At 45.3% G+C, this 72,089-nt stretch overlaps 2 protein-coding genes across 2 annotated transcripts; both read right to left on the bottom strand.

The window, feature by feature from the left end:
- Positions 1 to 36,377: 36,377 nt before the first annotated feature.
- Positions 36,378 to 47,275, bottom strand: LOC120998360 (gastrula zinc finger protein XlCGF52.1-like). Its single transcript, XM_040429028.1, has 4 exons — positions 47,232 to 47,275; positions 45,817 to 45,972; positions 45,610 to 45,733; positions 36,378 to 37,515 (listed from the first exon to the last, which is right to left on the bottom strand). The coding sequence occupies exons 2-4, from the start codon at positions 45,889 to 45,891 to the stop codon at positions 36,452 to 36,454; spliced, it is 1,263 nt and encodes a 420-aa protein (XP_040284962.1). The 5' UTR covers positions 45,892 to 45,972; positions 47,232 to 47,275; the 3' UTR covers positions 36,378 to 36,451.
- An 11,049-nt stretch (positions 47,276 to 58,324) lies between these two features.
- Positions 58,325 to 65,902, bottom strand: LOC120998354 (zinc finger protein OZF-like). Its single transcript, XM_040429020.1, has 4 exons — positions 65,851 to 65,902; positions 65,076 to 65,231; positions 64,869 to 64,992; positions 58,325 to 59,944 (listed from the first exon to the last, which is right to left on the bottom strand). The coding sequence occupies exons 2-4, from the start codon at positions 65,097 to 65,099 to the stop codon at positions 58,791 to 58,793; spliced, it is 1,302 nt and encodes a 433-aa protein (XP_040284954.1). The 5' UTR covers positions 65,100 to 65,231; positions 65,851 to 65,902; the 3' UTR covers positions 58,325 to 58,790.
- Positions 65,903 to 72,089: the final 6,187 nt, after the last annotated feature.

Below are 72,089 nucleotides of genomic sequence, written 5' to 3'. Positions count from 1 at the left end.
ACACTGTTATTGTCTCCAAGTACAAACCAAAGGTATGACATTTAGTCCACACATACACTCAGGTTGCAATGATTCAAAAACAGACAGCCACGTGCAGTGTATTGGTGTAGATGCTGTGAACGGAAAGGATCTGCCCTGTAACAACCGTACTGTACAGGATCTCCGGACAGGTATATTAGCTAACGACACCGAAAGTCAGTCAAAAGGATATGAGTTGGCGAAAGGGACACAATTAGCCAAACTAATTACCCGATTATTCAATGGCACAGCAGTAGCAGTTCCAGACGACATATACTTAGTTTGTGGACACAAAGCATACAAATGGTCATCCGAGAATGTCACAGGACTGTGCACCATCGCCAGGCTTACTCCTGCTACCTTTATAGTACCACACTCTGAAATTGACATAAATGCAGTACCTAAACACACCTTGTATCGTAGGGCCAAAGATAACACACCCAGACCAAATGGCAAGCCACATGTAGTAGAGATGAGCATTACCAACAAAATTGTTAGTTCCATCTTCATATATCCCATGATAATGCAGATGTGGGATCATCTGGTAGTAGCAACAGACTACCTGGATGACCAAATATGGGAGGTGATGAGACTTATGAATACCTCAAACATTGTGCAAAACCAGTTAATCATCGTCACCAACCAACACACATTAGTTCTAGATTATGTTACAGCTAAAGATGGAGGTATGTGCCAGGTTGTGGGACCCTCTTGTTGCCATTACATAGACCCGCAGGGTAATTTGCAAGTTAAGGTGGATATAGAGAAGATGGCGGATTTAAGAGATAAATGGCTGGATGCACATAAAGTTGATAAAGATACATGGTGGTCTGATACCTTCTCTTCCCTTAACCCCAATAACTGGTTCAAAGGTATTGGGGGTTGGTTCATGGGAATTGTCCAAGTAATATTGCAGGTAGCCCTAATAATATTGGTGATATATGTAGTGATTAAGCTCGTTCTTATTTGTGTGACCCGCTTTTCAAAAAGAATGAAGAAAACTGATGAACGACCTATTATGCTCCTCTACGATGAGGAAGGACAGAAGGAAACATCGTTCAACACAGTTCCCCCTCCTCACAATGATGCCTGGCTGAGATAGGGTGAGATGAATCCCAGGGTATTACCACAAGTCCGAGCAACCGGGAGCCTACCTATAAGGGGTAGGTTGTCGCCACTGCGGGTGAAGAGGATACGAATGGTATGCCCAGGGGATTCGCTAGGCGAAGGGAAAGTCTACAATCAAGTTTCCAAGGGGGGACTGTTATGGACTATTGATACAAAATGGATACTTGCTTGTTGAGGACTATGTTTAGCTAAGATGGCGGCCAGGCATTCAGCCAACACCTATAAACTAGAATCTTATTTTGTGTTTTATCATGTGTTTCTTTGTGGTTTCCGTTCAGCTCAAGCAAGCAGTTACAAAGAGGTTTCCGTTCAGCTCAAGCAAGCAGTTACAAAGAAAGAAGTAACGGTATCTCCCACGAGCCAGGGGGGAGGGTGGAGGAATTTCTTCTTCTGGCCGTCAAGGTTACAGAGAAGCATAGAGTGTTTGTAGCCAATAGAAAAGATATACTTTATCTTTCACCCCCCCCTCCCTGTCGTAAAACCTATGTATTGTGTGTTGTTTTCAGGAAATAAACTAGAGATCCTGTTTAACTCCTTGCAGTGGGTTGTTCAGTTTTGATCTCTCCGTGCACGTACATTAATTAATTTGGAGCAGTACATCAACCGAACTGGCAGCTTGGCCAGAACCAGAAAAACCGTACTGCACAGCAGTGCTAACCAATGACCCACTGTACTGCACAGCAGTGCTAACCACTGAGCCACCGCACACCGCGCTGAGCCACCACATCAGCACTGGATCTACTGAGGGACAAAGGAGGAGCAAAGACAAGTACAGAGGAGAGAACTACAACTCCCAGCATGTCCATCGCTCCGCTGCCTCATGTCACATGGCGGTGATGTCATCACAGGTCTCATCCTCGCCTCTCCTGCACTGATAACATCATCACAGGTCCTACTCCACCATGTCTTCTCTCCACTACTGAGCTCCTGTTCACATGACAGTGACATCATCACAGGTCCTACTCCACCATGTCTTCTCTCCACTACTGAGCTCCTGGTCACATGACAGGGACATCATCACAGGCCCTTCCCCACCACCTCGCTCTACTGTTAAGCTCCACCCCTCTTAGTCACATGACAGTAACATCATCCCAGGTCCTTCATCACCACATCACTGCTGCTGAGCTCCGCCCCTCCTGATCACATGACAGTGACATCATCCCAGGTCCTTCAGCACTACTTCTCTCCACTGCTGAGCTCCGCCCCTTGCACTGATCACATGACAGTGACATCATCCCAGGTCCTTCAGCTCTTGCAGTGCAGCAGATACAGAGCAGGTCCTGGTCGGTAGTCACTGCTGTGGTGTCTGGAGCCTCTTCTTCTCTCTGGTATCAGCCATTTCTCCAGAATCCCCCTTTATCCCCGGTGCTGGGGGCTCTGAGAAGCGGGGTCTCTCCAGGAGCAGTAAGTGCGGTTCTGGGTCTCACTAATGCTCTTGTCCCTGGAGGATTTCCAGTAGGGGTGGGCGATATGGCCTAAATTATAAGCATATGCGATATGCGATATATTGTTTTCTATATTGGGGGGGGGGGGGGTGTGTTTAAACTTTGTTTTCTTTTTTTACTTTTTATTTAATAACTATTAGCCTCCTTAAGGGCTAGAACCCTTGTCATATTCACCCTGATAGAGCTCTATTAGGGTGAATAGGACTTTACACTCTCCCTGCTGCCCTGTGCTTTGTGCACACAACAGCAGGGAGCTGACCATGGCAGCCAGCCTCTCGTGTGCCCCCCAGCCTCTGATCCGCCCCCCAGCCTCTGATCAGCCTCTCTCTCTTATCAGCCCCCTCTGGTAACTCAAACCCCCCCCCCCTCCCTCCCCAGTATTAATCATTGGTGGCAGTGGCCACAGGGTCCCTCCCCCCCCAATCATTGGTGGCAGTGGGCAGTTCCGATCGGAGTCCCAGCAGTGTAATGCTGGGGCTCCGATCGGTTACCATGGCAGCCAGGACGCTACTGAAGTCCTGGCTGCCATGGTATGTTAGTGAGCAGCATTATACTCAGGTGCGCTATGGCCGCCGGCCGCTCCTTCTTCTCATAGGTCTGTGTGGCGCATTGCTAATGCTATAAGCATTAGCAATGCGCCGCACAGACAGAAGGAGGAGCGACCGGCGGCTACGGCGCACACGAGTATAATGCTGCTCACTAACATACCATGGCAGCCAGGACTTCAGTAGCGTCCTGGCTGCCATGGTAACCGATCGGAGCCCCAGCATTACACTGCTGGGACTCCGATCGGAACTGCCCACTGCCACCAATGCAGAGACTGAAGAACATTCCCGGCACCCGCCCTCTGACAGGACGCTGTGATCCGCGCGATTTACCCCTCAACTGAGGGGTTAATTGCGGCGGATCGCAGCGTGCAGTCATAGGGGCCGGGATATGGCCGGCACATGAACGCTACGTATTCAGGCATTCATTTGTGGCGCAATGGCCACAGTCCCTCCCCTCCTCCTCCTACTCTGTTCTTATTGGTGGCCAGCGGCAGCCGCGCACAGTGGTGAGGGAGGGACTTCCTCCTTCTCCACTGTGCCGGCTCAGGAGAACATGGTGAGTGCCGAGAGCGCGATCATTCACTACCGGTCATATCGCGGTCCGGCGATATGCACAAAATCCATATCGTGGCACAAATTTATATTGCATATCGCCTATATCGCCCACCCCTAATTTCCAGCCTCTCCTCATAAAGGCGCCTGCAGGACTAGAAGCCTCCAGCTCATCCAGTTCTCTCCTCTTCTCCTGAATGACCACCAAGGATGGACAGGAAGGAGATCAGCAGAAGAATATTAGACCTCACCTTGGAGATCATCTCCCTGCTGAGCGGAGAGGTAAACTTTTCTAGATTTCTCTCCTCTTTATTGTATTCTGTAACAAGTCAGACATCGGGAAGGAGAATCCATCATAGGAAGTGATAGGAAGAGTCCAGGGTCCTGAAGAACGGCCTCCAGACCTTCCAAGTTATGGAGAACCTGAAGATCAGCCACCAGTATGGTCAGTGATGTATCATGGAGACAAATAGTCATGTTGTAGGAGCCATGAGAAGGTAAGTAGGCACGTTGTACCCAGGAGGAGAGGAAGCAGAGGAGGAGATGGCCGGAGTGTGGCCTGGAGGAGGATTTCTACCACTAGTCTGACATCTAGATGATACTGGACTATAACAAGGAGGCCTCCACTACGTCTAGAGGAAAGAAGGTTTCTCCACCAACATAGAGGAGGAGTATTTACTGTAAGAGCAGTGAGACTATGGAGCTCTCTGCCAGAGGAAGGGGTCATGGGGGATTCTCAAGAAGAGTCCAGAAGGGGTCTGGAGGTCTGGAGGGTAATAATATTCCAGCTTCTAGTGACTAGATTACTGGAGATGGGGCCATGATCCAGGGAGGGATTCTTAGTGTAGATCTGGAGTCAGGAAGGCATTTCTTTCCCTACGTGTCTATCTCCATCCACAGGATTACATCATAGTAAAGAAGACATCGGGGGGGACTCCCATCATCCATGAGTCAGGAGGGTGGAGCAGGACCCCCATCACAGAGCCTCCCCCTCTGATACATGAGCAGAAGATCCTAGAACTCATCCACAAGATGATTGAGCTGCTGACTGGAGAGGTGACACTGCTGGGAATGCTGGGAAATTCTCCAGTAACAGCACTGGAGGGGTCTGGGTGATGACGGTGTCATTGTGTTGTCAGGTTCCTGTAAGGTGTCAGGATGTGGCGGTCTATTTCTCCATGGAGGAGTGGGAGTATGTAGAAGGACACCAGGATCTGTACAAGGAGGCCATGATGGAGGCTCCCCGGCCTCTGACATCACCAGGTAAGAAGAGACGAGGTGTGAAGAGGCCGTGTTAGAGCCTCAGTCCGGTCATGTGCAGTGTGTACACGCGTGTAATGACATGTAATGTAGGAGCTCCACATGTTATTCTCCGGTCACATCACGTTAGAGCCTACATTTCCCATATACATCACACTTCTCCATAGGCTCCATCCTCCTGACAGATATAGTGTCCTCTTGGCCTCCATCGGCCGGTACAGTAGATGACACTATTCTATACAGAGGATCCTGCAGGAAAACCTGCGCCGTGCCGTATACATGGGGCTTATGGGTGACGTCTGCCCCTGTGTGACTATATAGAATGATAGGACTGTACAGGGGAGACGTCACCTCCTTCTATCAGAGATCTACTTTAGGAAACCCTCCTGATATCTACCTCTGATGGAAGGCTCAGACCTGGTGTGAACACATCCTTATTTGGCTTCCTGCACACAAACGTTTTTTTTTCCGTTTACGTTCTGTTTTTTTGCGTTCCGTATACTTACCATATACGGAACTATTAATTTCAATGGATCCGCAAAAAAAACTGAAGGTACTCCGTGTGCATTCCGTTTCAGTACTTCCATTCCACTAAAAGATAGAACATGTCCTATTATTGTCCGCATAACGTACAAGGATAGTACTGTTCTATTAGGGGCCAGATGTTCCATTCCGCAAAAAAAGGAATGCACACGGATGTCATCCGTATTTTTTGCTGATCCGTTTTTTGCAGACCGCAAAATACATAAGGTCGTGTGCAAGAGGCCTTTCATAGTCACTTTCCAGTAGTTCTCCCTTCATGTCTGGGATCCTCTAGTCACTCCACAAGCAGAGAAGACACAAGGTGCTATGTGTGACTGGAGGAAAAGGTGGGATCACCGGGCTCTTCTCTTTCCTCCTCCAGTCTGTGGTCCTGTCAGAGCGGACATGTGTCTTCTAGTAGTAGATGTACGGCCTGAAGTGTTCTAGCTGCGGAGGCTCCACAATATGTCATGGACTCCGTTTCTCTTCATCCGAGGATCTGCTCCAGGACCCATAGGAGTGGGGTGACATGGGGGGTGCAGATGAATCGGGCAGCCTGAGGGGGTGACAGACGTCTCTGATCAGCGGCCGATGACTAAGCTCCACACACATGTTCCTCGCTTTGCTGTACTGCTGCATTAGGATGTGGAAGATGTACAAATGTGTGCACCTGAAGATGGTAGAGAGTGGTACAATAATGAGGGTCTGCGGGATGTAGTTAAGATGGTGGAGTGCCGAGCAATAATGGGGGTCTGCAGGCAGCAGTGAATATGGTGTAGAGCTGTACAATAATGAGGGTCTGCAGGCAGCAGTGAAGATTGTGGAGAGCAGTACAATAATGGGGGTCTGCAGGCAGCAGTGAAGATGGTGGAGAGCGGTACAATAATGAGGGTCTGCAGGCAGCAGCCAAGATGGTAGAGAGTGGTACAATAATGGGGGTCTGCAGGCAGCAGTGAAGATGGTGGAGAGCGGTACAATAATGGGGGTCTGCAGGCAGCAGTGAAGATGGTGGAGAGCGGTACAATAATGGGGGTCTGCAGGCAGCAGTGACGATGGTAGAGAACAGGTACAATAATGAGGGTCTGCAGGGAGCAGTGAAGATGGTAGAGAACAGGTACAATAATGGAGGTCTGCAGGGAGCAGTGAAGATGGTGGAGAGCGGTACAATAATGGGGGTCTGCAGGCAGCAGTGACGATGGTAGAGAACAGGTACAATAATGAGGGTCTGCAGGGAGCAGTGAAGATGGTAGAGAACAGGTACAATAATGGAGGTCTGCAGGGAGCAGTGAAGATGGTGGAGAGCGGTACAATAATGGGGGTCTGCAGGCAGCAGTGAAGATGGTAGAGAACAGGTACAATAATGAGGGTCTGCAGGGAGCAGTGAAGATGGTAGAGAACAGGTACAATAATGAGGGTCTGCAGGCAGCAGCGAAGATGGTGGAGAATGGTACAATAATGGGGGTGTCACGATAGCTAGGAAGCGGGGAAATAACCAAACACAGGAAAACAAACAAAACAAATGACTAGGCCCAAAAGCTTGGGAGAAAAGGGTCACCTCCTAGCGATCCCTAAAAGTTTTCCCTAAACTGCTGTGCCCATGTGCATAGCCTAATGGTGGATATGCACATGCCCTCGTGCCAAACCCTAAGCTGTAGGGAAAAGGGAAGATGCAACCTGCTTTTTCAAACCCGGAGGAAGCAAGCGTCTCCCTAGAGGCCTATATAAAAGACACAATGGGAAATAACGGAGAGGACTTATCTAGAGCAGAGCTGGAGCAGACGATCCACCACACATCCAGAGCTCCCAGGAAAGAACTATAAACCCGCACAGGACACTGGGGAAAGGAGGGATAAATAGCCTCACTAACAATCAAACCCAGTACACCTGAGGGAAGGTGGATCCAGCTCAAACCAAAACCAAAACAAACAGAGAAGTCAGACATGTGCAGCCAGTCTGACAGATCTCCCACATTCACAGGGCAACGCGTGACAGTATCCCCCCTTCTACGGGTGACCTCCGGACCAACTTTATTCGGGTGTGCACTGTGAAAGACCCTCGCCAGTCGGCTAGCACTAACATCAGTAGCCGGAACCCACATTCTTTCCTCAGGACCGTATCCCTTCCAGTGCACCAGGTACTGGAGGGAACCCCGAAGAACACGTGAGTCGAGAATCCTAGAGATCTCAAACTCTAAATTGCCATCCACCAGGACAGGAGGAGGTGGCAATGGAGATGGTTCCACATATTTCTTCAATAAAGACCTGTGAAACACATTATGGATCTTCCAAATCTGCGAAAGATCCAGACGAAACGCCACCGAGTTGACCACAGCAGAGATTCTGTAAGGGCCAATAAATCTTGGACCCAATTTCCAAGATGGTACCTTCAGCTTAATGTTTTTAGTGGACAACCACATCGAATCACCCACACACAGGTCAGGACTAGTCATACGTCTCCTGTCAGCCATCCATTTATATCTTTCACCCATCTTTTCCAAATTAACTTGGATCTTCCGCCAGATAGATGACAAGGCGGAAGAGAATCTCTCCTCTTCTGGTATCCCAGAAGATCCAGTCCCAGAAAAAGTACCAAACTGTGGGTGAAAACCATATGCGCCAAAAAATGGCGACTTAGGCCTCTTTCACACTTGCGTTGTCCGGATCCGGCGTGTACTCCACTTGCCGGAATTACACTCCGGATCCGGAAAAACGCAAGTGTACTGAAAGCATTTGAAGACGGAACCGTCTTCCAAATGCTTTCAGTGTTACTATGGCACCCAGGACGCTATTAAAGTCCTGGTTGCCATAGTAGGAGCGGGGAGCGGGGGAGCGGTATACTTACAGTCCGTGCGGCTCCCGGGGCGCTCCAGAATGACGTCAGAGCGCCCCATGCGCATGGATGACGTGATCCATGCGATCACGTGATCCATGCGCTTGGGGCGCCCTGACGTCACTCTGGAGCGCCCGGGGAGCCGCACGGACGGTAAGTACACTGCTCCCCCGCTCCCCGCTACACTTACCATGGCTGTCAGGACTTTAGCGTCCCGGCAGCCATGGTAACCACTCTGAAAAAGCTAAATGTCGGCTCCGGCAATGCGCCGAAACGACGTTTAGCTTAAGGCCGGATCCGGATCAATGCCTTCCAATGGGCATTAATTCCGGATCCGGCCTTGCGGCAAGTGTTCCGGATTTTTGGCCGGAGCAAAAAGCGCAGCATGCTGCGGTATTTTCTCCGGCCAACAAACGTTCCGTACCGGAACTGAAGACATCCTGATGCATCCTGAACGGATTACTCTCCATTCAGAATGCATTAGGATAATCCTGATCAGGATTCTTCCGGCATAGAGCCCCGACGACGGAACTCTATGCCGGAAGACAATAACGCAGGTGTGAAAGAGCCCTTATCAGTGGACTCCTGCGAACAGTTATTTAAGGCAAATTCGGCTAGAGACAAGAATGAGGACAAGTCATCCTGGTTCTCGGCAGCAAAACACCTCAAATAGGTCTCCAGGTTTTGGTTAGTGTGCTCTGTCTGACCTTTCGACTGGGGATGAAAAGCAGAAGAGAAAGACAGTTGAATTCCCAGACAAGAGCAGAACGCCCTCCAAAACCTGGAAACAAATTGTGTCCTCCTATCAGACACCACATCAGAGGGAATGCCATGTAGTTTCACAATGTTATCGATAAAAACCTGAGCGAGAGTTTTGGCATTGGGCAAGCTAGGTAACGGTATAAAGTGGGCCATCTTACTGAAGCCGTCCACTACCACCAAAATCACAGTTTTCCCAGAGGAACTCGGTAAATCGGTAATAAAGTCCATGGACAAATGCGTCCAAGGATGAGACAGGATGGACAGAGGAAGAAGGGATCCTGAAGTCCGAGTATGAGCCACCTTCGCATGTGCACAGGTCTCACAAGCTGCCACATAACCCTCCACACCCTTGCGCAACCCTGGCCACCAGAATCTCTGGGAAATAAGATCTATGGTGGATTTGCTTCCAGGATGTCCCGCAAGGACCATATGATGATGTTCCTTGAACACCTTGAATCGCAGTTCAGCAGGAACAAACAACTTGCCTGGAGGACAAGAATCAGGAGCCTCCTCCTGGGCCCCTAACACCTCCATCTCCAACTCGGGGTACAGAGCGGAAACCAAATCGGACCGGGATCCTCCGAATCACTCCCCCCAGGAAAATTACGTGACAACGCATCTGCCTTGACGTTTTTAACCCCAGGGTGAAAGGTGACCACAAAATTGAACCTAGTAAAAAACAGTGACTATCTAGCCTGTCTAGGATTCATGCGCTTAGCAGACTGCAGGTAAGCCAAATTGTTGTGGTCAGTATAGACCGTAATAGGATGAGTAGCCCCTTCCAAACAATGATGCCATTCCTCTAAGGCCAATTTAATGGCCAGTAATTCTCTATCTCCTACATCATAATTTATTTTAGCGGCCGAGAGTTTCTTGGATAAGCACACGAACGCCATTTGCTAGGGGACCCTGCAACAGAACTGCTCGGACCCCCACTTCTGATGCATCAACCTCCACGACGAATGGTTGAGACACATCAGGTTGCATCAGAATGGAAGCAGACGCAAAACATTTCTTAATAGCAGAAAAGGCCTGTAATGCCTCATCCGACCAGACAGAGAGGTCGGTGCCTTTTTTTAGTCATATCTGTCAAAGGTTTTACAATAATTAAAGATGAATTTTCTGTAGTAATTGGTAAAACCCAAAAACCGCCTCAGAGCTTTCTGATTCTCAGGCTGGTCCCATTCCAGTACCGCCCGGACCTTTTCGGGGTCCATACGAAAACCAGAGTCAGAAAGCAGATATCCCAAAAACGGTATCTCCTGGACAGCAAATACACATTTTTCCAATTTTGCATACAATTTATTCTCCCGAAGGTTCGACAACACCCGTCTCACGTGATCCTGATGGGTCTCCAAATCCGGTGAGTAAATTAGTATGTCATCAAGGTAAATAACAATGAACCTTCCCACTAAATGATGGAAAATATCATTGATAAATCGCTGAAAGACCCCTGTCGCATTAGTTAAACCAAAGGGCATGACAAGATTCTCAAAATGACCTTCGGGTGTATTGAATGCCGTTTTCCACTCATCTCCTTCCTTAATTCTGATCAGATTATAAGCTCCTCTCAAATCCAACTTGGAGAACACCTTGGCTCTGACAATTTGATCAAATAGATCAGAAATCAAAGGAAGGGGATACGGATCACGGACCGTAATGAGATTCAATTCCCGGAAATCTAAACACGGTCTAAGTGATCCGTCTTTCTTTTTTACGAAAAAGAAGCCGGCGGCCACAGGGGACTTAGATGGCCTAATATGTCCCTTTGCCAAACTCTCGGCAAGATACTTCCACATAGCGTCTCTTTCGGGTTGGGAAAGATTGTATAGCCGAGATTTTGGCAGTTTAGCTCCAGGGATGAGATTGACCGGACAATCATTTTTTCGATGGGGGAGGGGGGGGGGCAACTCCTGAGCTCCACCCTCCAAGAATACGTCTGCAAAATCTGAGAGAAACTGAGGTAGGACCATAGTTGACACCCCTGAGATAGAAGCACAAAGACAGTTGTCCGTACAAAATTCACTCCAGCTACTGATTTGTATTGTTTGCCAGTCAATAGTAGGGTTATGCTTTATCAACCACGGTAAACATAGAACCATCGGAGCAGGCAAGCCCCTCATAACAAAACAAGAAATGGACTCAACATGTGAATCACCCATCCTTAACTGAATGTCATGAACAATATGAGTAAGACTCATTTTTTGAGAGAGGGGAGGAATCAATAGCAAAGACTGGTATTACCTTTTCTAATGCGATAGTTCTAAAACCAAGATTTTGGAGGAAATGAAAATCAATAAGGTTTACCCCCGCACCACTGTCAACAAATAACTCAAAATTTCCTGAGTCTAGCGCCACCATGGCAGGCAGGAGGAAACGGGTATTGCAGGGAGAATGCATATTTGCTTGCTCAGACTCCCCATTCACACTACCAAGAGTCAGGGAAGTTATTTCTTTCTCTTTATGTGAATACCTCCGTAGTTTTTCATTACCGCTTTGAGGTTTAACAAAAGGACACACACAAACAAAACGACCTTCTTTGCCACAGAAGTAACATATCTTATTCAGCTTCCTAAAATCCCTATCACCTGAGCGAAAGGAAACCTGGCCCAACTGCATAGGCTCCTCTCCTGTCCCAGATTCAAATGTCATATTACCCCAGGAACTAGGTCAGACGGATCCACTTTCAGATGGGACCCCCCCGCTCCAGAGGAATCTTATACCTCTCTCTAAGATGTCTATCAAGCCCCACTGCCAAAGACATGGCCGTCTCCAATGAATCGGGATACTCATGAAAAGCAAGCAACCTCTCAGATAGCCCCTGACAAAACTGACTCCGGAGTGCAGGATCATTCCACCACGAGTCAGTTGCCCATCTTCTAAATTCTGCACAATACGACTCTGCAGTACGTTCTCCCTGTAACAAACTGCGCAACTTAGATTCAGCCATAGAGACCTGGGCTGGGTCATCATAAATCAAGCCCAAGGCTCTGAAAAATTCATCCACCGACCGGAGGGATGGTGAACCAGTCGGCAGAGAAAAAGCCCAGGACTTCGCGTCCCCTTTGAGCAGAGCTATAAGGATCCCCACTCTTTGATTCTCATCACCAGATGAACCGAGAACCGAATAAAGTCGTCATCACCACCCCCTGAGAGCGAGGGAGAGCGACTTTAGGCGCTAAGCGGACCTGATTTCCTCCAACGGCGCGAGACACCAGAGCATTCTGACACCGTGCAACAGAACTGCGGAGGTCAGCAACCTCCAGCGATAATCCCTGCATGCAATCAACCAAAGCATCCATAGCCTCCATTTCGCAAACAGCAGGGAAATGACAGGTTTTTGGCGGGTTATAATGTCACGATAGGTAGGTAAGCGAGGAAATAACTAAACACAGGAAAAAAACAAAACAAATGACCCAGGCCCAAAAGCTAGGGAGAAAAGGGTCACCTCCTAGCGATCCCTAAAAGTTTTCCCTAAACTGCTGTGCCCATGTGCATACCCTAATGGTGGATATGCACATGCCTTTGTGCCTAATCCTATACACCCTGGGCAAACCCTAAGCTGTAGGGAAAAGGGAAGATGCAACCTGCTTCTTAAAACCCGGAGGAAGCAAGCATCTCCCTAGACGCCTATATAAAAGACACAATGGGAAATAACGGAGAGGACTTATCTAGAGCAGAGCTGGAGAAGACTATCCACCACACATCCAGAGCTCCCAGGAAAGAACTATAACCCGCACAGGACACTGGGGGGGAAGGAGGGATAAATAGCCTCACTAACAATCAAACCCAGTACACCTGAGGGAAGGTGGATCCAGCTCAAACCAAAACAAATAAAGAAGTCAGACATGTGCAGCCAGTCTGAATGACCTCCGCACATTCACAGGGCAAGGCGTGACAGGGGGTCTGCAGGGAACAGTGAAGATAGTAGAGATCGGTACAATAATGAGCGTCTGCAGTCAGCAGTGAAGATGGTGGAGAGCTGTACAATAATGGGGTCTGCAGGCAGTAGTGAAAATGGTGGAGAGTTATACAATAATGAGGGTCTGCAGGCAGCAGTGAATATGGTGGAGTGTGGTACAATAATGGGGGTCTGCAGGCAGCAGTGAAGATGGTGGAGAGTTATACAATAATGAGGGTCTACAGCCAGCAGTGAATATGGTGGAGAGTGGTACAATAATGGGGGTCTGCAGGCAGCAGTGATGATGGTGGAGAATGGTACAATAATGGGGGTCTGCAGGGAGCAGTGATGATGGTGGAGAATGGTACAATAATGAGGGTCTGCAGGCAGCAGTGATGATGGTGGATAATGGTACAATAATGGGGGTCTGCAGGCAGCAGTAATGATGGTGGATAATGGTACAATAATGGGGGTCTTCAGGCAGCAGTGATGATGGTGGAGTGTGGAACAATAATGAGGGTTTGCAGGCAGCAGTGAAGATGGTGGAGAACGGGTACAATAATGGGGGTTCAGGGGCAGCAGTGAAGATGGTGGAAAGCGGTACAATAATGGGGGTCTGCAGGCAGCAGTGAAGGTTGTGGAGAGTTGTACAATAATGAGTGTCTGTAGGCAGCAGTGAAGATGGTGGTGATTCATTGCAATTGGGGCAGACTATATAGAATGATAGGACTGTACAGGGGAGACGTCACCTCTATCAGAGATCTACGTTAGGAAACCCTCCTGATATCTACCTCTGATGGAAGGCTCAGACGTGGTGTGAACACATCCTTATTCCATAGTCACTTTCTAGTAGTTCTCCTCCCTTCATGTCTGGGGTCCTCTAGAGGACTCTTCTCTCGGTGAGGTTCCATGGATGCAGATGAGTGGGACCTTTAATCTTTACATTGTTGTTGTCCTTTGTTTGGACGCATAGAGAAGACGAGATACATTAGAAATGAGTTGTTGTAAATCCAGCCTTAGGATGCGGTGATAAAACCATTACTGGAACCAGCGGCAGCCTCTGTGATACTCTGTCTCTGTTCCTCTTACAGCTTCCCTTTATACAGACTTCTATAGGCTACAACTGTAACCTGACTTCTCAGCAAGCTGATATTCCCTCTTCGTCTCTACCTCCCTGCTCTCACAACATGATCAAAAAAAATACGTTACTTGGTTATTAAAGCCCAAATGCCTGTGTTTCCAGGCTGATAGGAAGGTTATAGCTTTATCTACATTATGGTTTTGAAAAATATTTTTTTTTTTATTCCTAACAGAAAATCCCTGTAAGAATTCCAAGGAAAACTTCACATTGTCAATAAATTATAAAGAAGAAGATGAAGATATCAAGAAGCGCTCTCCAGAAGAAAACCTCATCGTCTACAATGTCCAGCCAGGACATCACAGTACAGATCTATCATATAATCCTCCTGATCCTGAGGAACCTTCTCCAGACCAAATACAGATTGTTACCACAAATACCGGGCAGAAAGGCCTATTTCAGTGTGAAGAATGTGGAAAACAGTTTAGAAGAAGCTCAAATCTATATACACACAGAAAAATGCATACAGGAGAGAAGCCATATTCATGTAGAGAATGTGGGAGACACTTTATATTTAAATCACATCTTGTGAGGCATCAGAGAATTCACACAGGAGAGAAGCTGTATTTATGTTCCGAATGTGGAAAAAGTTTTATTACTAAAGACAACCTCAGAATTCATCAGAGAATTCACACAGGAGAGAAGCCGTATTCATGTAGAGAATGTGGGAAAGGTTTTACAGATAGATCACACCTTATTGTACATGAGAGACTTCACACAGGAGAAAAGCCGTATTCATGTTCAGAATGTGGGAAAGGTTTTACAGATAAATCACACCTTGTTATACATAAGAGAAGTCACACAGGAGAGAAGCCATATTCATGTAGAGAATGTGGGAAATATTTTGCAGATAAATCTAACCTTGTTGTACATGAAAAAAGTCACACAGGAGAAAAGCCTTATTCATGTAGGGAATGTGATAAATGTTTTATTACTAAAGACAAGCTCAAGGTTCATCAGAGAAGTCACACAGGAGAGAAACCGTTTACTTGTACGGAATGTGGGAAGTGTTTTAGAGATACCTCGAGTCTTGTGAAACATCAACGACATCACACAGGAGAGAAGCCGTATTCATGTTCAGACTGTGGGAAATGTTTTATAGATAACTCAGGTCTCGTGAAACATCTGCGACATCACACAGGAGAGAAGCCATATTCATGTTCAAAGTGTGGGAAGTGTTTTGCACAAAAATCAAGTCTTAATAGACATGAGAGACTTCATACAGGAGAGAAGACAGTTTAGTCTTTTATGTTGAAAATGTTTTACAAGGAAATCACATTTTGAAACTCATTTGAAAATTCATAAAGATAAGAATCCATGTCCTTGTTTGAAATGTTGTAAGCGATGTAAGAGCAAAAACCTTGGCCTAGACGCATAGTGTTCTTCTGGAGTGATAAACCAAGGCCTCTCACGTCAAGGATTGGGAGGTTGCTTGAGAAATAGGTTGTCTAGTTTCCGGGGAAGATGTGCTGTATTTATTCTCTGCCCATGTACCAATCTATGACTCTTGGATGACTGCCCTGACCTCAGACCATTTACCATATTGCTCATTCTCTGCCCTGGCCTTGTCCTGTCCTGGAGTAGGATTTTGTCTGATCCCTTGACACCATGCATTGGTGTATCTGACCACTGTACAGGGGTTATAGGGTGAATACCAGGGCACTGCCAGGATAATGACCTTAGGATTAGCCCAAAGTCAAATCTGTTGGTTGTCACCACGGTTCCACACCCACCACTGTATCAGTTCGCTCGTGCCATGAAACACACTTTCCCATCCAAAATGGTCCTGTCCGAAGTTTATAAAGAACTATCCACTCAGCGTGGGTGCCAAGAGTAACTCCTGCAGTATCTGCAATCCATTTCTACCAACCACTACTTTTCCAGTACTATCACCTCAATCCACAGAGTCTGCATCGTCACTACCGGCTGTTGTGGCCATATGTCGCTTCCCCCACGCTATGGAGCTGCACATCATCCGCCACAAGTGGTCCTTCCAAATGAACCGCTGCTCGTCATGACTGCATTTTTTCCACAATAGTAATAAAGGTTTATGGGTTTTATTTTTACGGAGTTCCCAATCAGATAAAACTGACCTGTTCTCTTCATTCCCTGGGTCAGTACGATTACAACGATACCACATTTACCGTATATAGTTTTATGGGTTTTGTTTTACGACATTCCCTATGAGATAAAACTGACCTGTTCTCTTCATTCTCCAGATCAGTACGATTACAGCGATACCACATTTATATAGTTTTATGGGTTTTATTTTACAGTGCTCCCTATGAGATAAATCTGACCTGTTCCCTTCATTCTCCTGGTCAGTATGATTACAGTGATACCACATTTATATAGTTTTTACGCGTTCCCTATGAGATAAAACTGACCTGTTCTCTTTATTTTCCAGATCAGTATGATTACAGTGATACCACATTTATATAGTTTTATGGGTTTTGTTTTAGTGTTCCCTATGCGATAAATCTGACCTGTTCCCTTCATTCTCCTGGTCAGTACGATTACATTGATACCACATTTATATAGTTGTATGCGTTTTGTTTACGGCTTTTCCTATGAGATAAAACTGACTTGTTCTCTTCATTCTCCATGTCAGTACAGTTACCGAGATACCACATTTATATAGTTTTATGGGTTTTGTTTTTACAGTGTTCCTTATGACATAAAACTGACCTGTTCTCTTCATTCTCCGGGTCAGTACAATTACAGTGATACCATATTTATATAGTTTTATGGGTTTTGTTTTACAGCATTCCCTATGAGATAAAACTGATCTGTTCTCTTCATTCTCCGGGTCAGTACGATTACAGTGATACCACATTTATATCGTTTTATGGGTTTTGTTTTACAGCGTTCCCTATGAGATAAAACTGATCTGTTCTCTTCATTCTCCGGGTCAGTACGATTACAGAGATACCACATATATATAGTTTTATGGGTTTTGTTTTTACAGCGTTCCTTATGAGATAAAACTGACCTGTTCCCTTTATTCTCTGGGTCAGTACAAATACAGTGATACCACATTTATATAGTTTTATGGGTTTTGTTTTAGTGTTCCCTATGAGATAAAACTGATCTGTTCTCTTCATTCTCTGGGTCAGTACGATTACAGTGATACCACATTTATATAGTTTTATGGGTTTTGTTTTTACGGCGTTCCCTATGAGAAAAAACTGACTGACCTTTATTCTCTGGGTCAGTACGATTACAGTGATACCACATTTATATAGTTTTATGGGTTTTGTTTTTACAGTGTTCCTTATGACATAAAACTGACCTGTTCTCTTTATTCTCTGGGTCAGTACGAATACAGTGATACCACATTTATATAGTTTTATGGGTTTTGTTTTAGTGTTCCCTATGAGATAAAACTGATCTGTTCTCTTCATTCTCCGGGTCAGTACGATTACAGAGATACCACATTTATATAGTTTTATAGGTTTTGTTTTACGGTGTTCCGTATGAGATAAATCTGACCTGTTCCCTTCATTCTCCTGGTCAGTACGATTACAGAGATACCACATATATATAGTTTTATGGGTTTTGTTTTTACAGGGTTCCTTTATGACATAAAACTGACCTGTTCTCTTCATTCTCCGGGTCAGTACGATTACAGTGATACCACATTTATATAGTTTTATGGGTTTTGTTTTACAGCGTTCCCTATGAGATAAAACTGATCTGTTCTCTTCATTCTCCGGGTCAGTACGATTACAGAGATACCACATATATATATATAGTTTTATGGGTTTTGTTTTTACGGCGTTCCTTATGAGATAAATCTGACCTGTTCCCTTCATTCTCCTGGTCAGTACGATTACAGTGATACCACATTTATATAGTTTTATGCGTTTTGTTTACGGCTTTTCCTATGAGATAAAACTGACTTGTTCTCTTCATTCTTCGGGTCAGTACGATTACAGAGATACCACATTTATATAGTTTTATAGGTTTTGTTTTACAGTGTTCCGTATGAGATAAATCTGACCTGTTCCCTTCATTCTCCTGGTCAGTACGATTACAGTGATACCACATTTATATAGTTTTATGCGTTTTGTTTACGGCTTTTCCTATGAGATAAAACTGACTTGTTCTCTTCATTCTTCGGGTCAGTACGATTACAGAGATACCACATTTATATAGTTTTATAGGTTTTGTTTTACAGTGTTCCGTATGAGATAAATCTGACCTGTTCCCTTCATTCTCCTGGTCAGTACGATTACAGAGATACCACATATATATAGTTTTATGGGTTTTGTTTTTACAGGGTTCCTTTATGACATAAAACTGACCTGTTCTCTTCATTCTCCGGGTCAGTACGATTACAGTGATACCACATTTATATAGTTTTATGGGTTTTGTTTTACAGCGTTCCCTATGAGATAAAACTGATCTGTTCTCTTCATTCTCCGGGTCAGTACGATTACAGAGATACCACATATATATATAGTTTTATGGGTTTTGTTTTTACGGCGTTCCTTATGAGATAAATCTGACCTGTTCCCTTCATTCTCCTGGTCAGTACGATTACAGTGATACCACATTTATATAGTTTTATGCGTTTTGTTTACGGCTTTTCCTATGAGATAAAACTGACTTGTTCTCTTCATTCTTCGGGTCAGTACGATTACAGTGATACCACATTTATATAGTTTTATGGGTTTTGTTTTACAGCGTTCCCTATGAGATAAAACTGATCTGTTCTCTTCATTCTCCGGGTCAGTACGATTACAGAGATACCACATATATATATAGTTTTATGGGTTTTGTTTTTACGGCGTTTCTTATGAGATAAAACTGACCTGTTCTCTTCATTCTCCGGGTCAGTACGATTACAGAGATACCACATTTATATAGTTTTATAGGTTTTGTTTTACAGTGTTCCGTATGAGATAAATCTGACCTGTTCCCTTCATTCTCCTGGTCAGTACGATTACAGTGATACCACATTTATATAGTTTTATGCGTTTTGTTTACGGCTTTTCCTATGAGATAAAACTGACTTGTTCTCTTCATTCTTCGGGTCAGTACAGTTACCGAGATACCACATTTATATAGTTTTATGGGTTTTGTTTTTACAGTGTTCCTTATGAGATAAAACTGACCTGTTCCCTTCATTCTCTGGGTCAGTACAATTACAGCGATACTACATTTATTTTTGTTCTTGTGTTTTAGTATTAAAAAAATAAGAATTTTTCTTTCTGCATGGTCATATTCGGACCCTCATAACTTTTTTTATAGTTACATCCACAGAGCTGTGCGGGGGCTAATTTTTTTTTTTCAGAGCAATCTGCAGTCTTCATTGATTTGGAGTGTGTGACTTTTATATAACTTTTTATTGCTTCTACCTCTGCTGTCTGTGTGTCCCCTTCCTCCTCCTCCAAACTCTTCTGTTTGTGTCCCCTTACTCATCTTCCTACCTCTGCTGTTTGTGTGTCTGCTTCCTCCTTCTCCTACCTCTGCTGCCTGTGTGTCCCCTCCCTCCTCTTCCTACCTCTGCTGTCTGTGTCCTCTTACTCCTATCTCTGCTGTCTGTGTGTCCCCTTTCTCCTCCATCTACCTCTACTGTCTGCGTGTCCACTTCCTCCTCCTCCCTACCTCTGCTGTCTGTATGTCTCCTTCCTCTGCTGTCTGTCTGCTTCCTCCTCCTACCTCTGCTGTCTGTGTGTCTCCCTCCTCCACACTACCTCTGCGATCAGTCTGGACACAGTATTATTTATAAGATCTTTTCTTCTCTTGTGGTTTCTATTACATCATGAGGAGCTGTTCCAGCAGATTGGTTTCTTGAAGCTCTTAAAGGGGTTGTCCACCTTCAGGGTCCTTTTGATCAGACCCTTCCATGATGTAGGACCTGCAGAGTGGAGAATACTGACCTGCTCCTTGTCGCTGGGTTTTGGCTCCTTCAGTCCAATGTTGCTGCGCTCTGGTCCTCCTATATAGACTTCTCCTTTGCTTCTATCCTGAGAGATCCAGATGTTGGGCTGCAGTTTATTGTTGTGGTATAGCCTGTGATGTGGGAGCATGGGCCGTACCTTCACAAGAGAACCTTTTAGAACCACAAGTGGCACTGTGTACTTTTCTTTCCCTGAGGTTTACTACTGAAGAATTACACTATGATGTGGGGAATCGGGAGTTGTTGGCAAGAAAATGGCCTTTGAAGAGTGAAGGCACTGGTTGGGGGTGTAGGACCCTCACTGATGTGATATTGATGGTCGGTCCTGAGGTTGCAGAAGTTTCCAGTTGTTTATACAGATCATAACAACCTCTTGTACATAGAAACTGATGAGACTTAAAGGGGTCCTCCTATTAGATCAATGGAGGTACAACACCCAGCACCTCCACCAGCTAGCTGTTTCAGGCCGCCGTAATGCTGGAAAACAGTGTATGAAGCTGATGAATGGGAGCTGAGCTGCATTACCCGGCACGGCCGCTACACAGTATACAGAGCTGTCTGCCTCCAATTCCAAATATCTGATCGGTGGAGGTGCTGAGTGTCCAGGTTCCAAAAATCTAAAACTGGACGCCCCATCTTGTAGTGTTCTACAACAATGTGAAGAGTCCCGTATCTTCTACTATTATTCCTCCTGATTATGGCAGAAGTAACGCAGGACATTTCTGATTCACTCTTGAGGCTTGATCTCAGCTGCCTCCAGAGAAACCTGCTCAACTGTTGTGTGCTCCTAGAAGTCTCAGGCCTGCTGTTCTTTCAGTGTCATGGTATAAGATGATCGTTCATCTGGGAAGAAGATGTGTAAGACCTTGTCTCGATCTGTCTGGTGATCTGCTACGAGGAAAGATGTGGAGAGGGTCATTGGGGAATGTGACATCTGTGTCTACAATAAGACACCTTTGGAATTACCCTTTGGTTAGATAAGACCTTTACTCACCCCTTAGAGACCATGGACACATATATCCATGGACTTTATTGCTGAGTTGCCCAGATCAGTGTGGTGGGATCCCATGTGGGTGGTTGTGAACAGGTTCAGTAAAATGTGGCATTTTAGTTGATAATTTCATAAATCAAGAAGCCAGACAGAAATAGATACAAAATCAAAAACACCAGATGTTTTGGTCTGAAGGACCTTCCTGTCAGGAGTTCTTTCGGTCAAAATCTTGTGTATGGCTGTGTTAGAAGGGTTGCCATGCTGACCAGTCATGTCCCGGCTGGTCGACCTATCGGTAGCTGTTTGAACCTCTCACTTCAGTAAATGGCATTTATCACCGTGTAATCCAGCAGCGGTGGCCGTGCTTACACACTATAGGTAGAGGTGTTGGCCTATGAGCACTTCCAGCCTTTCCCTATAGTGTGTAGGCACGGCCACCGCTGCTGGATTACACAGTGGTAATAACCCCGGATACGTGCTGTGTATAATGTGATGGAAAGGAGGCAATATGGACAATCACAATACATTAGTAAGTGCCTTGTATTACCTGCATGATAAATGCCATTTACTGAAGTGAGACAAACCCTTTAACCCCTTTAAGCATAAATGTCTGGCATGAAATTTACCAAATCTTAACCTCCTCATATTGTACATAATCTACATTATAATTATAAGGGTTGTCCGACCATAATGACCTCTCGCCTATCTACAGGATCGGTGAGAAGTATCAGATTGCTGGGGTCTGACTGCTGGAACACCCACTGATCAGGAAAAAAGGGGTCTTGAGACATTCAATAGCATTACCACCAATCTTAAGACCACGTTCCCTTGATCATGGGGGTCCCAGCAGTCAGACCCCCAGCAATCAGACACTTGTCACCTGTCGTGTCATAGCTGTTGGACCTTTTCACATTCCCTTTCCTTAAAGGTTTTCTTTGGGTGTAAATTTTTTTTTAATTCTGGCCCAAAATATGTGTCAAACTAAAAATAGAAATGCTCGCCTGTTAAAGGGCCAGTGTCCACTTTTCTAGTTATCCTCTATCCACAGGATCGGGGGTCTGAACGCTGGAGCCCCCACTGATCCCCCTTCTTGACTGAGTGGCAGGTGGAGCATATGCCCTGCCTCTCCATCCATTCTCTATGGGGTCGCCGGAGATGGTGGAGTACAGCGCTGGCTATTTCCAGTGGTCCCAAAGAGAATGAATGGAGCATCAGGGCGTATGTGTGGCCGGCCACACCATCAAAAAGGGGGAACGGAACAGGACCTGTTCTTGGGATCAGTGAGGGTTATAACAGTCTGGATAATTATTAGAGACCACCTGAGTCAAACAGAAATTATAGAGTAAGTGATCAATTATTAAAACTTAACATTTAATATGATAAACATAGAAAATTGGGGTAATTTATCAAACTGGTGTAAAGTAGAACTGGCTTAGTCACCCATAGCAGCCACTCAGATTCCACCATTCATATTTGACAGCTCCTTTGGAAATCCAGTTGTACTTTACACCTGTTTGATAAATGACCCCAATTATGTCTACTGGGGTCACTATTTTTTCAGCAGTATAGTACCTGGGGCGTTGGGGAGCACAGTGGGCACAGTATTGGGGGTGGCAGCAGGATGACACTGTGGGGGCAGCAGGATGACGGGGGGGTTGATGGAAAAATTGAGAAAATCTAACGTGTCTGTGTAACAAGCTCTGTAGAGACGAGATACGGCTGAAATAATTTGTCATGCCGGTCTAAAGGAGGAGAAGAGGAAAGAGAAGGTCTACATGACAGGAGATGTCCTGGATGTAAGCTGTATGTGGTGCTGTATTCTCCTCCATGTCTTTTTTATTATAATTATATGTATTTTAAATTTGGGGACCTAATTTTTCAATTTAGGACCCAATTTGGGGTATTTTTGTTTGTCTGAAGATGTCATATGGCCTAGGAAGAGACTGTGGCGCTCACAAAGCACCGCAGCCTCTTCATAGAAAAAATAAACTAAACTGAAATGTAGGGAGGGGCCCAAGTTGGGTAGACAGCCCCGGGCCTATCATGCACTTAATCCGCCCATGACCCCACTATTCATATAGTTATGCCCTATTGTGTGGAGAGGATAACTTGAAAACCTGGACAACCCCTTTAATTCCTCCACTCCACCGCCAGTATCTCTTTACATGGCAGCAGTAATGCCTGTAAATATGGAATATCATCACTGCCGCCATGTAAACCATACGTGTCAATACTCTTACGCACTCTGCAGACTTTTTCGGGCATAAGTCCAACCCCCTTTGCAGGTCACAACCTTTAACAAAGCCCAAGCAAAGCTGCTAGAGGAGCAACGTGAGCAAAGGGCACAAACGGAGGGTCATAACTGAAACAGAGGCATTAGGGTCACCTGAGGCAGGGTAAAAGTGGGGATCCCGGAGCAGGGGCAACGGGAGAAGAGGCAATATTAGCGGTGCATTTAGAGTGGTGGCATCTGGAGCTGGGGCACTAGTGGGGTGCACCTAAATCAGAGGCATTAGGGTCACCTGAGGCAGGGTAATGGTGGTGATCCTGGAGCAGAGGTATTGGGGGGAAACTGGAGAAGAGGCAATATTTGGGGTGCATTTAGAGTGTGGGCATTGGGGGGCATCTGGAGCTGTGGCACTTATGAGGGTGCACCTAAAGCAGAGGCATTGGGGGGACCTAGGGCAGAGTCCCCCCAATGCCACTCTGAACTCTGCAGAGAGCAGCACACATACACAGATCTGAGTCTACTATAAACAAATCCCCTATTTCCCCCTTACAGTCTCCTACAGCTCACTACTGTCACACACCCGAGAAATCAGCCCAGCACCGCAGAGGAGTCCTTCTCTCCAGCAGCCACAGTTTTATGACAGCAGGGAGGGCAGGCCATACCTGTCATAATCCAGGCTCAAGCTTGACAAAGGGTACCGTATGTTGGGCATTTTCATACGTATACAATATTATCTAATGACATTATAATCAAAATGAATGCTCATCTCATTGCCTTTAAGAATAAGATTCAGCCTGAACCAAAGTTCTGTTATGTGGCTGAAAAAGCCAAGATGAGTTCATGGCAAGTTCAGTCTATATAAAAAAATATATATATAATTGGGAACATAAATGGACATTGTATTTAAAAAGTTAGTGCTACAGATATGAGACCATCTGTTAAGGAGTAAGCCAACTCCCTGACAACATGTCTGTCTGGAGGGGACGTGGTTACTTGATAAGGACTCATGTCCTTGGAGCACACCTGCTGTATGAGGATTATATATTCATAATTATATTATATATATATCTCTGTATGGTATATTTAGTTTACAACATATGTTAATCAATAATTCATATAATGTGTTATCTATGTGTAACAATGTATCGATTTATATATACAGTGGGGGAAATAATTATTTGACCCCTCACTGATTTTGTAAGTTTGTCCAATGACAAAGAAATGAAAAGTCTCAGAACAGTATCATTTCAATGGTAGGTTTATTGTAACAGTGGCAGATAGCACATCAAAAGGAAAATCGAAAAAATAACTTTAAATAAAAGATAGCAACTGATTTCCATTTCATTGAGTGAAATAAGTATTTGAACCCCTACCAACCATTAAGAGTTCTGGCTCCCACAGAGTGGTTAGACACTTCTACTCAATTAGTCACCCTCATTAAGGACACCTGTCTTAACTAGTCACCTTTATAAAAGACACCTGTCCACAGAATCAATCAATCAAGCAGACTCCAAACTCTCCAACATGGGAAAGACCAAAGAGCTGTCCAAGGATGTCAGAGACAAAATTGTAGACCTGCACAAGGCTGGAATGGGCTACAAAACCATTAGCAAGAAGCTGGGAGAGAAGGTGACAACTGTTGGTGCGATTGTTCGAAAATGGAAGGAGCACAAAATGACCATCAATCGACCTCGCTCTGGGGCTCCACGCAAGATCTCACCTCGTGGGGTGTCAATGGTTCTGAGAAAGGTGAAAAAGCATCCTAGAACTACACGGGAGGAGTTAGTTAATGACCTCAAATTAGCAGGGACCACAGTCACCAAGAAAACCATTGGAAACACATTACACCGCAATGGATTAAAATCCTGCAGGGCTCGCAAGGTCCCCCTGCTCAGGAAGGCACATGTGCAGGCCCGTCTGAAGTTTGCCAATGAACACCTGAATGATTCAGAGAGTGACTGGGAGAAGGTGCTGTGGTCTGATGAGACCAAAATAGAGCTCTTTGGCATTAACTCAACTCGCTGTGTTTGGAGGAAGAAAAATGCTGCCTATGACCCCCAAAACACCGTCCCCACCGTCAAGCATGGGGGTGGAAACATTTTGCTTTGGGGGTGTTTTTCTGCTAAGGGCACAGGACAACTTATTCGCATAAACGGGAAAATGGACGGAGCCATGTATCGTGAAATCCTGAGCGACAACCTCCTTCCCTCTGCCAGGAAACTGAAAATGGGTCGTGGATGGGTGTTCCAGCACGACAATGACCCAAAACATACAGCAAAGGCAACAAAGGAGTGGCTCAAGAAGAAGCACATTAAGGTCATGGAGTGGCCTAGTCAGTCTCCGGACCTTAATCCAATCGAAAACCTATGGAGGGAGCTCAAGCTCAGAGTTGCACAGAGACAGCCTCGAAACCTTAGGGATTTAGAGATGATCTGCAAAGAGGAGTGGACCAACATTCCTCCTAAAATGTGCGCAAACTTGGTCATCAATTACAAGAAACGTTTGACCTCTGTGCTTGCAAACAAGGGTTTTTCCACCAAGTATTAAGTCTTTTTTTGTTAGAGGGTTCAAATACTTATTTCACTCAATGAAATGCAAATCAGTTGCTATCTTTTATTTAAAGTTATTTTTTCGATTTTCCTTTTGATGTGCTATCTGCCACTGTTACAATAAACCTACCATTGAAATGATACTGTTCTGAGACTTTTCATTTCTTTGTCATTGGACAAACTTACAAAATCAGTGAGGGGTCAAATAATTATTTCCCCCACTGTATATGTTATACCATGTATTTACCATTTAGAAGAAACAACTACAAAAACAAGTAAGTTTAAGTTAATTGGATTCCAAAACAATAGTTATTCATGGGAGTACATAAATGAAATCTACAAGTTCTGATGCCCAGCATCAAAGCCGCTACATAAAAATTTTCATCAAGTCAACCCATATTTCAAAAGATAAGAGAAGACAGTCAACTCCAACTAGTCCAGGATATAGGTAATTAAAAGTGTAAGGAAAAGACCTTCCTCAGTGATTTATGGTAGAAAGGTCAAAGAGGTCCTGAAAACATATTATTAGATATTTAATTTTAATGCTTAAAAGTTGGGATGTTCACCTACAGTACCGCAGTGCCATCTGGAGGCAGATGGGCAACATTATATTATTTCATTATTTATTCCATTCCATATTAGGAATTGATGTGACATCATGATGTTATTAGCATGCGAATACACCCACCCTACCTGATTGGGAATCCATAATCTAAAGGGGATGATTCTTAGATAAGGGGGGAAATAATTACTCGTGTGCGGAGTAGCAGAAGGAGAGCGATCAAGAGAAAAGAAAGCTAGCTAGGAGAGGAGAAGTTGAGGTCTATCAAGATGGAAGCCATAATGAGATGCGCTATGATGGACCACCCAGCTTTCCTAGGAGCAGAAGTGAGATTCCTGCTAGGACTTGGTAAGAGACACAGAAAATGATATTTCATTTTATTAAGACTAATTTGATAGTGTGGGTGAAATTATACCATCTAGATTGGCGAATAAATAAATGATTAAATTAATTGATCATCTCCATATTGAGATGTAGTCTTAGGATATTGTGAGGCTTCATTCTACCTGCAGAAGAATCTAGACTCATAATCTTGCAAAGCATTAAATGATTGCTTATATATATATATTGATAGAACATTCTTCGCCAAGCTAAGTGATGGATTCCCACAAGGAAGATTTGTTTCAAATCCTTCCCATTTAAGATCCTAGATCCCTGTTATTTGTCTTAATAGTCTCTTCTAAGTTATATCCTTGGATGGATTTGCCCATCTTGAAGCCATATGATGTGTAGTTGGTTAGGGGGGGCAGAATGTATTTAGCATTCTATAATGATGTCTAGGATTAGACATGCCCATCCTGACATCATGAGATTTTCTCTGAACAGAAGTAATGTATATAACTTATGTTCATATTTTGATATCCTAACCTAATAATAGCTTGGTTATAATGTGACGAGTTATTTCCACTCACATGTATTGTTAAGCTTATAATGCTTTATATTAACGCTATATATATTCATTTGCATATATCATTGTGTTTATTTACTTATATATGTTTATAACCTTGTAACCAATAAATCTGCATATTTTTATAATACCTGTGTATCACTGTATAATGCAGAACTACATTTTATCATTAACGTCATCTCACGTCAAAAAGAACTTATTTATCTGAGGAAATAGTCGGACTCAGATGTGAATTGTATCAATTAGGTTGTCTACAATTCACCAGGTCATGATTTTAAGAATTTATGACAATTTTTATAAAAACAATTTTTTTTATGGTTAATTATTTTTATGACCATAATTAATAATTCTTAATTGAATTATTACCCCCCGACATAAAATGGAGGTTCCACCGAGATGTGATTGATGAGATGACATGTTAATGATAAATTGTCATGTATATTGTTGCTGGTATTAGAATGCTACAGCCAGATCACGTTTACAACCCTTAGAAGGGCGTGGTATATACATAGTCAAAATTACTGTCCTGGTACTAAAGGGGTTAAGCCCATACCAGAACCGCAGATGATTTGTTGCAGTAAAGTATTATTACACGGATGCAACCAGTGCATGACATGTAAATCAACTCAGGAGTTGTTTGTCTATGCTAAACACAATTGATGTTTTTGTATCGCCAGAAATTAATAGTAAATTGTCCCAAGATAGGGAACAGATGTAGGTCTCATTAGCCTAGGCGGTACAGGGTCCGGTTCTAGTCCTTTGTTTGACTCAGGAACCTTCCTATTAATTCCTGGCCAGTTAACTCCCATAGTTGGAGATTTACCCCCAGATACAGGGAGGTTGAGTTTAGTAGCTCAGGGCGTTACAGGATAATAGAGGAACTTTATACATAAAGTCTGACCCAATGTTATTGATAAATAGAATCTATAAGAGAACAGTTTTAAACAGGTTAATTGCTATGTATGCTAATGTAACCATGCTTTCTTATAGGATCCTAATGTACAATCTGCAATTGCCGCAGATATGATAATCCCCTAAGGGGGGAATTGTTTTTATTATATCTCTGATTAATCGTTTGAGATTTTTTATTTGTTTGTGAATTATTTTTTTTTTAAGCAGAATACCTAGAACCTGCTAATCTGTTTTGTAGTGAAAAGCGCAAAACTGTATTCAAATAGCTCTGTTAACTAACCCTAATTGCCTTAAAAAGTCTCCTAAGGGAGGGGTGAGGAGCACATTCCTTAAGCTAAATACATGTCAGTGAAAAGGTCAGAGGTCGCAGAGCTGCGCTGCGAGCTGATTTCTTAAGTCAGCCTAATGGAAAGGAAGAGTAAGATTCTCCCAACTTCATTGAATGTAAATTCTTTATCTCATAAAGTGAATAAAGAGTAAAAGAAAAGTTATTTAATACTTTGCTGAGATATAAATGTCCAGTAAACGAAACAAACTGCTTCATTAAATTAATAATTATAGCAAGTCAATAAATGATTAATGATATTGATTACTAATCAATTTTTTCCACAGGATCATTAACATAATGTTTGTGTAGAGTTTTTTATTTCAGGGCTAAAAACGCCAAGAGCTGAACTAAGATTGAAAAATCCAAAATTTGAAGATGGAGACACATCATAAATTTCATATGATTGGTGGTGGTATCGTATGACTGAAAAGAGACTGAACAGTTATACTAACCATATTGTTTGTCTATCAATTGTGACTAACTTGTCGTCACTGTATTCCATATAGATACATGGACGCATATATATTACTCTGTTTTGAGGTAGTCTCAAAGTATTGATTGGGTTATTATCCTAAATAGGCACAACACCTAAGGCTATATTAGCCTAGCAGAGGAAGAATAGTTATATCTATTCATGGTACCCTGTAGTTTGTTTTTCTTTGGAAAAAAAATAACAACAGTCCTCAACTTGCTGCTGGCTAAAGTATGGCATAAGTCAAAGGCCTAAAATAGGCAGGTATATGTCTGATAAAGTTTATGCTGCGTTGTTTCTCATACTGTCTGTTGTTTTCTTAAGCTTAGATGATGACCCAAGATGGGATCACGTGTTGATGGAAGGACAGATGGCGGAATCCTAAAAGTCTTTATATCCGGAACCAAGAGAACCTGAGGTCAAGGCTATCCGTGACGCAAGAGACGTCCAATCGGAGCCAACCCAGATGTATCCAAGATGTATCCAGGAGGGACAAGTGGGCAGAGCCCCAGGAGATTCGACAGCCGCTGCAAAAGTACATCACACCAGTGCAACATGACAAAGTATTCGAGATCGCAGACATGAAGATATGATGCCAAGCACCGCTCGCTAAATCGAGTTGCCAAGTTGCTGACAAGCCAGGAAGCTATTACTTCGAGGACCAAAGAAAGATCTTAACTAGAGACACGTTTCCAGAAAGTCCAGAAAATGACCGAAACGTTTTTCTCTCTACAGTGGTCATAAAAAAAAAAGAAAAGAACGAAACAATTGTATAATATGCGTTCTATACGTTTATCACTAATACAAGGAACGTAACACACTTGTAGTTAAACTAATCATAAAGTTTGTGCGTTAGACTTGTGTCGTAAAAGTACACACAAAGTTGTGATAAATTTATTCCAAGGTAAAACTTGCGTTCCCCAATCCATAATGATTTGAAGCATTTAGCCCTTTATTGCATTTCAGCCTATTCAACCTTCTAATAACGAAATTGAATACGCTGAAAAGGGGGGATTTGTTGGGCATTTTCATACGTATACAATATTATCTAATGACATTATAATCAAAATAAATGCTCATCTCATTGCCTTTAAGAATAAGATTCAGCCTGAACCAAAGTTCTGTTATGTGGCTGAAAAAGCCAAGATGAGTTCATGGCAAGTTCAGTCTATATAAAAAAATATATATATAATTGGGAACATAAATGGACATTGTATTTAAAAAGTTAGTGCTACAGATATGAGACCATCTGTTAAGGAGTAAGCCAACTCCCTGACAACATGTCTGTCTGGAGGGGACGTGGTTACTTGATAAGGACTCATGTCCTTGGAGCACACCTGCTGTATGAGGATTATATATTCATAATTATATTATATATATATATCTCTGTATGGTATATTTAGTTTACAACATATGTTAATCAATAATTCATATAATGTGTTATCTATGTGTAACAATGTATCGATTTATATATATATGTTATACCATGTATTTACCATTTAGAAGAAACAACTACAAAAACAAGTAAGTTTAAGTTAATTGGATTCCAAAACAATAGTTATTCATGGGAGTACATAAATGAAATCTACAAGTTCCGATGCCCAGCATCAAAGCCGCTACATAAAAATTTTCATCAAGTCAACCCATATTTCAAAAGATAAGAGAAGACAGTCAACTCCAACTAGTCCAGGATATAGGTAATTAAAAGTGTAAGGAAAAGACCTTCCTCAGTGATTTATGGTAGAAAGGTCAAAGAGGTCCTGAAAACATATTATTAGATATTTAATTTTAATGCTTAAAAGTTGGGATGTTCACCTACAGTACCGCAGTGCCATCTGGAGGCAGATGGACAATATTATATTATTTCATTATTTATTCCATTCCATATTAGGAATTGATGTGACATCATGATGTTATTAGCATGCGAATACACCCACCTTACCTGATTGGGAATCCATAATCTAAAGGGGATGATTCTTAGATAAGGGGGGAAATAATTACTCGTGTGCGGAGTAGCAGAAGGAGAGCGATCAAGAGAAAAGAAAGCTAGCTAGGAGAGGAGAAGTTGAGGTCTATCAAGATGGAAGCCATAATGAGATGCGCTATGATGGACCACCCAGCTTTCCTAGGAGCAGAAGTGAGATTCCTGCTAGGACTTGGTAAGAGACACAGAAAATGATATTTCATTTTATTAAGACTAATTTGATAGTGTGGGTGAAATTATACCATATAGATTGGCGAATAAATAAATGATTAAATTAATTGATCATCTCCATATTGAGATGTAGTATTAGGATATTGTGAGGCTTCATTCTACCTGCAGAAGAATCTAGACTCATAATCTTGCAAAGCATTAAATGATTGCTTATATATATATATTGATAGAACATTCTTCGCCAAGCTAAGTGATGGATTCCCACAGGAAAGATTTATTTCAAGTCCTTCCCATTTAAGATCCTAGATCCCTGTTATTTGTCTTAATAGTCTCTTCTAAGTTATATCCTTGGATGGATTTGCCCATCTTGAAGTCATGTGATGTGTAGTTGGTTAGGGGGGGGGCAGAATGTATTTAGCATTCTATAATGATGTCTAGGATTAGACATGCCCATCCTGATATCATGAGGTTTTCTCTGAACAGAAGTAATGTATATAACTTATGTTCCTACTTTGATATCCTAACCTAATAATAGCTTGATTATAATGTGACAAGTTATTTCCACTCACATGTATTGTTAAGCTTATAATGCTTTATATTAACGCTATATATATTCATTTGCATGTATCATTGTGTTTATTTACTTATATATGTTTATAACCTTGTAACCAATAAATCTGCATATTTTTATAATACCTGTGTATCACTGTATAATGCAGAACTACATTTTATCATTAACGTCATCTCACGTCAAAAAGAGCTTATTTATCTGAGGAAATAGTCGGACTCAGATGTGAATTGTATCAATTCGGTTGTCTACAATTCACCAGGTCATGATTTTAAGAATTTATGACAATTTTTATAAATTTTATTTTTTTATGGTTAATTTTTTTTATGACCATAATTAATAATTCTTAATTGAATTATTACCACCCGACACGTATTAGGACCCGAAACGTTGCATTAGCCGTAAATGTAATCGTGTGTACTACTGTACGAATAAAACTCAAATAGCAACTTCATTTGGTGTGCTGTCTCCGCCATCTTTTGTGGAAAATAGCAGGGAGGGCAGCCAGACATGTTCTCTCCTCCTTCACTGCCAGCAGCCGGGAAGTTTAGAAGATACTGCGGGGCCTCCTGTACAATGTACACCAGTAGGAGGCTGCATCACTGTGTGATACTGCCACCTAGTGGCTACAATAATTATCTCTCCTGAGAAAGGATAAATAATTACTCCTCCATCTTATCTCGGGCGCAGCAGACTGGGGGCCCACCGAGGAATCCCCCGCCTCCCCGGTGGGCCAGTCCAAGCCTGACTGTAGTTGTTGGCTCTAGGCATTCAGAACTCATTTCCTGTTGCCCACAGATCTGAATGTGGAGTTCCCTTGGCTACAGTCTCACAATCTGTCTTTTACTAGGAGAAAGAGGACCTGGTCAAGTAGAGCTCCAGGTGTGTGGAATTTTGCATCTTTATCTATCTCTAGTGTCTCTTCTTTTACCACCATTTATTCAGGATCTTGTTGATGTTTTTCCGAGTCTTGTACTGCGGCTCATTCGCTCTCCCTCCCCATAGACCATATGACTGTGCCATTGAGCTTCGTCCATAGGCTTAATTCCACAAGGGGCGGATTTATAAGTTTTCTGGTTCTGAACGACAGGCCATGAAGGATTATATCCAGTATAGCCTTCGTAAGGGTCCACTTAGACCTTCTGTTTCTTTGGTGGGTGCTGGATTTTAATTTGTTGAAATCAAGACAGTGGTGGTTCAAGACCATGAATTGATTATGGAATAAAATCAGGATTAAGAATCAATCAAATCTATTTAAATAATCTGATCTCTGAAACCAAATGATTCTCTAAGCTGGATCTGCGGGGAGCTCATAGGTTTGTTCACATTTGTGAAGGGGATGAGTCGAAGACAGCAATTAACACCTCTGAGGGACAGTATGAATATCTGGTTATGCCTCTTTGTGTAATGCCCCTTGCAGTTTTTAAAAAAAGGACTGGTTCATCCTAAGCAGAGGTCGGCCAGCAGGGTGAGGGACTGCTTAACTCTTCATATCTTGGGCTGTGTAGCGGCTTTAAAACAAAATTGGGGTCACAGAATTAGCCCCTGTATATCTGGAGATATAGCCTTTAGAAATCAGGTTGGGAGGGTTGGCAGCTGAAAGCAGGTTTCAGCAGATTTCACTCCCATTAAGTAGGCTATATCTCCCTACCTATAGCAGCTAATGCTTTGATCCTGGTCCTGTTTTAAAGCTTAGAGATAGCCTAAGATATCAATGGTTAAAGTCTTTCCCTGCTCAGAGGGATTATGATATTTCGGCATTGTTTTAATGCTGTATGGAGACCCGTCTCCGTACAGCATTATAATGTATGCGCTCCGGCGTGGCGAAGTGAGTTATAACCGAAGAATCGCTGGACTTTTGGCGAATTTCGGGATTTGATTTTTACACTTGAAAACCATTTTAAAACTTGGTTCCGAGGTTGGTTTGGATACTTGCTTTAACATGGTTTTCAAGTTTAATAATCAAACACCGAAGTTATTCACTCCGCCTCACTGGAGAGCATACATTTTAATGCTGTACGGAGACGGATCTTTGGAGTGAAGCGACTTCGGATCTTGGATACGAAGCTCACTTCGCTCATCACTTATGATATTGGCAACGGAGAGTCACTGGCCATCAAGTGGGCATTTCAGAAGTGGCGACGATTTTTGAAGGGGGCTCGGCCCCAAGTTACGTGACAGATCACAAAAATTCAGTGTTCCTGGAATATTTTTAAGAGACTTAATCCCAGACAGGAGACTTTTTTTTTTTTACCAGGTTTACTTTTCTCATGATATATAGACCCAGGTCTAAGAATATTAAGGTTGACGCCTTGTACCAAAGTTCCTGCTCATCTCAGCCAATGACACCAGTGGATGCCAGCAATCAGTTCTGGGGTCCATACACCCCAGTAAACTATTTGTGCCTCCTCAATTTCACGAAGATTACTAAATAAATTGCATGATTAATCTTTCATAAATCTCAGGGGAAAAATATGGTAGGGAGAGAAGAGGTAGGCTGAGAAGCCTCTGTGATGCATAGCTATGCCCTGATTATAGTACAGGCTGAAGACGGGCTCTGCTTCGTAATTATAAGTTAGAGGGTCACTAAGGAGATGCTTCACAGTCTGTTTTGTAATATAAACACATTTCTCTAATTACCTGTTATGGTGGCTCTGATGCTGTGTAATAGCGCTCTTACAGAATGTCCACGCCATCATATTAGCCGCTGAAAACTTAGGCATAAAATACACAAAATTCCAGGAATTTTTATTGCTCTTTCTTGTTATGGAGTTTTGCTTTTGAAGCAGTTTTTGGTGGGAATTTTTATGTGGTTTTTAGGTCTTCCATTGATTTCAGTGGGAATATGTCACTGTTTCAGCGACATGGATTATCAATCAAAGCTAAGAAATCTCTCTGGATGAACTATGGTGCAGGTTTCCTACTGAAAACAATGAGAGGCAGATTGAGAGCAGATTCTGCATGGGTTTTGGTGTGGAATTCTGTAAACGGATGTAGTTAAATATTGTTTACGTGCCATGTTGGGTTCATACAGTATAATCCTGAAGTTATTCCTAACAAAAGATATCCTTCTGGTAATTCAGCACCTAGATACAATATATGGTTAATATTTAAGAAGTTAACTCGGATCACTCAGGTAACCCGGCCAGTGGTCATGAATGATCTGACCTTAAACTTTATGGCCAATGTAAAGTACAGGGTGGCCCATGAAAAAGTCACCCGTCTACAGTAATAGTATGACAAGATGAGCGAGCAAGTGGATTGTATTTTTTTTAATTACCCACAAGTCACAAAAGATGCAGAAAGTGGTTCCCGTTCAGGTCTCTGCCTCTTTGGGTCGGATTATGTTGGCTGATACTGCTTACAGATAGGGAAACATGCCGCACCTCACTGGATGGGTTCATGAACTGTGAGCAAGGGGTTATGGACACCACGTTCTCCAGACTCGTCCACATGTGATTTTTATCTCTGGGGAAATTTAAACCAGAAAGTGTCCACTAACAATCCTCATCCCCTGGAGGAACTCAAGGAGAACATCACAAACACTGCATGTAGTCAGGACTCCAGCTGACGTGTTGGTTTGTATGTTGTATGTTAAGCCTTCATGGTTAATTTTGTGTTTTGTTTGATCTAATCCGTATTCTTTATGAGAATCCTACAATAAATTAACCATTGTTATTTTTTACTATTATTATCTGTTGTGTTGTGTCCTTTTCTTCTGGTTATCCTCCAACATCCACATGGAAAGTCCACCATGTGAACATGGCCTTCGGGTTTACGCACACTTCATAGCTGAAAATCTTTTCTATATATCTGAATGAGGTGTGAATGTGGATCTTGCAAACCCCACCAAGATGAAGGAGACATTTCTGCAACAAAACTGACGTGTGGATGTTCCCATAGTGTTTTATCTAATCTTGGTTTGCTCTTTCTTGTGCTATTACCATGCCTAGATCCAGAGAGCTCTCAGCTTTGGGGCAGCACCAGGTATCCAAGCCAAAGAAGAAAAAGGCAGGTTTCGTTTGTTTAACAGATTGTGAAATCAATCGGTATACTGTATGAATGAGCATCAGGTATCGATATGTTCACGTTACATAAGTCTACATGCGGTGTCCTTCTTTTTTCACTATGTCCCTCTGGAATCTCCTCCAGCGTCGGTGGAGGCATGAAAACAGATTTACACCGCTGATTATGGGCAACAAGTGTTCAAACACAATAATCTGCCAGTGTAAAGGTGCCGTCGATCTCCCGATGAATGAGCAAAACGCCCGTTCATTGGGCGAATTCATTGTTTATGTGGACACCTAAATCATTGTTTTGGGGCAGCAGATTGTCCTGTGTGAACATCAATCGACTGATGTATAACAAATGTGTGTTAGAGGATGAGAATTACAGTGGAAGTGACTGCTGCATGTGAATGCAGCTCTTACCTCTACTGACGAGCAGGCTGTTATCGGGAGGGAATGGTTCCTTCCCCATAATTGCCTACTAAGTCGGTGTGCGTAAATACACCTTGAGAAGATGCAATGTCCATGGGGACAATTCTGTTTCAAGTAAATATCATTTGGATGTTTGTGAGTTCCAGGCTAATTCGACAAAAAAATAAACACGTTTATCTCCTATTTAATATCAGTATTTAATAACCTGATGGGTTAAATAATCTTTTTTTGTTCTTATAACATGTCCCACATTCCAAACAAGAATATGGTCTCCTCTGTGAGAATAGTCTGGCGAGTTTCAAAATTATATTTTCCACATAAGAAGCATTAAAATGGCTTCTCCCCTGTGTGAAATCCGTCATGTGTAACAAGACTTGACTTTTGTGTAAAACGTTCACCACCCTCTAAGCATAAAAATGGCTTCTGTCCCGTGTGACTTTTCTCATGTCTAATAAGATGTGACTTATCTATAAAACATTTCCCACATTCTGAACATGAATATGGCTTCTCTCCTGTGTGAATTCGCTCATGCTTCACAAGCTGTGAATTATATGCAAAACATTTCTCACATATTGAACAGGAATATGGCTTCTTCCCTGTGTGATATCTCTGATGAAGGTTGAGGTTGTCTTTAGAAATAAAACATTTACCACATTCTGAACATGAATATGGTTTCTCTCCTGTGTGACGTCTCTGATGAACCTGGAGTTTGTTTTTAGTAATAAAACTTTTTCCACATTCTGGACATGAAAATGGCTTCTCTCCTGTGTGAATCCTCTCATGCTTCACAACTTGCGATTCATACATAAAACATTTCCCACATTCTGAACATGAATACGGCTTCTCTCCTGTGTGAGTTCTCTCATGTCGAAGAAGACTTGCTTTGTATGTAAAACGTTTCCCACATTCAGAACATGAATACGGCTTCTCTCCTGTGTGATGTCGCTGATGCACAACAAGACCTGATTTATCTGTAAAACATTTCCCACACTCTGAACATGAATATGGTTTCTCTCCTGTGTGAATTCTCTGATGGACCTTGAGCATGTTATTAGTAATAAAACTTTTCCCACATTCTGAACATGGATACGGCCTCTCTCCAGTGTGACTTTTCCTGTGTTTATGTAGATTTGAGCTGTTTGTATACTCTTTTCCACATTCCCCACATTGAAACCTTTTACCAGCCTTCTGCCCGGTACTTGTGGTAACAATCTGTGATCGGTCAGGCTCATGATTAGGGAGATTATAGTATAGATCTGTACTGTAATGTCCTGGATGTACATTATGGGTAATGAGGTCTTCTCCTTTAGAGTGCCGCCCGATATCTTCATCTTCTACTTTAAAATCTATTGATAACATGAAGTTTCCCTCAGAGATATTACTGGGATTTTCTGTTAGATAAAAAAAAGATTATTATTATTTTTTCATTCAAATCACAGCATAGACACTTTTATAACCTTCCTATTAGTCTGGAAACACACAGGCAGTTTTAGAGCCAAATCAGAAGTGAATCCATCAGGAAGAAGTAGTACTTCATTTATATTTCCCATTCCATTTGAATCCACTCCTGGTTTTGATTAAAAAAAAAAAACCCAGGGAGGCAGAGATGATAAATCAGGTTATAGCTGAACTTTATACAAAGCAGGGGTGGGGGAACCTCAAGGCAGAGGCAGGGAGAGTGAAAGCTGGGTGAACCCCTCTCTGGACCCCTCTGGGATGAGCTTGGCTGCCATTAATGCCAAATAAAGAACTAAATATATAAAATATTCTCAATTTAAAAATTTGACTGCTTTATGTTGTCAAAATTATGCCTGCACTAATATAATAAATACAGTGCAGGCACCATTTTGTGCTTCAAGAATACTGCACTCTGGATTTTTTTTAACTGAAGCGCAATTTCTGACCCCAAGTCAATGATATGTTTGACCAAATATAGCAATCAAATCTTTACGTTGAGAATTTTGTATGGCCCCCGACCGATGTTACAAATACCCAAATGGTCCTCGGCAGCTATAAGGTTCCACATCCCTGATACAGAGGGAAAAAGCAGCATCTACAGAAAGAAAGAGGCAAAGACCCAGACACAGAGGCTGCTGCTGGTTCTAGTAAGTGTCTTACTACCTCCCACTATGGCTGGATTTACAAATACACTGCTGCGTACTACTTTATCTTCTGTCTCCATCATAACAAAGGGCACAAGCACAAAAAAGATGAAAGGCATATCTTCCTCTTTATTATAAATCCTTGTTACAGTCAATGATGATACAATAGTGAAAAAGATGAAACACCCAGAGCTGAGTCAGCGTGAGAGGAGCGCCCTCTGGTTTATGCGTTTAGAGGCCTGATAGACCTTATTGGCCGGTTAGGCCATGGCTCCGGCGGCAGGCATGCACATCTTTGTTAGGCCTTTGGCTAGAATATGGTTATTGTTGGGATGACAAAGGCATTTATTTAAAAAAATGTTTGTTTTATATTTTTAAAAGTGTTATTAAAGAGTAACGCTAGTAGCTCTACTAGCTGCCGTCATCTGAGGAGCAGACAGGCTCCTTATCTCTGACATTATAAACACTTATTATAGCTCAGTTCTTATCTTACTGATGAGAATGTGGCCTAAATAAGTGTTTATGACCCTCAGTAGTTTAGAGATAAGGGTTATTAGATGACCGGCACAAAGTAAAAGTACCAGTCACACAGCTAGAAAAACAGTTAACCCTTTGTGACCGAATGGCTTAATATTTTTAATAATAGCCAATTGAAAAAATTATTTTTAGCCAAAAATTTGTAAAATGCAATCATAAACAAAAATTGCCTCCAAATAACTGTAACATCATTTATTACCAGCAGCCAATTACTTGGTATAGGAGATGGAGAGGTACCGTAAATAGGGAAGAAGCCAAATGTTACCAAGGGAGACTCCTCTTCAGGTCATAGCACCTGGAGCCCAAATCCTGTTTCAGAATAGGGTCCCCATTACATAATGGCAGATACCTGTAATAGTCCTTGTGCTCTCGGTGTATTCTGAGGAGTCCTGTGTGGATATAAGGAACTATATTCTTATTTTTCCTTCTGAAGGAACCCTACCATTTCCTTTGAATCTCGTCTGTCAAATAATTTTCTTTTTAGCTTTTAACAATAAAATGGTGGAGTGACCTCTACCCTCCAACCTGCTGTCATTGTATTTTTCTTCTTCCATATAATCACCAGGAACAGAGCACGCCCCGGGTACATTCACCCACTGCTATACTTTAAACAGAGTGTCCTGGGTGACCACTAGCAGCATAAAGTATGACGTTCTCTGCTGCAGGTGCCCGAGAGAGTTCAGTAATAACTGCATTATTTTGGGGGTCACCTACAAGTTTTAAATTCAAGAAAGTAATCTGACAGGGGTAACAAGAAAAATTAAAATACAAATGGGGAGAAATAAAAAATTAAAAATCATCTATAATGAGAGCTACATCCCCAGTTCAAAAGAGAAAAAGCTCATGGATGTAGCGACCGCACCACACCACACCACACCACATTGTATAAAAGGGTTACTAGCAGCAAAAATATGGGACTCCCCTCACCAGGCCATACAGAACATGGCCAAAGTGGCGGGTGGGAAAAATCTTACTCCCAATGGACATCCACAAGTTTGCAAATAAAATATACGATGAAAATCTGTACATTATCTGTGCAGCGGGGATATCCGGAGACCAAGGAAAATCTTGTTACTACGTTGCTGGCTAGATTCCCGCTCACCTCCCCTACCGTACTAACTGTTGGCTCCCTAATATATTTAGTTGTCGTAAAAGTATCTGCCATTATTTAATGGGGACCTCATTCTGAAGCAGGGATTGGACTCCAGGTGCCGTTACCTGAAGAGGAGTCTCCCTTGGTGATATTTGCTCCTTCCCTATTTACCTCTCTATCTCCTACACCAAGTAATTGGCAAAAAGCTACTGGTCTCTTTAAAGGAAATGTGTCACAAAAAAACACCTTTCTGCCAGTTAAAACCAGATAGTGACACGTCTCCTCTTTATCTAATCTGTTCTTATTTTCTGATTACAGATTTTATTTTTATTTTTTCTGAACATGATTATGGGGGCGGCCATCTTGCCTGAGCTGTTCTTAGCAGCATTTACACAGCATTAAGAAAATTGCTTTACGGCAGCCCCATGAGCCATAATCACAGTGGTCATTGATTTCTATGGGGAGAGTTTTCTAGGCATGCTCTGTAACCCGTGCAGAGGTCATTGTGCAGGGAGGTAGAGTAGATAAGCTCTGACAATTACCTATTGTGGATGGTGGATCCTGTCTTAACTGTACACAGCAGTGATATCATTATAGACAGGATTAGAACAATAAGATAAGTAGATAACTGCATGAAGTGATCTGTACAGAGCAGAAAGTGGCGCCTATTATTAGGCTTAGTGGCCAGTGCGAAAACTGCAGGAATTTATCGGTTTTGTTTGCATACAAATAGTGAAACAAAAAATTCATAACATCATCAAAAGTTCTTTAAAAATATGTTAAACACAAAAACGTGACATTTTCTGATGAAAAATTCCTTTTAAGGACTGGGCAATTTTTCCTCTCTTTTTTCCCCCCATGCTTCCCCAGAGCCATGACGTTTTATTTTTCCCTTGTTTTTTTACAGAACAAGTTGTACTTTGTACCTTCTTGGAAACAACAATCCACAAAGTAAAAATCTCTTGGGAGCCTCAAACCATTTCTTCCTTGTCCACCAAGGTGACCCTGCCCATAAATAGCCTCCCTCCATTTCCAGAATGTCCATGTACACACCCTTCCTGCAACGTTTTAGATAAAGGGAGGCTACTTCCTCAAAACGCGCGCAACAGCGGCTGCTGTACGCCGCTGTTCCCCTGCTTACCACCGCGGTCCCGGGCGTCGTGTTCAGAGTGATCTGCAGCCGGTGCTTCCCATTCACCGTTGCAGTTCTGGGCTCTGGCTGTGTAGGTACTGTTGTTCTGGGATCTGCTCTGACCACAGCATGCTTGCTGCTTCTTTCCTGCAGCACTACCTTAAGGGTCGGCACGCATCACTTCCTGGGCTTTATGGGTTAGGTCATGTGACCTCGCTGACCAATCCTGGCCCTCCTGCGCATATACAAGTGGCTCAGCCCCCTTTCCCAGCTGCCTCAGTGTCAAGGTCCTTGTGTCCTGCTAAGGTCCCTGATTTCTGCTTGTGCGCCTGACTCATATCTGTATTCCTGGATTCTGCTTACTGTCTGATCCCTGCCTGCTTGCCTTGAGTCTCCTGTTGCTGACCCGGATTGCCTGACCTATACCTGTGTCGCCTGCCCTGACTTTTGCCTGTCCGACTTCGCCTCTGCCTCATCCTTCGGTCCTGCACTGTTGCTCCTGCACCTCTAGTACCTTTCTCAGGTACCTCCTGGTCCGCCTGGACCAGCTGCTTCGTGTGCCTATCCTCCTCATAAGGTAGCGACCTGCTGTTCACCTCGGGAAAGTCTATCCTCACCATCAGGGGTACTATGAAGAACTAGGGGTTCACTTAGACAACGCCCTTAGAGGAGGTAGGACACGTGGCACAGTGGGTTCACACTCACTGGTTCGTGACAACGCATAAGTGATTTCTCATATTTTACATTTATAAAGTGCTGGATACTGTGTCTTCTGTGGATCTCACAAGGCCTCACAGGACTCACGCAGCTGAATGTAATGACATCCGTTGTGTCAGTCTGGAGATAATGAAGATTTCATCTATATGAGAATGAGCGGTTCAGTGCACTGAGGGTGGTCCATGGCACTCTGTGCACCTCCTGCTTCCTCTGCCGGCCCCTCCCTCTCCTTCTTGATTGACAGGGCCTCTCCAGATGACTATGCAGCAGTCAGGACCTGTCAACCTCTCGGCTCCACATGATCTCATGATGGGGTGAGAGACGCAGCTTCCTCCCTCATTCTAACCATTTTGATGCTGTGATCAGCACTGACAGCAGCATCTAAGAGGCTAAACTCTGATCCCAGCAGTGACAGCAGAGTGCTAGCTGTGTGATAGTATAGGATGGTGTGATCAGCACTGACAGCAGCATCTAAGAGGCTAAACTCTGATCCCAGCAGTGACAGCAGAGTGCTAGCTGTATGATAGTATAGGATGGTGTGATCAGCACTGACAGCAGCATCTAAGAGGCTAAACTCTGATCCCAGCAGTGACAGCAGAGTGCTAGCTGTATGATAGTATAGGATGGTGTGATCAGCACTGACAGCAGCATCTAAGAGGCTAAACTCTGATCCCAGCAGTGCCAGCTGTATGATAGTATAGGATGGTGTGGACACTGCCTACTTCAGTGCTGCCCATGTCCGGTGCAGAGCATTACCTGACAATAACCTGGTGACAAACTCCATATAATAAACCTTATAGTGATCTATATAAACGCCTCCTCCTCTTATCAGACTCTTCTCCCTCCTCCTCTCACTAAGGCCTCCTGCTGCCCGTTGCCGTATTGCGGATCCGCAATACACGGGCCCCGTTCCGTGGGCATTCCACATCACAGATGCGGACACATTCACTTCAATGGGTCTGCAAATCCGTAGATGCGGAATGGTGCGGAGCGGAACCCTACCAAATCACTACGGAGTGCTTCCGTGGTGTTTCGTCCCGTACTTCCGTTCCGCAAAAAGATAGAACATGGGTCCGCGATCTGCTGCGGCTGCCCCACGGTCGGTGTGCAGAAGGCCTGATTCTGAACCCACTGCTCAAATCCATCACTTAGGGATCAGATTACATATAAGTCTATAGAGAAGGGAGGGGAAGGAGGTGCTGGAGACAGAGGCTGAGAGACAGACACAGAGACAGCTGCTGATCTGGAAATGATTCCTATACAGGCAGCAATCACCCTCTGTATGGGGAACAGTCATGGCTGCTGGGAGCGCTCGTCTCCACACAGAGTCATGGTGTCTGGGCAGTAGACTCCTGTTCACACTGGACAATCTGCTGCCCGGGAACAATTATTGTGGTTACTAGATTTACAGCACTTTTACCCAACTAACGAGTATATTACAGAGACAGCCGAGAATTACAGAGACAGCCGAGAATCAGAGACAGCCGATAATCAGAGACAGTCGAGAATTACAGAGACAGCAGAGAATTACAGACAGAGACAGCTGAGAATTACAGAAAGAGACAGCCGAGAATTACAGACAGAGACAGCCGAGATCTACAGAGACAGCCAAGAATTACAGAGACAGCAGAGAATTACAGAGACAGCTGATAATTACAGAGACTGCTGAGAATTACAGACAGAGACAGCCGAGAATTACAGAGACAGCTGAGAATTACAGAGACAGCCGAGAATTACAGAGACAGCCGAGAATCAGAGACAGCCGATAATCAGAGACAGTCGAGAATTACAGAGACAGCCGAGAATCAGAGACAGCCGATAATCAGAGACAGTCGAGAATTACAGAGACAGCAGAGAATTACAGACAGAGACAGCTGAGAATTACAGAAAGAGACAGCCGAGAATTACAGACAGAGACAGCCGAGATCTACAGAGACAGCCAAGAATTACAGAGACAGCAGAGAATTACAGAGACAGCTGATAATTACAGAGACTGCTGAGAATTACAGACAGAGACAGCCGAGAATTACAGAGACAGCTGAGAATTACAGAGACAGCCGAGAATTACAGAGACAGCTGAGATCTACAGAGACTGCCGAGAATTACAGACAGAGACAGCTGAGATCTACAGAGACTGCCGAGAATTACAGACAGAGACTGCCGAGAATTGCAGACAGAGACAGCTGAGAATTACAGACAGAGACAGCCGAGAATTACAGACAGAGACAGCAGAGAATTACAGACAGAGACAGCCGAGAATTACAGACAGAGACAGCCGAGAATTACAGAAGAGACAGCTGAGAATTACAGACAGAGACAGCCGAGAATTACAGACAGAGACAGCTGAGAATTATAGATACAGACAGCTGAGAATTACAGACAGAGACAGCTGAGAATTACAGACAGACAGCCGAGAATTACAGAAGAGACAGCAGAGGGAAAACTTAAAAATCCTATAAGTCCTATAATATCCAGAAGCAGAGTTATTCCTTATGTCCACACAGCGGTGGACTCTGGATTCTTACCTGTGACCAGTGTGACACTTCAGGCCATGTTACTACTGTGACCCCCGCCCCCTCCTCCCAGGAGACGTAAACCTGTCATCCCTTGTACTATACACTGCAATACTGATCTACAGTGATGTTACCGACATCCTTCTACACCCTGCCAGAGAAATAGGGACTATAAGGCTTCAGAGGCCGGGGATCCTTCAGTCGGCCCCATAGACACCCAGTAATTGCACGAGGCGAGGATCACAGGAAGGAAGGAGCTGTTTCTCTCTGTACAATTGCTTAGATACCGCAATCATTACTGACCACAGCATCTGAGGAGCAGAACAGCCGGGATCAGAGTTATGTCCAATCCCAACCCCTGCAGGTAGATGGCAGCCGTGTAACACATCCGGAACCTGCCGTGTATGGACAACAAGGTGTGTAATGCCGTCCAGCACATCCATACGTCAGGCCTATATAAGTGCAGAAAATCCATCCATCCCCTGCTGCAGGAACATCCACATTCTGATACACAGGACGGACTTCAGGAGCGGAAACCTCTACAACAAACCTGCCGTGTGTGAACACACCCTAATGCAGCAGTACAGTAAAGCGAGGAACGTGTGTGTGGAGCTCAGGCATCGGCCGCTGATCAGGGACGTCTGTCACCCCCCCAGGCTGCCCGATTCATCTGCACCCCCCATGTCACCCCAGTCCTATGTATCCTGGAGCAGATCCTCACAGTAAGAGAAAGCGGAGCCCATGACATATTGTGGAGCCTCCACAGCTAGAACACTCCGGGCCGTACATCTACTGCTAGAAGTCATATGTCCGCTCTGACAGGACCACAGACTGGAGGAGGAGAGAGAAGAGCCCGGTGATCCCACCTTCTCCTCCGGTCACACATAGCACCTTGTGTCTTCTCTGCTTGTGGAGTGACTAGAGGATCCCAGACATGAAGGGAGGAGAACTACTGGAATAAGATGTGTTCACACCACGTCTGAGCCTTCCATCAGAGGTAGATATCAGGAGGGTTTCCTAACGTAGATCTCTGATAGAAGGAGGTGACGTCTCCCCTGTACAGTCCTATCATTCTATATAGTCACACAGGGGCAGACGTCACCCATAAGCCCCATGTATACGGCACGGCGCAGGTTTTCCTGCAGGATCCTCTGTATAGAATAGTGTCATCTACTGTACCGGCCGATGGAGGCCAAAAGGACACTATATCTGTCAGGGGGATGGAGCCTATGGAGAAGTGTGATGTATATGGGAAATGTAGGCTCTAACGTGATGTGACCGGAGAATAACATGTGGAGCTCCTACATTACATGTCATTACACGCGTGTACACACTGCACATGACCGGACTGAGGCTCTAACACGGCCTCTTCTCACCTCGTCTCCTCTTACCTGGTGATGTCAGAGGCCGGGGAGCCTCCATCATGGCCTCCTTGTACAGATCCTTGTGTCCTTCTATATACTCCCACTCCTCCATGGAGAAATAGACCGCCACATCCTGACACCTTACAGGAACCTGACAACACAATGACACCGTCATCACCCAGACCCCTCCAGTGCTGTTACTGGAGAATTTCCCAGCATTCCCAGCAGTGTCACCTCTCCAGTCAGCAGCTCCATCATCTTGTGGGTGAGTTCTAGGATCTTCTGCTCATGTATCATGGTGGGAAGCATTGTGATGGGGGTCCTGCTCCACCCTCCTGACTCATGGATGATGGGAGTCCCCCCCGATGTCTTCTTCACTATGGTGTAATCCTGTGGATGGAGAGAGACACTTAAAGGGTTGTCCGAGTTATGAAAAACAAAAATATAGCACTGAAAATCTGATGGGCAGCAATATATAACTAAGCTAAGCAAGTTTTATGCAAAAATATATATATTTCCTAATTTCAATGGTTCTTTTCTGGCCCTTTGTTTACATGCAATAAAAACTATCTCTGCCCCTCCCCCGCTCTGCTAAGGGAGTGAATACAAGAGCTGCCCTGAGTGACATGTCTGCCTGCTGGGAGAATCAGCAGCATGTTGTATGTGTAGGACTACAAGTCCCACCTGTATTATGACACTGCTAATACACGCAGGATCTTCCCCCTACCTTCTTGTGCAATGCTCTCTCTAGTCCTTCAGCTCCTGTGCCCAGAATTGTCACTGCTGCAGATACCCAGTGTGTGCAGCTGAAGGGGTTAAGAATCCTAGGAGAGAGCAGACGGCAGTGAAGGGGGCGTGGCCAGCACAGTGACTCTCGTTTTGTAAACAAACATTATCAGAGCAGGGAGAGAAGCTGACATCACAGGTCATGTGACCCTCAGTGAAATCTGAGAAACCAGCCACTGGAGATAAAGTGAGTTAATTGGAAAGCTGTTATATTTGCCCAGTTAGGAACATAGAAAGAACAAAAAAATAACTCGGACAACCCCTTTAAGGAAAGAAATTCCTTCCTGACTCCAGATCTACACTCAGAATCCCTCCCTGGATCATGGCCCCATCTCCAGTAATCTAGTCACTAGAAGCTGGAATATTATTACCCTCCAGACCTCCAGGCCCCTTCTGGACTCTTCTAGAGAATCCCCCATGATCCCTTCCTCTGGCAGAGAGCTCCATAGTCTCACTGCTCTTACAGTAAAGACTCCTCTTCTATGTTGGTGGAGAAACCTTCTTTCCACTAGACGTAGTGGAGGCCTCATTGTTATAGTCCAGTATCATCTAGATGTCAGACTAGGGGTAGAAATCCTCCCTCCAGGCCACACTCCGGCCATCTCCTCCTCTGCTTCCTCTCCTCCTGGGTACAACGTGCCAACTTACCTTCTCATGGCTCCTACAACATGACTATTGGTCTCCATGATCCATCACTGACCATACTGGTGGCTGATCTTCAGGTTCTCCATCACTTGGAAGGTCTGGAGGCCGTTCTCCAGGACCCTGGACTCTTCCTATCACTTCCTATGATGGATTCTCCTTCCCGATGTCTGACTTGTTACAGAATACAATAAAGAGGAGAGAAATCTAGAAAAGTTTACCTCTCCGCTCAGCAGGGAGATGATCTCCAAGGTGAAGTCTAATATTCTTCTGCTGATCTCCTTCCTGTCCATCCTTGGTGGTCATTCAGGAGAAGAGGAGAGACCTGGAGGAGCTGGAGGCTTCTAGTACTGCAGGCGCCTTTATGAGGAGAGGAGAGGCTGGAAATCCTCCAGGGACAAGAGCATTAGTGAGATCCAGAACCGCACTTACTGCTCCTGGAGAGACCCCGCTTCTCAGAGCCCCCAGCACCGGGGATAAAGGGGGATTCTGGAGAAATGGCTCCAGACAACACAGCAGTGACTACCGACCAGGACCTGCTCTGTATCTGCTGCACTGCAAGAGCTGAAGGACCTGGGATGATGTCACTGTCATGTGATCAGGAGGGGGCGGAGCTCAGCAGTGGAGAGAAGTGGTAGAGAAGGACCTGTGATGATGTCACCATCATGTGAACAGTGGAGAAGGGGGCAGAGCTCAGCAATGGAGAGAAGTGGTGGTAGTGAGGGGCCTGTGATGATGTCACTGTCATGTGACCAGACTTCTGTGAGGGAGGAGATATTTAACTCTTAGATACCTGCACACGGGTGCAGATAAACTTGCAGAAGATCTCCGTCATGTCCAGTCTTCACAGTAATAGGTAAATGTGCGGTTCTGCTTTACACTGATGTGATGAATGTACATTTGTGGCCAAAAGTTTTGAGAATTACATAAATATTGGAAATTGGAAAAGTTGCTGCTTAAGTTTTTATAATAGCAATTTGCATATACTCCAGAATGTTATGAAGAGTGATCAGATGAATTGCATAGTCCTTTTTTGCCATGAAAATTAACTTAATCCCCAAAAAAACTTTCCACTGCATTTCATTGCTGTCATTAAAGGACCTGCTGAGATCATTTCAGTAATAGTCTTGTTAACTCAGGTGAGAATGTTGACGAGCACAAGGCTGGAGATCATTATGTCAGGCTGATTGGGTTAATATGACAGACTTGACATGTTAAAAGGAGGGTGATGCTTGAAATCATTCTTCTTCCATTGTTAACCATGGTGACCTGCAAAGAAACACGTGCAGCCATCATTGCGTTGCATAAAAATGGCTTCACAGGCAAGGATATTGTGGCTACTAAGATTGCACCTCAATCAACAATTTATAGGATCATCAAGAACTTCAAGGAAAGAGGTTCAATTCTTGTTAAGAAGGCTTCAGGGCGTCCAAGAAAGTCCAGCAAGCGCCAGGATAGTCTCCTAAAGAGGATTCAGCTGCGGGATCGGAGTGCCACCAGTGCAGAGCTTGCTCAGGAATGGCAGCAGGCAGGTGTGAGCGCATCTGCACGCACAGTGAGGCGAAGACTTTTGGAAGATGGCCTGGTGTCAAGAAGGGCAGCAAAGAAGCCACTTCTCTCCAAAAAAAACATCAGGGACAGATTGATCTTCTGCAGAAAGTATGGTGAATGGACTGCTGAGGACTGGGGCAAAGTCATATTCTCCGATGAAGCCTCTTTCCGATTGTTTGGGGCATCTGGAAAAAGGCTTGTCCGGAGAAGAAAAGGTGAGCGCTACCATCAGTCCTGTGTCATGCCAACAGTAAAGCATCCTGAGACCATTCATTTGTGGGGTTGCTTCTCATACAAGGGAGTGGGCTCACTCACAATTTTGCCCAAAAACACAGCCATGAATAAAGAATAGTACCAAAACACCCTCCAACAGCAACTTCTTCCAACAATCCAACAACAGTTTGGTGAAGAACAATGCATTTTCCAGCACGATGGAGCACCGTGCCATAAGGCAAAAGTGATAACTAAGTGGCTTGGGGACCAAAACGTTGACATTTTGGGTCCATGGCCTGGAAACTCCCCAGATCTTAATCCCATTGAGAACTTGTGGTCAATCCTCAAGAGGCGGGTGGACAAACAAAAACCCACTAATTCTGACAAACTCCAAGAAGTGATTATGAAAGAATGGGTTGCTATCAGTCAGGAATTGGCCCAGAAGTTGATTGAGAGCATGCCCAGTCGGATTGCAGAGGTCCTGAAAAAGAAGGGCCAACACTGCAAATACTGACTCTTTGCATAAATGTCATGTAATTGTCGATAAAAGCTTTTGAAACGTATGAAGTGCGTGTAATTATATTTCACTACATCACAGAGACAACTGAAACAAAGATCTAAAAGCAGTTTAGCAGCAAACTTTGTGAAAACTAATATGTGTGTCATTCTCAAAACTTTTGGCCACGACTGTAATCCGCCTGATTATGTCTGCTGATAATAAATTACTCTGCAGGACATTGTTCACCAGAGAAAGACACCTGGAGACATTGGGTCTCATTTACTAAGTTGAAATATGCCTAAATTAGGCGTATTTCAGGTGCAGATGCTAACTACGCCGCACTCACGCCAGGTCTAACATTCTCATTCCTTTCTCCGCTCCACAGCCCCTACGCCTCCTGCAGACACCATGCTGTAGTGTGCTGCTGGTTCTAACAGCCACGATGATTTTGGTGTGCACCCACAACTGCCCCCCCCCCCCCCCAGCATCTCATTCACAGACATTGGTCACTGACCAGGCAATCATCACACCTGGCCTCAACTCTTCTTCCCCACCAGATGATCTTCACACGTGGCCTCAACACATCCCCCCAACCAGGAGATCTTTATACATGGCCTCAATACATCTCCCTGACCAGGCAATCATCACACTTGGCCTCAACATATCTACCTGACCAGGTGATCATCACAAATGACATTGACACATTCCCCTTACCAGGCAATCATCACACATGGGCTCAAGATCAGTTCCTGATTCTTCCATTTTTTCTGGTGTTCTGACTTCTGGCTTGTTTTCGGATTTACCCTGTGACTGTTGTTTCTGTTTATATCTGCTGTTCAGGTGAATGGACTCTGGCTTGTTTCTGGAATAACCTCTCGTGTACTGCATTCATTGTGTCTGTCTCTCCTGGTTTTTGACCCTGCTTGTTTACTCCTCTTTGCACCTCCCTGGTCATTATGGAAGGTCTACTACTAGTGAGCCTGCACCAGTATTCTGTTATCAGCACCACAGACGTATCCAAGGTCCCTAGCAGAAAAGTCCATCCCACCTTGCAGTAGACTTTGGTGAATACCTAGAGGTTGCCCCAGTTTTATACTACCCGGAGTGGTTTTGGATGGCTGGTAGCAGGTTGGGGTTCACTGGCTGTCGTCCAGGTGATGACTAGTAGTCCCTAAGATAAGATAACTCGAATCTTGGATGTTTAATCTCCTAGATGTAACAGTCAATAGCACTCGTGGCATCTAAGCAGTTAGAGGTAGAGGTCTATCTCGGTCCCCATGACTGCAATCACATACAATGTGATTTCCTGGAATTTTTTTTAGATTCTGTCTCTCACAGTTGAAGTGTACCTACGATAAAAATTACAGACCTCTCCATTGTTTGTAGGCGGGAAAACGTGCAAAATCATCAGTGTATCAAATACTTATTTTCCCCACTGTATAGGGGCGGGGGGCGTTTATCATTGTAGGTGTATTTGAGTCAAGTTTTTATATTAGAGTCCTGCACCTGCACCAAACTTTTAAAAACGTCACCTAGTAATAATGAATGTGGAGCAGACAGGGACATGCAACAATTCCCTGAACCAACAAAAAAACACACTCCAAGCTCCCAGAACACGTCAGTAGCAATGGCCCAATCTGCAGTAATCCAGACCACATGGCTGCAGTGCTTATCGAATGCGTACAGTCTAAGGGCTCATGCACATGACCGTATGTATTTTGTGGTCCGCAAAAAAACGGATCCGCAAAAAATACGAATGACGTCCGTGTGCATTCCATATTTTGCAGAATAGAACAGCTGGCCCCTAATAGAACAGTCCTATCCTTGTCCATAATGTGGACAATACTAGGACATGTTCTATTTTGTTGTGGAACGGACATATGGAAACGGAATGCACACGGACTAACTTCCGTTGTTTTTTGCGGACCCATTGAAAAGAATAGTTCCGCACACGGTCCGGAAAAAACGAAATGGGAACAGAAATGAAATACATTAGTGTACATGAGCCCTAAGGGGGGAATTTATCATGAGGGTAATATCTAAAGTCTGGGTTGGAGTACTTTGTATAGAAATACTACTCCAGTTTTTCTAGTTGCAAATTATGAACCTACCTTAAAAGTGGTGTAAGCAGGAAACATAACCTCTTTTGTACTCCAAAACCAGAAGTCGGGCCAAAAAGGGCCGAGGTCAAAATGTCAAGGGTAAAGCATGCAACATCATGTCAACATTTTATCATCAAAATACTGGTCTCCAGATCTGATAGATGAAAAATATACAGTCCTGATCAAAAGTTTAAGACCACTTGAAAAATGGCAAACAATCCTATGTATCATGGCTGGATCTTAACAAGGTTCCAAGTAGAGCTTCAACATGCAACAAGTAGAAATGGGAGTGAGACAAAACATTTTTTGAGCATTCAATTTAATGAAAACAACGATTAAACTGAAACAGGCTGTTTTTCAGCTGATCAAAAGTTTAGGACCACACCTCCAAAAAAAAACTAAACCCCCCCAAAACAGAAATCCAACCTCCAATCATGACCTCAGTAATGAGTAGCTCCGCCGTTATTGTTTCGGCATGCTTGATGCAAGCGTTTCCATGAGGTGAGTGGGAACATTTCTCCAAGTGGTGAAGACGGCCGCCCGAAGGCCATCTACTGTCTGGAACTGCTGTCCATTTTTGTAAACTTCCCTTGCCATCCATCCCCAAAGGTTCTCAATTGTATTTAGATCAGGGGAACACGCAGGATGGGCCAAAAGAGTGATGTTATTCTCCTGGAAGAAGTCCCTTGTCCTGCGGGCATTGTGTACTGTAGCGTTGTCCTGTTACCACACAGACGAGGACCCTCAGTCATGAGGAATGCTCTCTGCAACATCTGGACATAGCCAGCGTCCGTTTGACGCCCCTGCACTTCCTGAAGCTCCATTGTTCCACTGAAGGAAAAAGCCCCCCAGACCATTATGGCGCCCGCTCCACTGTGGCGCGTAGAAAACATCTCAGGTGGGATCTGCTTGTTATGCCAGTAACGTTGGAAACCATCAGGACCATCAAGGTAAAAAAAATTCTCATCAGAGAATAAAACTTTCTTCCACCTTTGAATGTCCCATGTTTGTTGCTCTCTAGCAAAGTCCAAACGAGCAGTTCTGTGGCGTTCAAGGAGACGAGGTCTTTGAAGACGTTTTTTGTTTTTGAAGCCCTTCAGTCTCAGATGCGTCTGATGGTTATGGGGCTGCAGTCAGCACCAGTAAGGGCCTTAATTTGGGTCGAGGATCGTCCAGTGTCTTGACGGACAGCCGATTGGATCCTCCGGCTCAGTGCTGATGACATTTTTTTTGGGTCTTCCACTTGACTTTTTGGTTCCATAACCCTCAGGATCATTTAAGAAATTCCAAATGACTGTCTTACTGCGTCCCACCTCAGCAGCGATGGCGGCTGTGAAAGACCCTGCTTATGCAGTTCAACAACCCGACCACGTTCAAAAAGGGAGAGTTTTTTTGCCTTTGCCATCACAACGTGTGACTACCTGACAGAGAATGACAATGAATCCACATCTTTGCACAGATTTGGCCTTTTAAAGGCATGTGGTCCTAAACTTTGGATCAGCTGAAAAACAGCCTGTTTCAGTTTAATCGTTATTTTCAATTAATTGAATGCTCAAAAAATGTTTTGTCTCACTCCCATTTCTTATTGTTGCATGTTGAAGCTCTACTTGGAACCTTGTTAAGATCCAACAATGTAAAATATGATTTTTTGCCATTTTTCAAGTGGGCTAAGGCCTCTTTCAGACGGGCGTTGCGGGAAAATGTGCGAGTGCGTTGCGGGAACATGCGCGATTTTTCTGCGCGAGTGCAAAACATTGTAATGCATTTTGCACGTGCGTGAGAAAAATCGCGCATGTTTGGTACCCAAACCCGAACTTCTTCACAGAAGTTCGGGCTTGGGATCGGTGTTCTGTAGATTGTATTATTTTCCCTTATAACATGGTTATAAGGGAAAATCATAGCATTCTGAATACAGACTGCATAGTACAATAGCGCTGGAGGGGTTAAAAAAAATAATAATAATAATTTAACTCACCTTAATCCAATTGATCGAGCAGCCGGCATCTGCTTCTGTATTCTTTCTTTGCTGTGTGCAGTAACAGGACCTGTGGTGACGTCACTCCGGTCATCACATGGTCCATCACCATGGTAAAAGATCATGTGATGGATCATGTGATGACCGGAGTGACGTCACCACAGGTCCTGTTACTGAACACAGCAAAGAAAGGAGACAGAAGGAGATGCCGGCTGCGCGATCAAGTGTGAGTTAAATTTTATTTTTTATTTTTTTAACCCCTCCAGCGCTATTGTACTACCGTAAGCATTCTGTATTCAGAATGCTATTATTTTCCCTTATAACCATGTTATAAGGGAAAATAATAATGATCGGGTCTCCATCCCGATCGTCTCCTAGCAACCGTGCGTGAAAATCGCACCGCATTCGCACTTGCTTGCAGATGCTTGCGATTTTCATGCAACCCCATTCATTTCTATGGGGCCTGCATTAAGTGAAAAACGCACAAAATAGAGCATGCTGCGATTTTCACGCAACGCACAAGTGATGCGTGAAAATCACCGCTCATGTGCACAGCCCCATAGAAATGAATGGGTCGGGATTCAGTGCGGGTGCAATGTGTTCACCTCACGCATCGCATCCGCGCGGAATACTCGTCCGTGTGAAAGGGGCCTAAAACTTTTGATCAGGACTGTACATAAAGAAAACGCTACACCTCACTAGAATTCACTATTACAAAAAAATACCCTTAATAGGAGCTAAATATTATCATCCCAGGAAACCCCAAGGTCATTTTATAGCTAGACCTTTATGATCTTAGTCTCTTTCCCCTTCCCATCATATTTAGGGAGTCTAATGTTACAGTTTCCCCCTTGCTAAGTCTCCGACCAGAACAGACCAAGGAGATCCAAAAGTTCAACACTTATATCCATTTTGCTAGACGTTATTCCCAACTCTACAGAATCTTTCTTCCAGTGTAAACACACATGTAGCCCCTTTATTACCCGAGGGCTTGTTCCACAGGACACTTTCTATTCCCTATATTAGTGACCAATTTCTGCAGCCTGCAGTGGAGCCTCAGTCTTCCCACCCTCAATCTAGGGAAGGTGACACTACACATAAAACAGATACCCCACCAATTTTCAAAGCTTCTTTTTTTTTTCTTCAAGGGAAAACATGTTTCTTAATAAGCATGTCCTGACTGCGCACACGTGCAACATGACCGGCCATGAGGGGCACTCTGGCATTAACAGCACCCGTGACCTTGGATGTGACTGTTAGGAGGAACTCCACTTTCCTAAAGCATTAGACTAGTGAGGACTGAAGCGACCCCCAAATATGTCCGTACACAACGCTTCCCGCATCCATCCAGTAAGGCTGAAGGAACGCCCCGGTTACAGATGCGCAGCACTCCAATGAAGATGTTGCTTTCTAGCATAAGGCCTCATGCACACGACCGTATTTTTTTGCGGTCCGCAAAAACGGGTTCCGTTTTGCCGTGATCCGTGACCGTTTTTTCGTCCGTGGGTCTTCCTTGATTTTTGGAGGATCCACGGACATGAAAAAAAAGTCGTTTTGGTGTCCGCCTGGCCGTGCGGAGCCAAACGGATCCGTCCTGAATTACAATGCAAGTCAATGGGGACGGATCCGTTTGACATTGACACAATATGGTGCAATTTCAAACGGATCCGTCCCCATTGACTTTCAATGTAAAGTCAGGAGTTAATATACCATAGGATCGGAGTTTTCTCCAATCCGATGGTATATTTTAACTTGAAGCGTCCCCATCACCATGGGAACGCCTCTATGTTAGAATATACCGTCGGATTTGAGTTAGATCGTGAAACTCAGATCCGACAGTATATTCTAACACAGAGGCGTTCCCATGGTGATGGGGACGCTTCAGGTTAGAATATACTAAAAGAACTGTGTACATGACTGCCCCCTGCTGCCTGGCAGGTTCTGCCAGGCAGCAGCCCCCCCCTGTAGTTAACACATTGGTGGCCAGTGCGGCCGGCCCCCCCCTCCCTCCCCTGTAGTTAACTCATTGGTGGCCAGTGGGCCCCCCTCCCTCCCCTGTAGTTAACTCATTGGTGGCCAGTGCGGCCGGCCCCCCTCCCTCCCCTGTAGTTAACTCGTTGGTGGCCAGTGGGCCCCTCCTCCCTCCCCTGTAGTTAACTCGTTGGTGGCCAGTGGGCCTTCTCCCCTCCCTCCCCCTCCTAATTAAAATCTCCCCTCTATCATTGGTGGCAGCAGAGTGTACCGATCGGAGTCCCAGTTTAATCGCTGGGGCTCCGATCGGTAACCATGGCAACCAGGACGCTACTGCAGTCCCGGTTGCCATGGTTACTTAGCAATTTGTAGAACCATTATACTTACCTGTGAGCTGCGATGTCTGCGTCCGGCCGGGAGCTCCTCCTACTGGTAAGTGACGTCCGGCCGGGAGCTCCTCCTACTGGTAAGTGACATGACCTGTCACTTACCAGTAGGAGGAGCTCCCGGCCGGACGCAGACATCGCAGCTCACAGGTAAGTATAATGGTTCTACAAATTGCTAAGTAACCATGGCAACCGGGACTGCAGTAGCGTCCTGGTTGCCATGGTTACCGATCTGAGCCCCAGCGATTAAACTGGGACTCCGATCGGTACACTCCGCTGCCACCAATGATAGGGGGGAGATTTTAATTAGGAGGGGGAGGGAGGGGAGAAGGCCCACTGGCCACCAACGAGTTAACTACAGGGGAGGGAGGAGGGGCCCACTGGCCACCAATGAGTTAACTACAGGGGAGGGAGGGGGCCCACTGGCCACCAATGAGTTAACTACAGGGGAGGGGGGGGGGGCCGCACTGGCCACCAATGTGTTAACTACAGGGGAGGGGGGCCCACTGGCCACCAATGAGTTAACTACAGGGGAGGGAGGGTGGGGGGGCCGGCCGCACTGGCCACCAATGTGTTAACTACAGGGGGGGGGCTGCCCCCTGCTGCCTGGCAGAACCTGCCAGGCAGCAGGGGGCAGTCATGTACACAGTTCTTTTAGTATATTCTAACCTGAAGCGTCCCCATCACCATGGGAACGCCTCTGTGTTAGAATATACTGTCGGTTTTGAGTTTTCACGAAGTGAAATCTCAGCTATGAAAAAGCTTTTATGCAGACGGATCTTCGGATCCGTCTGTATAAAAACTAACCTACGGACTCGGATCACGGACAAGGATGCCAATCTTGTGTGCATCCGTGTTCTTTCACGGACCCATTGACTTGAATGGGTCCGTGAACCGTTGTCCGTCAAAAAAATAGGACAGGTCATATTTATTTGACGGACAGGATACACGGATCACAGTCTCGGCTGCAAAACGGTGCATTTTCCGATTTTTCCACGGACCCATTGAAAGTCAATGGGTCCGCGAAAAAAAAACGGAAAACGGCACAACGGCCACGGATGCACACAACGGTCGTGTGCATGAGGCCTAAGATAGGATAACCTCTAGCACACTGTTCTTCAATGGTCACACAGCAGAGCGGTACTTAGAGGGTGTGGGTACGTTTAGAGTAGCAAGGAACAGATTATTACATTTAAGATTTAATATAACGGTACAGTGCTAAAAGTTACAAAAAGATGACAAAAAGGGACATACTGATAATCAAACAGTACAGAAATAGAATGAGGATGAAATAATGGATGGCATACCAGTTAGATCGGTGAGGGATCTACACTGGGATAACAGTGGAAAGATGGCCAGACTTACACTAGGTGTATCCCCAGGAATCTGAACCAGGTGTGGTTTACAGTAGACTTAGACAGCCTCCTTCACCCTCCTTTTTGTCATTGACAGGAGGCTGGCCAATTTGAATGCAAAAAGTGGAAGGTTGTATGGCATAATTCTAATTTGAGCAAAAACATCTTGTAGGTGTCCCCGAGTAGGATAATGGGACCACCAAGGTTTACACAACATTTTTACCAACCCAGGCATACCAAACACAAATATGAAATATTAATCAGGCCAACCAATATATAATTTGGTAGGTTTCCTAAGGCTAAAAATCCTGGTGCGTGTGCTTGGAACACGCTGACTTACAGTGATGACATCAATTGACCATGGGACTTCCATTCCAATATTATAATCACTCACATTTATCATCATTACATTTACACAGAGAAAGCTTCATTCCAACAACTCCTTTTTGGTGTGTTATTTCTGTGTCAGAGTGTATAAAGTTATTTCCAAGTTTACTTGGTGATCCCTGAGCGCTACTTGTATTTTCCTCTCTTTGTGAGAAACCCATCAAGGAATGTCAGTAGTATTAAGTCAGAGCAACTGGACTGGTATTCCACAAGTCATCCGACTGTCTTTGTAAATTACAATACCTTATATGAGAAATCTCCATGGTTCAGCCATGGAGGTAAGGTGTTGATTGCATTTGCATTACTGATGTTATTAGGTGTAATTGTACTGCATCAGGAGAGGTGTTAGGACAGCATTGTAAGTGGCAGTGTATATTGCCGGAGATTTCTTGTACAAGTCATTCTATGTGAGAAAGGAATTCAGATGACCAGAGAAAAGTCTTCGAGAAAAAAAAATACATGTTCAGTTGGTCTGATTTATTACTACTGATATATCATGACCTAGATGAATGAAGACCTCCACAGACCGCCAAGGAAGATATGAGATGTATAACTGGCTGTGCAGGATCTCTATGGGAGAGTAGGCAATAAAAGCTCCATTGGAAGATTCCAATAGACAGTAAGGCCTCATTCACACTTTTGTATTTCGGTCGGTATCTTGTATCAGTATCTGTAAGCCGTAACAGGGAACGGAATAAAACAGAGAAAAGTATAATGGAAAGTCTTCCATGTTCGGGAGCTACTCCTATTTATATCCTACAAATACTGGTGTAAGATACTGACCAGAATACACAAGTGTGAATGAGGCAAAGAGAAGGAAATGGAAGGAAATAGAAGATCATTTTTTATTTTTTTACTAATTATTGTCAACGCAATTAGTTATTTCCCCATCACCTTTATCTTGATATATTGTATTAATGAAGAGCAAATACCCATTCCATATGTCCACATAGGTTACATAAAAGTCTACAGGAGGTGTCCTTCCGTTTCTCACTGTGTCCCCCTGGATTCTCCTGCAGTGCTGGCGGAGGTATGAATACGGTAAGAAGCAAGGTCCATGGGGACAATCATCTTCACAGCTCTGACAGTAAACAACGCTCTTCTTCTTTTTCCTCATATCCACAATACTTTTCCTCCATGGATCCTGGTCACTGTTGACCTCAGGAAATATAATTTGGCTCTTTGGCAGACCCAGGGTAATTCCACAGAAAAATATACTCTCATATAGGCTGTTTAATGCATGTAAACACTTCCCACATTCCAAACAAGAATTTCGTTTCTTCTATGTGTGAATTCTCTGATGAGTTTCAAATTCTGATTTTCTTTTTCACATGAAGAAAATCAAAATGTCGTCTCTCCTGTGTGAACTTTCTCATGTGCAACAAGACTACACTTTTGTGTAAAACAGTCACCACATTTGGAGCATATAAATGTTTTTTCTTCTGTGTGCATTTTCTGATGAACTTTGAGGTTCTCTTCAGTAGTAAAACGTATCCCACATTCAGTACATGAATACGGTTTCTCTCCTTTGTGAATTCTCTGATGTGAAACAACATGTGCTTCTCTGATAAAACACTTTCCACATTCTGAACATGAATACGGTTTCTCTCCTGTGTGACTTCCCTGGTGAATCTTGAGGTTTTCTTTAGTGATAAAACATTTGCCACATTCTGAACATAAAAATGGCTTCTCCCCTGTGTGATATTTCTCATGAGAAACAAGATATGACTTTTGTGTAAAACCTTTCCCACACTCTGAACATACATATAGCTTCTCTCCTGTGTGAGATTTATGATGTTCAGCAAGATCTGATTTATTTATAAAACAATTCCCACCTTCGGAAAGTGAAACTGGTTTCTCCCCTGTGTGAATTCTCTGATGTGTAACAAGATATATCTTTTGTGTAAAACATTTGCCGCATTCTGAACATGAATATGGTCTCTCTTTTGTGTGACTTCTCTGATGTCTAACAAAATTTGGTTCATCTGTAAAACATATCCTACATTCTGAACATGAATACGACTTCTCTCCTGTGTGAACTGTCTGATGTTTAGCAAGTAGTGACTTTTTTGGAAAACATTTTTCGCATTCTGAACATGAAAATATTTTCTCTGTGTGAATTCTCTGATGTCTAACAAGTATTGACTTTTTTGTAAAACATTTGCCGCATTCTGAACATGAATACGACGTCTCTACTGCGTGAATTCTTTTGTGTCCATTTAGAGCTGAGATGTTTTTGAACTTTTTTCCACATTCCTCACACTGAAAACTTGTAACTTCTTCTGGGCCGGTACTTGTGATAGCAATCTGTGATTGGTCATGAGAAGGTTCCTTATGATTAGGAGCATTATATGACAGATCTGTTCTGTGAAGTCCTGGATGGACATTACAGGTAATGAGGTTTTCTCCTGAAGAGCCATGCCCGATATCTTCATCTTCTCCTTCATAATTTAGCGATAAGATGAAGTTTCCCTCAGAGTTCTTACTGGGATTTTCTGTTAGGATTAAAAAGAGATTTTATGTTTTTTTTCCAAACAGTAAAAAAGACAATTCTATAAGCTTCCTATCAGGCTGAGTGCAGTTTTTGATGTCAAAAGGAAGGAGAAGAACAAGTCCTTCCTTTATACACTGCTCAAAAAAATAAAGGGAACACAAAAATAACACATCCTAGATCTGAATTAATTAAATATTCTTCTGAAATACTTTGTTCTTCACATAGCTGAATGTGCTGACAACAAAAGTACACAAAAATAAAAAAATGGAAATCAAATTTTTCAACCCATGGAGGTCTGGATTTGGAGTCACACTCAAAATTAAAGTGGAAAAACACACTTCAGGCTGATCCAACTTTGATGTAATGTCCTTAAAACAAGTTAAAATGAGGCTCAGTAGTGTGTGTGGCCTCCACGTGCCTGTATGACCTCCCTACAACACCTGTGCATGCTCCTGATGAGTTGGCGGACGGTCTCCTGAGGGATCTCCTCCCAGACCTGGACTAAAGCATCTGCCAACTCCTGGACAGTCTGTGGTGCAACGTGACGTTGGTGGATAGAGCGAGACATGATGTCCCAGATGTGCTCAATTGGATTCAGGTCTGGGGAACGGGAGGGCCAGTCCATAGCATCAATGCCTTCGTCTTGCAGGAACTGCTGACACACTCCAGCCACATGAGGTCTAGCATTGTCTTGTATTAGGAGGAACCCAGGGCCAACCGCACCAGCATATGGTCTCACAAGGGGTCTGAGGATCTCATCTCGGTACCTAATGGCAGTCAGGCTACCTCTGGCAAGCACATGGAGGGCTGTGCAGCCCTCCAAAGAAATGCCACCCACACCATTACTGACCCAATGCCAAACCGGTCATGCTGGAGGATGTTGCAGGCAGCAGAACGTTCTCCACGGCGTCTCCAGACTCTGCCACGTCTGTCACATGTGCTCAGTGTGAACCTGCTTTCATCTGTGAAGAGCACAGGGCGCCAGTAGAGAATTTGCCAATCATGGTGTTCTCTGGCAAATGCCAAACGTCCTGCACGGTGTTGGGCTGTAAGCACAACCCCCACCTGTGGACGTTGGGCCCTCATATCACCCTCATGGAGTCTGTTTCTGACCGTTTGAGCAGACACATGCACATTTGAGGCCTGCTGGAGGTCATTTTGCAGGGCTCTGGCAGTGCTCCTCCTGTTCCTCCTTGCACAAAGGCGGAGGTAGCGGTCCTGCTGCTGGTTTGTTGCCCTCCTACGGCCTCCTCCACGTCTCCTGATGTACTGGTCTGTCTCCTGGTAGTGCCTCCATGCTCTGGACACTACGCTGACAGACACAGCAAACCTTCTTGCCACAGCTCGCATTGAAGTGCCATCCTGGATAAGCTGCACTACCTGAGCCACTTGTGTGGGTTGTAGACTCCGTCTCATGCTACCACTAGAGTGAAAGCACCGCCAGCATTCAAAAGTGACCAAAACATCAGCCAGGAAGCATAGGAACTGAGAAGTGGTCTGTGGTCACCACCTGCAGAACCACTCCTTTATTGGGGGTGTCTTGCTAATTGCCTATAATTTCCACCTGTTGTCTATCCCATTTGCACAACAGCATGTGAAATTGATTGTCACTCAGTGTTGCTTCCTAAGTGGACAGTTTGATTTCACAGAAGTGCGATTGACTTGGAGTTACATAGTGTTGTTTAAGTGTTCCCTTTATTTTTTGGAGCAGTGTATTTCCCATTTATATGAATCCTTTCTTGACTTTGGCACAAAATACTGAATCAAAAACTGAACTAAAAGAAAATCATTTGTGGTCGTGTCCTTATAATTATAATGGATGGGTGATAAAATCCAGGACTCTGCTCTACACTCACCGATCACTTCTATTACATAAACCCAGACCTGAAAACATTCAGAAATCTGAGAATCCCACCCTTCTCTGACAATCAGGCCTGTCCTCTGCCCGCACAGTTGGTCCTTAGATATCAAGTGGAGATGATTTTATTACAATAACCTAAACTCTTCGTGAACGGCCTATTTTAGACCTTACAGGGGTTGTCCACTCCTTTATGATTAATAGCCTATCCTCAGGCTAGGCCTCCAGTATCTGATTGTCAGGGGTCCCACACACCTCTGATTAGGTCCATCCATTGTGCTTTGGACAGAGCTGGTTCCTGTAGTGCAGCTACTACTGAGATGAATGGAAGCAGCACTGCAGTAACCGGCTTCGTCCACAGACTGAGCAGTGTAGTTCCAGCGCTGACTTCCTGCACCGGAACTACTGCAGAACAGCTGATCAGCAGGGGACAAGGTGTTGGATCCCCACCAATCAGATAGTGAAGGTCTATCCTGAGGACAGGTCATCACTTGTAAAGGAATAGACAATCCCCTTATTTGTTGTAATTGTTTATTTTATTTATTTTTCAGAAAATAGCAATAGATAAAAACTGTCAATCCATGAAAGTAATACAATTCATATACATCTATAAACATTCTCAAAGCACAAGTCACTGAAATGTAATGTCATTTTCTCATACAAACCAGTCGGACTAAGTCAGATAACTAGCAAAAGGTCTTCCAGTTCTTCTGACCTATCACTACTGATATACCATGACCAAGATGAATGAGAACCTTCACAGAAAGCTCAGTAAGGGTTGTGGCTGTACCAGGTTACTACAGCACAGCTGCCCCTAACTTTAATGGCAGCTGAGCTGCAGTAACCCAGCAGGGCCACTGCACTTTGAACGGCGCTGTGTTTCCTATTTCATTAACGCTGGGTTCACACCTGAGCGTACCTTGTTGCGCTCTGTATGCACAATTTTATCAGGCGTCTCACATACGCGGCTCCGGAAACAAGCAAAAACCCATTGTCGCGCGTTCCCGAAAGTCTATGTACGGGAACGCGCGACCATACGCCCCAAAGAAGCTCCTGTACTTCTTGGGGCGTAGGGCTTTTACAGCGCGTTCGTACGCGCTGTAAAACGCTCAGGTGAGAACCATTCCCATAGGGAATCATTGGTTCTTGCCTGTTGAGCGTTTTACAGCGCGTAGGAACGCGCTGTAAAGCGCTCAGGTGTGAACCCAGCCTAAAGGTGCTAGATCCTTCAAGGAACAGCTGACCGTGAAGGAGTGGCAATCAGACCTTTACCGATCAGATAATAATGCCATATGCTGAGGATAACCCATCAATATCAAGAGCCTGGAAAACCCCTTAAGGCTACTTTCACACTTGCGGCAGTGTGATCCGGCGGGCAGTTCTGTCGTCGGAACTGCCCGCCGGATCCGCCGATCTGGATGTGACTGAAAGCATTTGCGAGACGGATCCGGATGCGGATCCGTCTCACAAATGCATTGCAAGGACGGATCCATCTCTCCGCTTGTCATGCGGACCGACGGATCCGTCTTGCATCTTTTTTCACATTTTTACCGGTCTGCGCATGCGCAGGCCGGATCCGGTATTTTGAATGCCGGATCCGGCGCTAATACATTCCTATGGGGAAAAATTCAGGCAAGTCTTCAGTTTTTTTGGCCGGAGATAAAACCGTAGCATGCTGCAGTTTTATCTTTTGCCTGATCAGTCAAAACGACTGAACTGAAGACCTCCTGATGCATCCTGAACGGATTACTCTCCATTCACAATGCATGGGGATATACCTGATCAGTTCTTTTGCGGTATAGAGCCCCTGCGACGGAACTCAGTGCCGGAAAAGAAAAACGCTAGTGTGAAAGTACCCTTAGGTGGTTAAACTGAGTTTCCTCAGACCCTGACCATCACTGCAGCCGTTCATCGCAGCCGGCGTGCCTCCAAAACCTGATGCTAAGCCGAGTGTCCAGCCTGGAGCATGAGAGGATGGAGAGAAGAGCTGGGAGAAGATTTCTCCTGCACTGTACATAACACAGGGGTCACTGCCCGGAGTGCTACTTTACTGCAGCTGTAAGGTGGAGCCTCACCTGAAGAAACCTCCCAATTCCCTTCCTCCATTCATGATTCCATACCTGTGGTCACATGGACTGGAATGTCCTCCTCCATCTCACTCTTACACAGGGGATCGCCCATCATCCGCTCTTCTTCATCCTCCACTTTAATATCAGTCAGATCTTCCCCCTGATTTGTCATCTGTAACAATTCAGTACAATACAGCAGACAGGTGGGAAATCTAACAGATCCACATAAGAGACCCCCACTATCTATGACCCCTCTATGACTGCAGGACCCCCCTATATAGATGTGTATAGGGCTCAGCTCAATGTACCTGATGGTTCTCTGGGAGCTTCTCTTCTTCATCTTTAACCTCAGCCTTAATATCCATCAGATTTTTATCCTGAAGAAGAGAAATATAAAATAATCTTTGGTTCAATCCCTTTCTGGTCAGATTCTGGTGAGACTTCAGCTCCATCTACCTGATGGTTCTCTGGGAGCTTCTCCTCTGGACAGTCCTGGGAATACAGAGGACGGGGACATCTCTCGGGGGGATTTCTCTCTATGAGTCCATCTGTAGGAAACACACAGGGACAGGAGAGATTATTACATGTGATGATGAGATGATGGGAGTAGTATACATGTGACTTATGGCAGCCTCCCCCCTCCTTACACTGCTGATCGCCACATAAATCCATCTCATCTTCTTCATCTTTAACCTCCGCCTTAATATCCATCAGATTTTCATCCTGAAGAAGAGAAATGTAAAATAATCTTTTGTTCAATCCCTTTCTGGTCAGATTCTGGTGAGACATCAGCTCCATCTACCTGATAGTTCTCTGGGAGCTTCTCCTCTGGACAGTCCTGGGAATACAGAGGACGGGGACATCTCTCGGGGGGATTTCTTTCTACGAGTCCATCTGTAGGAAACACATCGTGAACGGATAGATTAATTACATGTGATGATGAGATGATGGGAGTAGTATCTATGTGATCTTTACACTTTTCTAATCAGGACGATTACCTGGTGATGTCAGAGGCTGGGGAGCCTCCATCATGGCCTCCTTGTACAGATCCTGGTGTCCTTCTACATACTCCCACTCCTCCATGGAGAAATAGACCGCCACATCCTGACACCTTACAGGAACCTGACAACACAATGACACCGTCATCACCCAGACCCCTCCAGTGCTGTTACTGGAGAATTTCCCAGCATTCCCAGCAGTGTCACCTCTCCAGTCAGCAGCTCCATCATCTTGTGGGTGAGCTCTAGGATCTTCTGCTCATGTATCAGGGGGGGAGGCTCTGTGATGGGGGTCCTGCTCCACCCTCCTGACTCATGGATGATGGGAGTCACCACCGATTTCTTCTTCACTATGGTGTAATCCTGTGAATGGAGAGAGACACTTAGGGAAAGAAATTCCTTCCTGACTCCAGATCTACACTCAGAATCCCTCCCTGGATCATGGCCCCATCTCCAGTAATCTAGTCACTAGAAGCTGGAATATTATTACCCTCCAGACCTCCAGGCCCCTTCTGGACTCTTCTAGAGAATCCCCCATGACTCCTTCCTCTGGCAGAGAGCTCCATAGTCTCACTGCTCTTACAGTAAAGACTTCTCTTCTATGTTGGTGGAGAAACCTTCTTTCCTCTAGATGTAGTGGAGGCCTCCTTGCTATAGTCCAGTATCATCTAGATGTCAGACTAGTGGTAGAAATCCTCCCTCCAGGCCACACTCCGGCCATCTCCTCCTCTGCTTCCTCTCCTCCTGGGTACAACATGCCTACTTACCTTCTCATGGCTCCTACAACATGACTATTGGTCTCCATGATCCATCACTGACCATACTGGTGGCTGATCTTCAGGTTCTCCATCACTTGGAAGGTCTGGAGGCGGTTCTCCAGGACCCTGGACTCTTCCTATCACTTCCTATGATGGATTCTCCTTCCCGATGTCTGACTTGTGACAGAATACAATAAAGAGGAGAGAAATCTAGAAAAGTTTACCTCTCCGCTCAGCAGGGAGATGATCTCCAAGGTGAAGTCTAATATTCTTCTGCTGATCTCCTTCCTGTCCATCCTTGGTGGTCATTCAGGAGAAGAGGAGAGACCTGGAGGCTTCTAGTACTGCAGGCGCCTTTATGAGGAGAGGAGAGACTGGAAATCCTCCAGGGACAAGAGCATTAGTGAGATCCAGAACCGCACTTACTGCTCCTGGAGAGACCCCGCTTCTCAGAGCCCCCAGCACCGGGGATAAAGGGGGATTCTGGAGAAATGGCTGATACCAGAGAGAAGAAGAGGCTCCAGACACCACAGCAGTGACTACCGACCAGGACCTGCTCTGTATCTGCTGCACTGCAAGAGCTGAAGGACCTGCTCTGTATCTGCTGCACTGCCGGTAGATGCTAGAGTGGAGTTGTTAGAAGGAGGTCTGTGATGTCACTGGTCACATGCGCCTTCATGGTCACATGACCAAATGTGGGAAGTGCTGACAAACCCGGACTGTAGCAGCTTGTGGAAGGAGGAGGAGGGGCTGTGTAGCTGCCCAGTGAGGGGGGAGGGGCTGCAGTCCTGGAGGACACTACACAGAGCTTCACTGGGAGCGGGTGAGGGGCAGCGTGTGGAGCTCATATATGAGGGGGCAGGTGGAGCACTCAGGGGCAGCGGGGTTCAAGTGGAGTGGAATCTGGTGCAATTACGGGGTTTATAGTACAAATCCGGGTGTATTCTGGGGCCATGAGGGTGCAGATCTGGGGAGGGGGCTTTATGGGGTGTAAATCTGTGAGGGGGGCATGTGGTGTATTCTGGGGGACATGAGGGCGCAGATCTGGGGAGGGGGCTTTATGGGGTGTAAATCTGTAAGGGGGCATGTGGTGTATTCTGGAGACATGAGGGTGCAGATCTGGGGAGGGGGGCTTTATGGGGTGTAAATCTGTAAGGGGGCATGTGGTGTATTCTGGGGGACACGAGGGTGCAGATCTGGGGAGGGGGCTTTATGGGGTGTAAATCTGTGAGGGGGCATGTGGTGTATTCTGGGGGACATGAGGGTGTAGATCTGGGGAGGGGGGCTTTATGGGGTGTAAATCTGTGAGGGGGGCATGTGGTGTCATTGGGGGACATGAGGGTGCAGATCTGGGGAGGGGGGCTTTATGGGGTGTAAATCTGTGAGGGGGCATGTGGTGTATTCTGGGGGACATGAGGGCGCAGATCTGGGGGGGGGCTTTATGGGGTGTAAATCTGTAAGGGGGCATGTGGTGTATTCTGGGGGACATGAGGGTGCAGATCTGGGGAGGGGGGCTTTATGGGGTGTAAATCTGTAAGGGGGCATGTGGTGTATTCTGGGGGACATGAGGGTGCAGATCTGGGGAGGGGGGCTTTATGGGGTGTAAATCTGTAAGGGGGCATGTGGTGTATTCTGGGGGACATGAGGGTGTAGATCTGGGGAGGGGGGCTTTATGGGGTGTAAATCTGTGAGGGGGGCATGTGGTGTCATTGGGGGACATGAGGGTGCAGATCTGGGGAGGGGGGCTTTATGGGGTGTAAATCTGTGAGGGGGGCATGTGGTGTATTCTGGGGGACACGAGGGTGCAGATCTGGGGGGGCTTTATGGGGTGTAAATCTGTGAGGGGGGCATGTGGTGTATTCTGGGGGACATGAGGGTGCAGATCTGGGGAGGGGGCTTTATGGTGTGTAAATCTGTGAGGGGGCATGTGGTGTATTCTGGGGGACATGAGGGTGCAGATCTGGGGAGGGGGGCTTTATGGGGTGTAAATCTGTGAGGGGGGCATGTGGTGTATTCTGGGGGACATGAGGGTGCAGATCTGTGGAGGGGGCTTTATGGGGTGTAAATCTGTGAGGAGGGGGCATGTGGTGTATTCTGGGGGACATGAGGGCGCAGATCTGGGGGGGGGCTTTATGGCGTGTAAATCTGTGAGGGGGCATGTGGTGTATTCTGGGGACATGAGGGCGCAGATCTGGGGAGGGGGCTTTATGGGGTGTAAATCTGTGAGGAGGGGGCATGTGGTGTATTCTGGGGGACACGAGGGTGCAGATCTGGGGAGGGGGCTTTATGGGGTGTAAATCTGTGAGGGGGCATGTGGTGTATTCTGGGGACATGAGGGTGCAGATCTGGGGAGGGGGCTTTATGGGGTGTAAATCTGTGAGGGGGGCATGTGGTGTATTCTGGGGGACACGAGGGTGCAGATCTGGGGAGGGGGGCTTTATGGGGTGTAAATCTGTGAGGGGGGCCATGAAGGTGCAGATCTGGGGAGGGGGCTTTATGGGGTGTAAATCTGTGAGGGGGCATGTGGTGTATTCTGGGAGACATGAGGGCGTAGATCTGGGGAGGGGGGCTTTATGGGGTGTAAATCTGTGAGGGGGGCATGTGGTGTATTCTGGGGGACACGAGGGTGCAGATCTGGGGAGGGGGCTTTATGGGGTGTAAATCTGTGAGGGGGGCATGTGGTGTATTCTGGGGGACACGAGGGTGCAGATCTGGGGAGGGGGCTTTATGGGGTGTAAATCTGTGAGGGGGGCATGTGGTGTATTCTGGGGGACACGAGGGTGCAGATCTGGGGAGGGGGCTTTATGGGGTGTAAATCTGTGAAGGGGGCATGTGGTGTATTCTGGGGGACACGAGGGTGCAGATCTGGGGAGGGGGCTTTATGGGGTGTAAATCTGTAAGGGGGCATGTGGTGTATTCTAGGGGACATGAGGGTGCAGATCTGGGGAGGGGGGCTTTATGGGGTGTAAATCTGTGACGGGGCATGTGGTGTATTCTGGGGGACATGAGGGTGCAGATCTGGGGAGGGGGCTTTATGGGGTGTAAATCTGTGAGGGGGCATGTGGTGTATTCTGGGGGACATGAGGGTGCAGATCTGGGGAGGGGGGCTTTATGGGGTGTAAATCTGTGAGGGGGGCATGTGGTGTATTCTGGAGACATGAGGGCGCAGATCTGGGGGGGCTTTATGGGGTGTAAATCTGTGAGGGGGGGCATGTGGTGTATTCTGGAGACATGAGGGTGCAGATCTGGGGAGGGGGGCTTTATGGGGTGTAAATCTGTGACGGGGCATGTGGTGTATTCTGGAGACATGAGGGTGCAGATCTGGGGAGGGGGGCTTTATGGGGTGTAAATCTGTGACGGGGCATGTGGTGTATTCTGGGGGACATGAGGGTGCAGATCTGGGGAGGGGGGCTTTATGGTGTGTAAATCTCTGACGGGGCATGTTGTGTATTCTGGGGGACATGAGGGTGCACATCTGGGGGGGGCTTTATGGGGTGTAAATCTGTGACGGGGCATGTGGTGTATTCTGGGGCCATGAGGGTGCAGATCTGGGGAGGGGGCTTTATGGGGTGTAAATCTGTAAGGGGGCATGTGGTGTATTCTGGAGACATGAGGGTGCAGATCTGGGGAGGGGGGCTTTATGGGGTGTAAATCTGTAAGGGGGCATGTGGTGTATTCTGGGGGACACGAGGGTGCAGATCTGGGGAGGGGGCTTTATGGGGTGTAAATCTGTGAGGGGGCATGTGGTGTATTCTGGGGGACATGAGGGTGTAGATCTGGGGAGGGGGGCTTTATGGGGTGTAAATCTGTGAGGGGGGCATGTGGTGTCATTGGGGGACATGAGGGTGCAGATCTGGGGAGGGGGGCTTTATGGGGTGTAAATCTGTGAGGGGGCATGTGGTGTATTCTGGGGGACATGAGGGCGCAGATCTGGGGGGGGCTTTATGGGGTGTAAATCTGTAAGGGGGCATGTGGTGTATTCTGGAGACATGAGGGTGCAGATCTGGGGAGGGGGGCTTTATGGGGTGTAAATCTGTAAGGGGGCATGTGGTGTATTCTGGGGGACATGAGGGTGTAGATCTGGGGAGGGGGGCTTTATGGGGTGTAAATCTGTGAGGGGGGCATGTGGTGTCATTGGGGGACATGAGGGTGCAGATCTGGGGAGGGGGGCTTTATGGGGTGTAAATCTGTGAGGGGGCATGTGGTGTATTCTGGGGGACATGAGGGTGCAGATCTGGGGAGGGGGGCTTTATGGGGTGTAAATCTGTGAGGAGGGGGCATGTGGTGTATTCTGGGGGACATGAGGGCGCAGATCTGGGGGGGGGCTTTATGGCGTGTAAATCTGTGAGGGGGCATGTGGTGTATTCTGGGGACATGAGGGTGCAGATCTGGGGAGGGGGCTTTATGGGGTGTAAATCTGTGAGGAGGGGGCATGTGGTGTATTCTGGGGGACACGAGGGTGCAGATCTGGGGAGGGGGCTTTATGGGGTGTAAATCTGTGAGGGGGCATGTGGTGTATTCTGGGGACATGAGGGTGCAGATCTGGGGAGGGGGCTTTATGGGGTGTAAATCTGTGAGGGGGGCATGTGGTGTATTCTGGGGGACACGAGGGTGCAGATCTGGGGAGGGGGGCTTTATGGGGTGTAAATCTGTGAGGGGGGCCATGAAGGTGCAGATCTGGGGAGGGGGCTTTATGGGGTGTAAATCTGTGAGGGGGCATGTGGTGTATTCTGGGGGACATGAGGGTGCAGATCTGGGGAGGGGGGCTTTATGGGGTGTAAATCTGTGAGGGGGGCCATGAAGGTGCAGATCTGGGGAGGGGGCTTTATGGGGTGTAAATCTGTGAGGGGGCATGTGGTGTATTCTGGGAGACATGAGGGCGTAGATCTGGGGAGGGGGGCTTTATGGGGTGTAAATCTGTGAGGGGGGCATGTGGTGTATTCTGGGGGACACGAGGGTGCAGATCTGGGGAGGGGGCTTTATGGGGTGTAAATCTGTGATGGGGGCATGTGGTGTATTCTGGGGGACACGAGGGTGCAGATCTGGGGAGGGGGCTTTATGGGGCTTAAATCTGTGAGGGGGGCATGTGGTGTATTCTGGGGGACACGAGGGTGCAGATCTGGGGAGGGGGCTTTATGGGGTGTAAATCTGTGAAGGGGGCATGTGGTGTATTCTGGGGGACACGAGGGTGCAGATCTGGGGAGGGGGCTTTATGGGGTGTAAATCTGTGAGGGGGGCATGTGGTGTATTCTGGGGGACACGAGGGTGCAGATCTGGGGAGGGGGCTTTATGGGGTGTAAATCTGTAAGGGGGCATGTGGTGTATTCTAGGGGACATGAGGGTGCAGATCTGGGGAGGGGGGCTTTATGGGGTGTAAATCTGTGACGGGGCATGTGGTGTATTCTGGGGGACATGAGGGTGCAGATCTGGGGAGGGGGCTTTATGGGGTGTAAATCTGTGAGGGGGCATGTGGTGTATTCTGGGGGACATGAGGGTGCAGATCTGGGGAGGGGGGCTTTATGGGGTGTAAATCTGTGAGGGGGGCATGTGGTGTATTCTGGAGACATGAGGGCGCAGATCTGGGGGGGCTTTATGGGGTGTAAATCTGTGAGGGGGGGCATGTGGTGTATTCTGGAGACATGAGGGTGCAGATCTGGGGAGGGGGGCTTTATGGGGTGTAAATCTGTGACGGGGCATGTGGTGTATTCTGGGGGACATGAGGGTGCAGATCTGGGGGGGGGCTTTATGGGGTGTAAATCTGTGAGGGGGGCATGTGGTGTATTCTGGGGGACATGAGGGTGCAGATCTGGGGAGGGGGGCTTTATCGTGTGTAAATCTCTGACGGGGCATGTTGTGTATTCTGGGGGACATGAGGGTGCACATCTGGGGGGGGGCTTTATGGGGTGTAAATCTGTGACGGGGCATGTGGTGTATTCTGGGGCCATGAGGGTGCAGATCTGGGGAGGCGGCTTTATGGGGTGTAAATCTGTAAGGGGGCATGTGGTGTATTCTGGAGACATGAGGGTGCAGATCTGGGGAGGGGGGCTTTATGGGGTGTAAATCTGTAAGGGGGCATGTGGTGTATTCTGGGGGACACGAGGGTGCAGATCTGGGGAGGGGGCTTTATGGGGTGTAAATCTGTGAGGGGGCATGTGGTGTATTCTGGGGGACATGAGGGTGTAGATCTGGGGAGGGGGGCTTTATGGGGTGTAAATCTGTGAGGGGGCATGTGGTGTCATTGGGGGACATGAGGGTGCAGATCTGGGGAGGGGGGCTTTATGGGGTGTAAATCTGTGAGGGGGCATGTGGTGTATTCTGGGGGACATGAGGGCGCAGATCTGGGGGGGGGGGCTTTATGGGGTGTAAATCTGTAAGGGGGCATGTGGTGTATTCTGGAGACATGAGGGTGCAGATCTGGGGAGGGGGGCTTTATGGGGTGTAAATCTGTAAGGGGGCATGTGGT

The sequence above is a fragment of the Bufo bufo genome, chromosome 4 (genome assembly GCF_905171765.1).
Source record: "Bufo bufo chromosome 4, aBufBuf1.1, whole genome shotgun sequence".
Lineage (NCBI taxonomy): Eukaryota > Metazoa > Chordata > Amphibia > Anura > Bufonidae > Bufo > Bufo bufo.
This window is presented reverse-complemented; position numbering and strand designations above follow the sequence as displayed.

What these genes read in the sequence shown, in the direction of transcription:
- LOC120998360 (XM_040429028.1), bottom strand. Translation starts at nt 45,891, where the DNA reads ATGCTTCCCACCATGATACATGAGCAGAAGATCCTAGAACTCACCCAC. An exon ending in TGGAGCTGCTGACTGGAGAG is followed by an intron (nt 45,734 to 45,816) that starts GTGACACTGCTG and finishes TTGTGTTGTCAG; the next exon opens with GTTCCTGTAAGGTGTCAGGA. An exon ending in CCGGCCTCTGACATCACCAG is followed by an intron (nt 37,516 to 45,609) that starts GTAAGAGGAGAC and finishes TTTATCTAACAG; the next exon opens with AAAATCCCAGTAATATCTCT.
- LOC120998354 (XM_040429020.1), bottom strand. Translation starts at nt 65,099, where the DNA reads ATGATGGAGCTGCTGACTGGAGAG. An exon ending in TGGAGCTGCTGACTGGAGAG is followed by an intron (nt 64,993 to 65,075) that starts GTGACACTGCTG and finishes TTGTGTTGTCAG; the next exon opens with GTTCCTGTAAGGTGTCAGGA. An exon ending in CCAGCCTCTGACATCACCAG is followed by an intron (nt 59,945 to 64,868) that starts GTAATCGTCCTG and finishes TAATCCTAACAG; the next exon opens with AAAATCCCAGTAAGAACTCT.